The sequence below is a fragment of the Bos mutus genome, chromosome 15, assembly GCF_027580195.1.
Source record: "Bos mutus isolate GX-2022 chromosome 15, NWIPB_WYAK_1.1, whole genome shotgun sequence".
Taxonomy (NCBI): domain Eukaryota; kingdom Metazoa; phylum Chordata; class Mammalia; order Artiodactyla; family Bovidae; genus Bos; species Bos mutus.
The window spans coordinates 34,895,279-34,967,367 of NC_091631.1; the positions used below are offsets into that span (position 1 = coordinate 34,895,279).

Here is a 72,089-nt window from a genome sequence, read left to right on the forward strand (position 1 = left end):
GAATGTCTGTGATGCATTAACTCTATACCTGAAATTACAAAGTGTCTTATAATAATATTGTGGAGTCTTCTCTATTCCTCATGGCTGGAGCTAAGTTTCATGCACATTCTAATAAGAATTCTATGGTCACCTGAGACCATTGCCCCTTGACACTACTTGGGAGTTCCTTCCTTTCCATTAAATACCAGGAAGATTGTTCTCTGTGGACCCAGAACTCATTGTGAAATTCACAAAACATTGTTTTTATTCTGAGGTAGCATCTTGATTATTCAATAAAGTATGTTCTTATTTGTTTGAAAAAAAAATCAAGTAACTGAAATTCAACTTCTTCAAATATATTTTGGAATGTGGATGATTATATCATATATTTTTTTTAAGTCCTTCTTAATACCAAGTCCCACAGGCATTCTGTTCTATATACAACGCTAGGGAGAGGCCAATCATGTAGGGTATTGCCTCGGGAATCAGTCAGAAGAAAGATGGAAAAGAAAAAGAACACACAAAATGATTCTGGTGACAGCATTCTCATGAAGTAAATCTTCTCTAGAAGGCCTTGCTGAAGAGGAAAATCCATTGTAATTGAAATCTCCATTTACTGCAGTGCCATTCAAAATTTTTTCCAGTACTTCATGAAATTTTGAAGACATAAAGTCATTCTGAAAAAATTATACTCTTAGCATTTGTATATACACTACCTAGAGAATTTGTAGTATCTACTGTTGTATAAGAAAGAGTTGCAGGGAAGAGCCAATTCTGACTCCATGACGGATCTGTTTCACTGATTTTAGCCTTTGTTTTTTGCTTTTTTTGTTACTATAATCATACCTAATGTCTGCTTCAGGGAACCCTGTTCTTCCTCCTGACTGATTTTTTAATTATAATTTTAAAAAATTTTTAATTGGAGTAAAATTGCTTTAAAACGTTGTGATGGTTTCTGCCATACAACAATGCAAATCAGCCATAATTATCTCCCCCTTGAGCCTCTTTCCCCTCCTCCCACTCCACTCCTCTAAGTCATCCTAGAGTGCCTGGCTGGACTCCTTGTGTTATACAGTAACATATCACCAGTTATCTATTTTACATATGTATTATATGTATCTTTATGCTACTTTCTCCATTCGTCCCACTCTCTCCTTCCCCCACTGGGTCCATAAGACTGTTCTCTATAGTTGCCTCTTCATTCCTTCCCAGCAAATAGGCTCATCAGTTCTATTTTTCTAGATTCCATACACACGTGTTAATATGGAATACTTGTTTTTCTCTTTCTGACTTACTTCACTCTGTAAAACAGGTTCTAGGTTCATCTACCTCACTAGAACTGACTCAAATTTGTTCTTTTATTTTTAAATGGCTGAGCATTTGGCGTGTTGCAATTCATGTGGTTGCAAAGAGTTAGACATGACTAAGTGACTGAACTGAACTGAACATTAGAGAAAAACATAAGCAGTACACTCTTTGACATAAATCACAGCAAGATTCTCTTTGTGTGATTGTTAAACTAAAAGTGCCTTTGTTTGGCTCACAGGGAGATAATCTGACCCTGCCCACCTGTGAATGACTATAAGAATTAGTTCAGTTCAGTTGCTTAGTCATGTCCAACTCTTTGTGACCCCATGGACTGCAGCACACCAGGCCTCCCTTTCCATCACCAACTCCTGGAGCTTGCTCAAACTCATGTCCATTGAATCAGTGATGCCATCCAACCATCTCATCCTCTGTTGTCCCCTTCTCCTCACGCCTTCAATCTTTCCTAGCATCAGGATCTTTTCAAATGAGTCAGTTCTTCTCATCAGGTGGCCAAAGTATTGGAGTTTCAGCTTCAGCATCAGTCCTTCCAATGAATATTTGGGACTGATTTCCTTTAGGATAGACTGGTTGGATCTCCTTGCAGTCCAAGGGACTCTCAAGAGTCTTCTCCAGCACCACAGTTCAAAAGCATCAATTCTTCAGCACTCAGCTTTCTTTATAGTCTAACTCTCACATCCATACATGACTACTGGAAAATCAAAGCTTTGACTAATTATAAGAATAAAGAGATTAATACATCCCCTCCCCAAGGTTGGCCATTCCAGGAGATATTTGCAAGATAATGGCCTTTTTACTTTACTTTCTCAACTCATCCTACTCTCTCTGGCATCTAGGCTCCCTACAAGATGGTTATTTTGAGAAGAATCTGGCATCTAGACCACCCCCCAACAAGATGGTTGTTTTGAGACATTAGTCTACCATCTTCTTGGTCAGCCAGCTTTCCAAATAAAGCCATATTCCTTGCCTCAACACCTTGTCTCTTTATTGACATGTCATACAGATATATTGGCCTGTCATGCAGTGAGCATAGCAAGCTTGAACTCGATAATAAACATACCACAAAACTTAGTGGACTTAACTAAATTCATGTAGACATGGCTCAACAGGGATAATAGAAACATTGGTTATCTTGTTCATTATCAGATCTGGCTGCTTATACTGGCTGTTGTCTAAGATCTTAAATGGGGATTCAGCATTTCTGCATGTGCATGGTGATGGGTTCTGTAGGTGAGCATTTCATGAGAGCCAAGTGGACACCATACCACCTTTTATTCTCTATTGCACTTGCACTGCATTCTTTTCATTCAGACATCTTTGAAGTACTATCTAGTTTTAGGACATTTACATAGATTCAAACTCTTGATGGGGCAGTGACAAAGTTCTGGAAGAGCATCTGAAACCGGAATTACTGCTATCTTTATTTTGGGAGACACATTATGCCATCCATTAATATTTTATTATCTTTGGTTTGTCTCATCTTCTTGTACTTTATCCATCTATTAGTTCATCTGATTTTATGACACATGTCAAAGAAAATTACAGGTATCAGTACACTTCCTCATAAGTACTGTTTTACTCATATCAATAACTAGAGTTCAATACTTGTTACAAGTTATGCTTTATGCAATTTTACAGAAATTTACATAAAGTGAAATATGCTAATCTTAAGTATATAATCAATATATATTGGTGAATACATTAAGCTGTGTAACTCAAACACCTCTCATCATATAGAACACTACATCAGCCCAGGAAATTTCCCCATTCCCCATTCCCCATACTCTCAAGTTAGTCGGAGATCCCCCATATAGAGGTATTCATTATTCTGATGATTTTTTTTCACCCAGGCTTAGTTTTGCAGGTTCTAGAATTTCATACAAATGGAATCATACAGTATGCCCCATTGTTTTGTAAGGCTTCCAGGCTGTTTCTTTTCCCAGTATATACAAAGGCAACTGATTTTTTTTTTCATATTTGGTGGTATTTATTAGTTCTCTGTCCAAAATGGAACAATAAACTTGACAAAACTGTCACATAGTCATCAGAAACCAGCCACCGATCTCAGCCAAGCTCACCTGACGTCTCTATGTAATTAATTAGTACTCAACAGCTGGTGGCAAAAGGAAAGGACCACTTTCACGTGGAAGGACAAGCCAAGACAAGACCACTAGTGTCTGTGAGGCATGGAAGGCAGCTGATTTTTGTATGTTGATTTTATATCTTGAAACTTTACTAAATTAACATTAATTCTAACAGATTTTTTGTGGAGTCTCTAGTATTTTCCACATATAAGGTCACACCACCTGAAAATAGAGACAATTTTACATTTTCCTTTTCAATTTGGATGCCTTTTAAAATTTATGTTTTAAATTTTGTCTAATTTCTCTTGATAGAACTTAAAGGATTATAAGTTGAAAGGAATTGGTATGAATAGGCATCCTTGACTTTTTCCTGATATTAGAGGAAAAGCTTTCAGTTTTTCACTGGTGAGTATGATTTTAGCTGTGGGCTTGTCATATGTAACCTTTCATTATGTTGAGCTACATTGCTTCCATACATAATTTGTTGAGAGTTTTAGATCATGAAAAGATGTTGAATTTTGTGAATGCTTTTTCTGCATCTATGGAGATGATACAATTTTTATCCTGCATTCTATTAATGTAGTGTATCACATTATCAATCAATAAAATGAAAAGGCAACCTATGGAGTGGGAGAAATGCTTGCTAACCATATATCTGATAATGTACCAAATATTATAAGGAAATCATAAATCAGAGCACTTCCCTGGTGGCTCAGTTGCTAAGGAATCTGCCTGTAATGCAAGAGACCTGGGTTTGATCCCTGGATTGGAAAGAATCCCTGGAGAAGGGCATGGCAACCCACTCCAGTATTCTTGCCTGGAGAATCCCCATGGACAGAGGAACCTGGAGGGCTATAGTTCATGGGGTCACAAAAAGTCGAACATGACTGAGTGACTAAGTACATAAATCAGTAGAAAAATAAAATTAAATAACTTGATTAAAATGTCATTAAAGGAATGAATAGGCATTTCTCCACAGAAGATATACAAATAGCCAACAGCATTATGAAAAGGTGCTTAATATCATTAATCATCAGGAACGTGCAAAGTAAAACTACAATGAGATACCACCTCAAATCTTGAATGGTCAGGGCACTCAAGATAGCTGTTCTCTTGTTCTCTGTACATCCTCTGTTGGATCAGTGTCTGCCTCACCTACACCCTACTCATAAGACTGACCTTCTTGTGTACTTGCCCCAGGCTAAGGTTACTACTTAATATTCGATGTTTAGTATTCAGTTCAGTCGCTCAGTCGTGTCTGACTCTTTGCGACCCCATGAATTGCATGTGTCCGACTCTTTGCGACCCCATGAATTGCAGCACTCCAGGCCTCCCTGTCCATCACCAACTCCCGGAGTTCACCCAAACTCATGTCCATCGAGTCGGTGATGCAATCCAGCCACCTCATCCTCTGTCGTCCCCTTCTCCTCCTGCCCCCAATCCCTCCCAGCATCAGGGTCTTTTCCAATGAGTCAGCTCTTCACATGTTTAGTATTACTCGACCTTAAACAAAGTAAACTTATAATCAATATTTAGCTTTAAGATAATTCATTAAGAATCAGACATGACTGAGCGACTTCACTTTCACTAACTACCAGTTGAAAGTGTACAAAAATCTGATAAAAAGAAATGATTAGTTCAGAATTGACAGAAACCTTAAAGATTACTTGTTTTTATTTGAAGTAAATTGTTTCATACTCACTTGAGAATGTAATAATGACCTCTGGTGCTTTTGAATTCACATTTGAATCTCTAAAATCTTCAGAGATTTATCCCTAAAGACAAGTGATAATAAAAGACAGGATGGCTGCTATATAACAATAACTCTGAATTTATTGCTATAAATGAACAAATTTCAAGAGGTAAGACTTTGCTTTGTGAATTAATCTGTTGTACTGAGTTTCATTTACCGTTTGAGAATATTTTACCCTAAAGTTGCATCTGTACTCACAAGTTGCATCTGTGCTCGGGCAGAGGTAGTCCAGCAGTCAGCTAGCAAGTAACATTAGCTGAATTAACCAAAGTTTCTATAGTCTATTTAATGTGTATAAACAGGCATAATTCAAGGTACTAGGATTCATCATTTTCCACCAATAAGATCAGAAGCTCACATGGTCTTTTGACACTATCTACACTTGGCATTCAGTCATTAAACTAACAGATTCACTAGCTTTGAGATACTTTGCAGATTTACTGTTTTTAAATATCTTGTGGATATTAAGATTTCCTTTGTTTATTGCTCTGTAGACTTTAACTGACAGGCAACCAGAGACTTTGGACAAAGTCAACAAAATGAATCCAGAAAATCTGGAGATGATTTGCAACCTGGGCACTCACTGGATGAAGCTGGGTAAACTTCTTTTCAGGCTGTAATTGTATTCAGCTGTATATCGTGTCGAACCTAACATTATTTTGTTTCACAGTACTCCATGGGCAAAGGAGCCTGGTGGGCTACAGTCCATGGGGCTGCACAGAGTTGGACGTGACTCAGTGACTGAACACAACACAGACCCCATCCATAACTTCAATTTGAAATTTATCTTTATTTCTTCTATTGTATTTCTCTTTTCAAAAACATGGTCCTGTTTTATTGATAGAAAATGTAAATGTTGTGACTAGGCACCTTGTTTATACATTAGCTGTCAGAAAGTGGAAAGGTAATTTGTTATCCATCCTTATCCAAGAGATATGACTTCATCTTAAGTATTGTTTAATTTCATTTAGAGTGTAGTTTCTAAAGGAATGTACTGGTTTCAAACTACCTGAAATCCACATTTTGATTCTACCACTTGTTGTATAAACTTAGGTAAGTTTCTTAACATTATCAAAGTCAGTTTCTTCTTCTAAAAATAAAAGTACTTAATATTATTTCATGGAAACTAAAAATAGAACTTAATATATAAAACTCTTAATATTGTGCCCATCATTTGTTAAGCATTTCGTAAATATTAGCTATTGAGTTCCCTTAACATAATCCTATATGTATTTATACATTTTAATCTTTGTTATACTGATCATTCCTTTTTGCTCTTCTCATGTCTTAATTTTTTAAATCTTTAGCTTTAAAGTCTCTTAAGTACATTTTATCAATATTAAATATAGAGGGAAAGAATCTACATTATTTGAAGCCAGTTTTTTTTTAAGTGTTTTTACTAAAAACAATTTTTTAAATATAGAAGACACACATGTATAAAACGTAGAATCTAAAGTTAAAAAATCCAAGCTTAGCTTGAATAATTTATTTGTTTATAATAACTTCTATATGTATTCATGAAAATGGAACCACTGAATTTACAATTTCTTTAATGCAGTGTTTCATCATAGGTTCATTTTGGTAGCAGCTACCTTATCTCATGGATTCCCTGTGGCAGAGGAATGATACTACAATGACAGGATTCATTTTACTGGGCTTAACAAATGATCCAGTCCTTCGAATCATCCTCTTCATGATCATCCTCTGTATCTACCTGGTGACCATATGTGGGAATCTCAGCACAATCATTCTTATCAGAATCTCGTCTCAGCTCCATCATCCTATGTATTTTTTCCTGAGCCACTTGGCCATTGCTGATGTGGGCTATTCATCTTCTGTTACACCCAATATGCTTGTAAACTTCCTGGTGGAGAAAAATACCATCTCCTATCCTGGATGTGCCATCCAGCTTGGTTCAGCTGTTTTCTTCGGGTCAACTGAGTGCATCCTTCTGGCTGCCATGGCATATGATCGCTTCATAGCAATCTGCAGCCCACTGCTTTATTCCACCAAAATGTCCACACAAGTCTGTGTCCAGTTACTCATAGTGGCTTATATAGGTGGTTTTTTTGATGCTTCCTCCTTTACTATTTCCTTCTATTTTTTACTTTTCTGTGGACCAAATCGAGTCAATCATTTTTTCTGCGATTTTGCTCCTTTGGTCGAACTCTCCTGTTCTGACATTAGTATCCCTGCAGTTGTCACCTCATTTACAGCTGGCTCCATCATTGTGGTCACAGCAGTTGTTATAGCTGTATCCTACATCTACATCCTCATCACCATCCTGAAGATGCACTCCACCGAGGGGTGCCACAAAGCCTTCTCCACCTGCACATCCCACCTCATAGCAGTCACTCTGTTCTATGGGACCATCACGTTCATTTACGTGATGCCCAAGTCCAGCTACTCAACTGACCAGAACAAGGTGGTGTCTGTGTTCTACATGGTGGTGATCCCCATGTTGAACCCCCTCATCTACAGCCTCAGGAACAATGAGATTAAGGGGGCTCTGAAGAGAGCTTGGCAGAAAAATACTTTCTTAGTGAAGTCTGTTGTTTTGTAGGAATTGATATAATAAAATACCATAAATATAATAATAAAAAGAAATTGAGTAGTTGTGCTCTAAATATGATGGTCCATATGTAATTAGCCAATGTGGAGCTTCTTGGTGAAGGTAGAAGGTGGAATTTCTGAGACCAAATTATTAATCAGAGGCTAATAGTAAGTTCTCTTTAATAAAGCAAAATTGAAGTTATCATAACAAACATATTTGTTCCTATGTAAAAAACACTTGATATGCTAAAAATTCTTTCAAAATTGTATTCATACCTTTTCAAAAGAGCTTCTCTGCTGTAAGTTAGGGGTTTTGTACTTTCAAACCTTTCAGACTGTGTCCATCTTCAACAGCAGCTTACCATGAAATAAGCATGATAATTACAGAAATGACTAAATACATTCTATGGGGAGATGACCAAGTAGAACCAGACAGTAAAACTGCTGGAGACTTTCTTCTTGCAGGAAGTTTACCTTCTAGCAGTGGGACTTTTGAACCCATAAATTCTGGTCTGTGTTCTTGATCTCTGGTGCCAGCCTAGTCATAGAGGACCCATTAAAAAATAGGATGAGATGCCCCTGTCCAAACCAACTGTGAATTCTTCTTTCAGGTCAAAACAGGTGACTTTTCCGTATAAGATAAGCAGGGTTTCTGAATTCCTAGGGAGTAAGTAGGCAAACTCTTTAATTCCTAGGGAGTGTTCATAGTCAGATGGACATCCTACTAAGAAAGCTTGAGCGAACTAGACTGTGTTTCCCCTGTGAAATGTATCTGTATATACTGATGACTATCATATCTATTTCTCTTTCCCTGTCTTCTAAAGCTTCAGATAGAAATATTTTTGTTTGTTGACTCTCAAGCACAAATTATCTGAAACTAAACTAATTATATCCTTATACCTCCAACTTGCTCCCCTCCAATGTTCCATACCTCAATAAGGAGCACCATCATTCAATCAACATATTGATTGATTCAGAAACCTGAATTGATTTCTTTTCTTCACTTTCAGACACCTACATTTAACTACCAAGTATTTATATTCTGAGTCCTAGATTTTTCTATTTCTCTTTACTTTCACTGTCAGCAGCTCTATTTCCAGCAATCAATTTATACATTTTACAGTAATACTCCTGAGATAGCTAATTTTATGTGTTTATTTGAGTGACCAGTTGTTTGGTCAAACACCAGTCCAGATGTTGCCATGAAGGTATTTTTATATATGGATGAAGGAGATTGGTCCTGGGTGTTCTTTGGAAAGAATGATGCTAAAGCTGAAACTCCAATACTTTGGCCACCTCATGCGAAGAGTTGATTCATTGGAAAAGACCCTGATACTGGGAGGGATTGGGGGCAGGAGGAGAAGGGGATGCCAGAGGATGAGATGGCTGGATGGCAGCACCGATTCGATGGATGTGAGTTTGAGTGAACTCCGGGAGTTGGTGATGGACAGGGAGGCCTGGCGTGCTGTGATTCACGGGGTCGCAAAGAGTCGGACACGACTGAGCGACTGAACTGAACTGAACTGAATATTTATATCAAAAGACCCGAGTAAAGTAGATTATCCTCCATTATGTGAATGTCCTTTGTTTAATCAGTTGAAAGCCTTAAGAGGGAAAAAACTGAGCTCTCTTGGAAAAGAGGGACTCTGTTTTCAGTCTGCCTTTGATTTCAAGACTATGCCTTCAACTCTTACCAGAATTTTCAGTCTGTTGGACTGCCTGTTGATTTTGGAATTGACAGTTTCCACAATCATGTAAGCTAACTCCTTAAAATAGATCATTTTTATCTGTCTACCTATCTATCATCTATCTACTAAAGGCAAAAAAAAATCTTGAATGTGGCCCATTTTATTTTTCTTTCTTATTACTCTTCTCTCAGTCTTCAAACACTCAAATCCTAGAAAATAAATAAATTGGTCTTTTAAATCCTTAAGCAAGTCCATATTATTTTCTGCCTCAGGACCCTCTCAAATGCAGTAACTCTACCTGAATGCATTTTTTCCCCTTATCAGGGTAATACCCACTTAAACCATAGGTACTAACCTAAGTGTTTTTCTCATCCTTTTTGGAAATCTTCTTAAGACTTCAGACCAAATAAGTACACCTATTATCTCCCCACAGAAACCTGCATATTTTCTTCAGAATGCTCAGTGCACTTGCAGTTACAGATTAAGCATATATTTTCTCCAAAATATTAGAAGTTGTATATAGACATTCCAATGTCTTTCTCCTTTCCCCATGCATCTAATTTCCACACAATCCTTGGAACATTGCAAGCATAAATGCACATTCCAAATGAAAAAATAAAAATGAACAGATGGTTGAATAAAGCTTTTGCTGTAGCATGAACCACTGACTATGTTGCCTTTTAATCTGTTGAATGTCAGCCTGATTCAAGTGATTGAATGTTTATGTCTGATCCTATTAAAACTCTGACAGGGTTTTACACAACCCCTTGCTCACCACAATCATGTCACTGCCTTGACAATGTTTAACTCATTTTGGCAACTAGAATTCCAGGCTAGTTTAGTGAAATTTTTGTAGCCAACCTCTGCTGAATAATGTCTCCCTTATGTCTCCTCATGGTAGGAGAGTTAGAAAATGTAGAAGTCAAATGTTAGTAATAGTAGCAGTGGCAAGAGTATTAACAAAGGAACTAATGGTATGAGACTATTTACTACTTTCCAGTTACTATTCCCGGTGATTTACAAGTATTAACCCAATTAATCCTCAGAATAACAAACTTTTTTTCCCCAATGTATATTTTACAGAGGATGTTACTGATGCATATAAAGATTAAGCAAAAGCTCAAGGTCATGAATATCCTCTTATTAATCTGATTTCTCTTAAGGCACATACTCTTTCTGGAGGGGCAGAATGAGGGGCTCTTTGAGAATATTTTACCACTAGAGGACTCTCATTTGACTTTGACACATTTCATTCTAGCCAACTCTCTGTTCAAAGTAAATGTGCAAACTTCTGTAGCTGAATATGTTAGCCTAACTCGTATTAGACCAAATTTCTGGCACAAAATAAGAAGGTATATATGGCTGCACCATGCAGCATGTGGGACCTTAGTCCTCCGCCCAGGGATTGAACACATGCTCCTGGCATTGGAAGCATGACTGCTAGGAAAGTCCCAGAAAGTGGATAAACACTGATAAATGTTTGAAGGCATAGACTTCTGGTTCCGTTGAAAGTGAAGCTCTATTCCCTTTAGGTCCTCCCTCTTATTGCTAAAAATAATCCTGGATGCAACCCAACAAACCAGCATAGGGAGACTCTAAAAAGGACAAAGAAGAAGGAAGACTCTAGGACTTTGAGACTTGAGGAACAACACAGTTTGAGTCCCTGTATTTCCGTATTGCTTCTGTATACCCTGGAGAGGGTGCTGCCTCCCCAAACTGCCAAGAGACACAGATGAAAAATGCTCCAAGAAAATCCTATTCCTTTTAGTCAGAGGATAAGGAAAAGAGCAGCCTCAAGAAAACAGAGAATCTTCTGGTAATATGTGCCCCACTGTAGATAAACACTGATGGAAAAATCACACCTGCCTCCCTACCCTCAGTGTCGGTGGGGCCAAGAAGGGAACTGACCTTCATCCTACCCACTGTCTGATTCCCTTGCCAGGGCATGCTCAGTGGGGCACGGGGAGAAATGAGCCTCCCCTGTTATTTGGCAGCAATAAGAGGTAGGGAGGGAGTGTGAGGTGGGGCTAATGGTCCTCTGCTCGCCTATATCCAATCCTACTCCTAAGTGGGAGCCCTATTCTTAAGTAGGGAGGAGATGAGCTTCTACCCTGCTGCAACTACAGAGCAGTGTGAACCAGCTCTCCACTTCTCTAGGGACAATAGGGCTCAACAAGGTGCTGGCCTTACCTAGATAGTCAGCATCAGATCACTGCTGGGGAAAAGACAGCAGGGCAGTGGGAGGAGCTGAGCCTCCATCTTACTCATTGCAAGGAGGCAGGGGAAGTCAGCACTCCATCTTTGTCAGAGCTGTGTCAGTGGTGCTCAGCAGGAAGCTGAACACACACACAACCCGAGTAGTTGCAGTGACACCTCAACAGGGGGACTTCCTCCTAAAGAGGATTGAATATGACCCAGAGTCTCATAATACAATATCCGAAATGTTTATGATACAATAAAAAAAATCACTGTCATACCAGACGTTGGATTTCTGAATACAGGATATATTAAGTCACTGATTCGGTCAAAAACAGTGACTAGCTGCACACTACTGTGGGAGGAAATTCAAGCACCCCAAGAGGATATTTGATGCTCATCACAAACGGATCCCTAGACATTGCTCCTGGCTCTGTTTCCACCACATCCCTCTCTGCCCCCTACACCCACATCAGACAATAGTCCTGTCTTTCTGCAAACACATGGTGATCCTTCATGTAGCTGTGCCTTTGCAAGTGGTGTTTCCTCTGGCTCCTCGGCAGCCCCTCCTCTTACTGTGTTAGACTTTTACTCAGTTTTCAGGCCCTAGCCTGAATGACTTGATTCCTCATCCTCTCTTGTCACCCACATTTTCTAGATTCCAGAATTCTGACTAAACTATGTCTCCTGCATTCTACTCTGTCATGTATTTGGATTTTTGCCCCTGCCTCTTCCAGACCTGACCTCCACCTCCTACCACTTTTTCTATATCAAATTTACAATCAAGCTACATCTTCTCATTTTCAACATGCTTTAGCTAGCCTTTGCTTATACACTAGAGAATTCTGATAGCTTCTAAACCTCGTTGCATGCTTCAGTTATACCATCTCATATACCCTTATGGCTATCCTGAGAGATAAGTGCTATTATTATGACCATGTTTGTAGTGAAGAAAGAATGGCCTAGAGAGTTACTTACTTTAACAAGGTGATGCAGCCAGTCCATGTACATGTATAACAGACACAGCAAGAGTCTGCAGAGTGTCTGGAGACCCATTTGCGTGGCTAGCTGATATGAAGGCCTGCGTCACTGTAAATGCCCTAGCACAGCATTCAAGGTCTTATCTGCAGCCTCATTTCCTGCCACTGAAACTGAGCAGGACCCTGCAGGGTTTCCCTAGGGTCAGACTCCCACCTTTTCCTCCACCTGCCTCTTGTTTGTAGAAAAACCTAGGCTCCTAGGCCTTCCTTGAGTTTCAAAGAGCAAATTTAATCAGAGAAGTATGAAAATGCAGAAACAAAAGAGTCAAGCAAGATAAAATAATAATAGTTTATGACAAGCATAATAACACAGAGTCAAGGATTTTTAGTTCCTCCTCAGGAGCTACAGATATTTTTCTGAGCTTCATCCTTGAGTTGTTTTGCAAATACTAAAGCTCCCACCAGAGGGAAGAAGTTAACTGCATGCAGAGGAGCAGCACATAGACCCAGAAGGGTAGGAATCAGAAGGCTGATGAAACATCGCCTTATTACCTCACCACCTCCAATCAGAAGGTTGTGCACAAGCTGATCACGCACTCTGCGACCCTCTCTCTTGCCTTGTCTTTAAAGAGCCTTCCTGGAACCATCAGAGTTCAGATCCTCTGAGTATGAGCTGCCCATTCTTATTGCTTGACCCCACATTGGGCACTTGCAATCAACACCATACTTTTCTTCACCTGGTGTCAGCATGTTGGCTTTACTGCTGGCAGACTAGAAGACTCAAGTTTGGTTCAGTAATTGTCCATAAACGGAACATTCCCCTGTTTCCCAAACATCATACATCCTTCATGGTTTCTACTTTGCACAAATTATTTTCTCTAACCTGCAATGCCCTTCCTTTTTTGTCAGCTAAAGGTCTAGCATTTCTAATGAATCACTAAATGGCACTTTTCTACTAACCCTAACCCCTCCCCACTCAAAAAGGAAAAACTTTGGAATGCTTCCCACAGAAGTCTACCCAGTTTCCCTAGTTTGGTTAGTGACTTCTCCCAAAGTCACATTCCATTTTCTTGAGACAGGGTTCCCCTCCCTTTCTTCTTCTCCCCCTTCTGTTTCTTTTTTTAAAGTTTAACTCATATACTAGACAGGTGGAGACCAGTTTCAAAATTTTGCATCCCCATTAGACAGCCTAAGTCTAGTAAATGTAGGCTTTTGGTAAGGTTATTTCAGTGACTGTAGGAAAAAATGGAATTCGTTCTTCACCAGAAAGCCTCTTATGTTTGTTATTTGGGGGCATTTACTAATTACTCTATAATTTATTTTTGGTTTATTTAAAATTTATTGTATTTATACTAAAGTAATTGGCTGCTTTCTAAATAGGTTTTAAGAATCTTGTCACCTAGCATGTGAATGCTGTATGGAAGTTTTATATGTACTCTCTTAATGGAAATAACGATGGTGAAAAATCCAACAGACTTCTGAAAATGCCAGTAGATAGAATCTAAGAGGATGAGACCAGCATTTTCTCAAGTTAGAAAATTTACTGTAAAATCAAATCACACTTGACCTACAACAGCGGTTATCTACTAAGAGACACATTAGACTCTCTAGGGGAGCTGTGTCAAAAAAACAGTACATCTCTATCTATACCTACAACAAGTTCCTGGCAGATCTCCCCCAAAAGGAAATCTCCAGCATATGAGGGTACATATACTCTGCATATTCTTTCTCACTAATTTTGGTTGAGAACTTTTGACATAATTTTCTTGCATTTTGATGTGAAGCTCTGGTCTTTAAAAAAATACTATTCTAGTAGTACAGTAATGATGGAAGATGATGTTAAGATGACATTATCTGGATTCTTCTTAATCACCCCGGAGGCACTGGAGATAAGATGCCTATACCATCTTTTCAGCCCCCTGTTTGTTTTTTGCAAGCATTACTCTCTTTACTGTGATGGCTTTTGCCCTGAGTTTGCCATCCTAGTCTTTGTTTGAAGTTCTTCAACGCTTTCCCAATACTGTTTTCTGGGTTCCAACTCTACCAGGAATAGAAACTTGACAAAATTCCTAGATTATCCATGCCTGTATTTTCTTCAATATATCCCAACATGTTATTTACATCTACAGGTACATGATCATTAAAAGACAGAATATTAATTTGTATAGAGAAATAAAACTAAAATTCCCACAATCTACAGAAGGAAAATAATTTTCTAGTCTCATGAATCGTACCAATGTTTTCTTAGGCCATTCTCCCAAGTCAATAGATATAAAAGCAAAAATAAACAAATGGGACCTAATTAAACTCAAAAACTTTTGCAAAGTAAAGAGAACCATAAATAAAATGAAAAAACAACCCCTAGAATGGGAGAAAATATTTGCAAATGATGCGAGTGACAAGGGCTTAATTTCCAAAATATACAAACAGCTAATACATTTCAATAACAAGAAAATAAACAACCCAATTGAAAATGGGCAGAACACCTAAATAGACATTTATCCGAAGAAGATATACAGATAACCAAAAGATACATGAAAAGATGCTCACCATCACTAATTACTAAAGAAATGCAAATCAAAACTACAATGAGATACCACCTCACATCAGTAAGAATGGCCATCATTTAAAAAGTCTATAAATAACAAATGCTGGAGAGGGTGTGGAGAAAAGGGAACCCTCCTTTAATGTTGGTGGGAATGTAACTTGGTGCTGCTTCTATGGAAAATAGTATGGAGGTTCCTCAAAAACTAAAAATAGAGTTGCCATGTGATTCAGCAATCCCATTCCTGGGCATATACCCAGACAAAACTATAATTGGAAAACACACTTGCACTCTTATATTCATAGCAGCACTATTTATAATAGCCAAGACATGGAAACAAACTAAATATCCATTAACAGATGAATGGATAAATAAGTCGGGTACACATACACACACATATACACAAATCAATATAACTGAGCCATAGAAAAGAGAGAAATAATGCCATTTGCAGCAACATGGATGAACCTAGAGATTATCAGACTAAGCAAAGTAAGTCAGAGAGAGAAAGACAAATACCATATGATATCACTCACTTGTGGAGTCTAAAATATGCTACAAATGAATATCTCTATGAAACAGAAACAGACTCACAGACATAGAGAACAAACTTGTGGTTGCCAATTCTTCCCCAACAGGGGGTTTGGGATTAGCAGATGCAAACTATTATACCCAGAATAGGTAAACAACAAAGTTCTACTGTATAGCACGGGAAACTATATTCAGTATCCTGTGATAAGCCCAAGAATATATATATATGTAGAACTGAATCACTTTGCTGTATAGCAGAAATTAACACAATATTGCAAATCAACTATCAGTTCAGTTCAGTCGCTCAGTCATGTCTGACTCTTTGTGACCCCATGAACCGCAGCATGCCAGGCCTCCCTGTCCATCACCAACTCCCGAGGTTCATCCAAACCCATGTCCACTGAGTCGGTGATGCCATTCAACCATCTCATCCTCTGTTGTCCCCTTCTCCTCCTGCCTTCAATCTTTCCCAACATTAGGGTCTTTTCAAATGAGTCTGCTCTTCACATCAGGTGGCCAAAATACTGGAGTTTCAGCTTCAACATCAGTCCTTCCAATGAACATCCAGGACTGATTTCCTTTAGGATGGACTGGTTGGATCTCCTTGAAGTCCAAGGGACTCTCAAGAGTCTTCTCCAACACCACAGTACAAAAGCATCCATTCTTGAGAGCTCAGCTTTCTTCACAGTCCAACTCTCACATCCATACATGACCACAGGAAAAACCATAGCCTTGACTAGATGGACCTTTGTTGGCAAAGTAATGTCTCTGCTTTTGAATATGCTGTCTAGGTTGGTCATAACTTTCCTTCCAAGGAGTAAGCGTCTTTTAATTTCATGGCTGCAGTCACCATCTGCAGTGATTTTGGAGCCCAGAAAAATAAATTTAGGCACTGTTTCCACTGTTTCCCCATCTATTTCCCATGAAGTGATGGGACCAGATGCCGTGATCTTAGTTTTCTGAATGTTGAATTCAAAGCCAACTTATTCACTCTCCTCTTTCACTTTCATCAAGAGGCTCTTTAGTTCTTCTTCACTTTCTGCCATAAGGGTGGTGTCATCTGCATATCTGAGGTTATTGATATTTCTCCCAGCAATCTTGATTTCAGCTTGTGCTTCCTCCAGCCCAGCGTTTCCCATGATGTACTCTGCCTATAAGTTAAATAAGCAGGATGACAATATACAGTCTTGACGTACTCCTTTTCCTATTTGGAACCAGTCTGTTGTTCCATGTCCAGTTCTAACTGTTGCTTCCTGACCTGCATATAGGTTTCTCAAGAGGCAGGTCAGGTGGTCTGGTATTCCCATCTCTTTCAGAATTTTCCACAGTTTATTGTGATCCACACAGTCAAAGGCTTTGGCATAGTCAATAAAGCAGAAATAGATGTTTTTCTGGAACTCTCTTGCTTTTTCGATGATCCAGAGGATGTTGGCAATTTGATCTCTGGTTCCTCTGCCTTTTCTAAATCCAGCTTGAACTTCTGGAAGTTCATGGTTCACATATTGCTGAAGCCTGGCTTGGAGAATTTTGAGCATTACTTTACTAGTGTGTCAAATGAGTGCAATTGTGTGGTAGTTTGAGTATTCTTTGGCACTGCCTTTCTCTGGGATTGGAATGAAAACTTACCTTTTCCAGTCCTGTGACCACTGCTGAGTTTTCCAAATTTGCTGGCATATTGGGTGCAACACTTTCACAGCATCATCTTTTAGGATTTGAAATAGCTCAACTGGAATTCCATCACCTCCACTAGCTTTGTTTGCAGTGATACTTCCTAAGGCCCACTTGACGTCATATTCCAGGATGTCTGGCTCTAGGTGAGTGATCGCACCATCGTGGTTATCTGGGTCGTGAAGATCTTTTTTGTATAGTTCTTCTGTGTATTCTTGCCACCTCTTCCTAATATCTTCTGCTTCTGTTAGGTCCATACCATTTCTGTCCTTTATTGAGCCCATCTTTGCATGAAATCTTCCCTTGGTATCTCTAATTTTCTTGAAGAGATCTCTAGTCTTTCCCATTCTATCATTTTCCTCTATTTCTTTTCATTGATCGCTGAGGAAGGCTTTCCTATCTCTCCTTGCTATTCTTTACTATACTTCAATAAAATAAAAAAGATCACTTTCTAGTCTTAAATTCATGAGATATTAAACTGGAGGAAGAACAGTCTATATTAGAGTCTTACAACTCAGTTGTGGCTTTCTGCACTACTTCCTGTGATTTCATATACTTCATAATTCAGAAATAAATTTTAAGGCAATTTTTCCTTTTGAATGCCTATGATGAGTCCCTCCAACGTTAGACTCCTTGACATAAAAGGTAGTGTCTTCTCCATTCCTTAAGAGTGGAGCTCAATACCATAAAATTTTTAATGAGAGTCCTCTGGCCACAGGAGACCATTTTCTTGAGACTATTGCTTTAGATACCAGGAGTGTTTCTGTGACTCTAACACCCAATGTGATGTCCTCAAAAATGTTTTTAAATCCTGATCTATCATAGGGAATGTTTGGTGATGTTTGCAGTTATAATTCTGAATAGCAACTGAAGTAATGGGAAAATCAATTCATTCAAAATAAATCTTGGGATTTAGATGATTCCCTAGGGATATTTTCCTTCCTGCACAACATCATTTCTTTTTTCTGAAAGCTTTCCAAGCCCCACAGGATCCCTCTGTGCCATACATGGGATGGCATGCCATGAGAAGCTTACTGTCTAGGGAATCATTTAGAAGAAGATAAATAAGAAGAATATTAACACACAGTGCAAGTACTGTGATTTCTCTCTCAGAAGCAACTCTGCAGTAGAAGATCTTGCTGTGAAGGAAGATCCCTTTCATCTAAATCCCGCCCCCCATTAAACCCTCTTACACTGTTGGTGGGAATGCAAACTAGTACAGTGACTATGGAGAACAGTGTGGAGATTCCTTAAAAAACTGGAAATAGAACTGCCTTATGATCCAGTAATCCCACTGCTGGGCATACACACTGAGTAAACCAGAATTGAAAGACACACGTGTACCCCAATATTCATCGCAGCACTGTTTACAATAGCCAGGACATGGAAGCAACCGAGATGTCCATTGGCAGATGAATGGATAAAAAGCTATGGTACATATACACAATGGAATACTACTCAGCTATTAAAAAGAATGCATTTGAATCAGTTCTAATGAAGTGGATGAAACTGGAGCCTAATTATACAGAGTGAAGTAAGTCAGAAAGAAAAACACCAATACAGTATATTAATGCATATATGTGGAATTTAGAAAGATGGTAATGATGACCCTATATCCAAGACAGCAAAAGAGACACAGATGTAAAAAACAGGCTCTGTGGGAGAAGGTGACGGTGGGATGATTTGAGAGAATAGCATTGAAACATGTATATTATCATATGTGAAATAGATCGCCAGTCCAGGTTCGATGCATGAGACAAGGTGCTCAGGGCTGGTGTACTGGGATGAACCTGAGGGATGGGATGGGGAGGGAGGTGGGAGGGGGGTTCTGGATGGGGAACACATGTACACCCATGGCTGATTCATGTGAATGCATGGCAAAACCCACCACAATATTGTAAAATAATTAGCTTCCAATTAAAGTTTTAAAAAATTAGAAAAAAAATCCCCCCTTTAATGTACTGTCATTTGTAAAATCTAGAAATGCCTCCCAATTTCCCCTCTCATCAGCCTGGCCTGCAAAGTCATCCACCACCTGTACTACCTTGTAACTGACATGCTACCACGTCTTTTCTCTAACATCTGCTTTCAGAACCTCAACACTTGATGTAAACTAGTCAAAACATTATCTTCTGATTAACATCTGTACCTTCTTCATTCTATACATTATTCTATCTGTCTGAAAATTCCTTCTCTTGACTTTACTCACCCAAACTCTTCCCCATTTTTTAAATGTTCAGCATAAATCCTACCTCATCCAAGAAGCCCTTAATTAAGTAAACCTTATGGACATAGAACATCAAGGCTAGCAGATATGGTGTACTAGTTTAGGTAATTGAATAGAAAATAAATTTGGATTTCTTGGGTAGATAATTTGTGCCTTTCCTCAGTCTCCCTTATCAGACCAGTGAACATTTCATCAACTTGAGACCCAGCTGCTAATATATTCTTTCAAGAATTACTCTTTGATAAAAGGAATGTAACTGACTGCAAATGTCTGGGAGTACACTCCCAGGGTGTCCCATAGCCAACAACTTAATGATATAGTATTAAAAAGTAATGGACAAAAACACTCTATTGTCACACGGTAGGAGAAGTCTGCCATGCCATTCATGCTCCACTTCTCCCTGTGGTTTCAGACTAAAGCTACACCTTCAGCAGAGCCCACTTGTTCATCTGGCTTCTCTTCATGGCTGTCTTGCTTCTCTCTCTCCTTACAGTTTTCCCCTGACATCACTCCTCACTAAATCACTTACATATGAATTGCAGTTTAAGGTCCTGCGCTTGAAGAATTTGTGATAAGACAAGTTTCGACGTATACACAGGAATGAGGACTATATATACTTAAATAAGCACACTCGAAATACAAAAAAATTTATAGGTAACAACATCAGTTTCTGATTGTTGACTCAGAGTCCTCCTCGCTGAGGAACTACTATAGTTATAACCCTTCAACATCATTGACAGTCATCTAGTCATACAGACTGAATTTCTGTCTCTAGATCTTATTCCGCTTGCACCTTCTACTGCTGGGACTTCTGCTTCCCCCTAAATAGCTCTGATTACTAGAGATTGATATTTATCTTTCTTATGCATCTATTCAGAGGACAGTTAGTGAATTCTAAGTTCATACTATTGATTTTCTATGGATGCCTGCAATACAGTCTGTCAAAGACAGACGGGACTGCACGATGCTGCTGCTCTGTGTCTCTCTACCCTGAATCATCAGTCTATCTTTCCTATTATCTCATCTATTATACTTTCAAATGCAATATAAGTCAGCTACAGAAATGGTAATAGGAATCACAGTGTCATTTCTGGCTTGAAAACGAAGTTACAGACACCACCCCCACCCCTCACTTCTCAAATTTGAAAAAGCATTTGCATGTTACATTTTCTTTATAATACTATTAACGATCTTTCTAGGGATACTAATATAGAGCATTAATTGCTTCATTCATTCTTTTATTCAAAATTTATATCGACTGCCTCATATTTCAGGCATTGTCCTAGACTAAAGGAAATACAAGTAACAATCAAGGATGTCTGCCCTCATGGAATTTATTGTCCTTCATTTCCAAGGCAGAAAGAGAAAAAACTATGGCCTGCTGCTGCTGCTGCTAAGTCACTTCAGTCGTGTCCGACTCTGTGCGACCCCATAGACGGCAGCCCACCAGGCTCCCCTGTCCCTGGGATTCTCCAGGCAAGAACATTGGAGTGGGTTGCCATTTCTTTCTCCAATGCATGAAAGTGAAAAGTGAAAGTGAAGTCACTCAGTCGTGTCGACTCTCAGCGATCCCATGAACTGCAGCCCACCAGGCTCCTCCGTCCATGGGATTTTCCAGGCAAGAGTACTGGAGTGGGGTGCCATTGCCTTCTCTGAAACTATGGCCTAGGATTAAGCAAATATGCCAAAAAATTAAGATAGTAAAGAATAATTCTATAAACCTTTCAAGCAGAGTAGTCACCAATTAACTTCAAATCATTTAAACAAACTATACTGGCTTCTAGAAAGGAACAGAGAGAGAAAGATTAATAGTGAACATGTAGAAAGAGAAAGCAGAGATATAGCATATGCAAATATGGTCAGAGTGAGAATGACTTCTTTGGCCATAAAACCCATATTCTTGGATGCAAATATTCTATATGGATCATGAAATTGTCCCGGAATAGAAAAAAATTATTTGATAATAATATTCTATGTTATTCATTTCAATAACTAGTTTTGAAAGCCAGAACACTTTCATGACCTTCTAAAGATTTATGTCTGTGTGCAGTCCTTGCTTCCCTTTGCCCCTGGCTCCAGGTAAGGGTTGATCAGCTTTTTAAAATTTATTTACTTTTAATTGGAGGATAATTGCTATAAAAGTTTGTGTTGGTTTCTTCTGTACATCAATGTAAACCAGCCATAGTTATGCATATGTTCCCTCCCTCTTGAACCTCCTTCCCACCTCCCAGCATATCCCAACCCTCTAGGTTGTCAAAGAACACTGGGTTTGAGCTCCCTGTGTCACATAGCAAATTCCCATGGGCTATTTTTACATATGGTAGTATATATGTTTCCATGCTCCTCTCTCAATTCATCCCACCCTCTTCTTCCCCTGATGTGTCCACATCTATTCTCTATGTCTGTGTCTCTATTCCTGCCCTGAAAATAGGTTCATCAGTACCATTTTTCTAGATTTCATATATATGCATTAATAAACAATATTTGCTGTTCTCTTTCTGACTTCACTCTCTGTTCCTCCACCTCACCAGGACTCAAATTTGTTTTCTTATGGCCGAGTAATATTTCATTGTATATAGGTACCACAATTTCTTTATCTATTCATCTATTCCATTGTATATATGTACCACAACTTCTTTATCTGTTTGTCTGTTGATGGACATCTAGGTTGCTTCCATGTCTTGGTTATTGTAAATAGTGCTGCAATGAACACTGAGGTACATGTGTCTTTTTCCATTGTGGTTTCCCTCAGGGTATATGCTCAGTAGTGGGATTGTTGGGTGATATGGTAGTTTTATTCCTAGTTTTTTATGAGGAAACAGTGGAAACAGTGTCAGACTTTATTTTTTGGGCTCCAAAATCACTGCAGATGGTGACTGCAGCCATGAAATTAAAAGACGCTTACTCCTTGGAAGAAAAGTTATAACCAATCTAGACAGCATATTGAAAAGCAGAGACATTACTTTGCCAACAAAGGTCCATCTAGTCAAGGCTATGGTTTTTCCACTGGTCATGTATGGATGCGAGAGTTGGACTGTGAAGAAGGCTGAGCACCGAAGAATTGATGCTTTTGGTGTTGGAGAAGACTCTTGAGAGTCCCTTGGACTGCAAGGAGATCCAACCAGTCCATTCTAAAGGAGATCAGCCCTGGGATTTATTTGGAAGGAATGATGCTAAAGCTGAAACTCCAGTACTTTGGCCACCTCATGCGAAGAGTTGACTCATTGGAAAAGACTCTGATGCTGGGAGGGATTGGGGGCTGGAGGAGAAGGGGATGACAGAGGATGAGATGGCTGGATGGCATCACCGACTCCATGGATGTGAATTTGAGTGAACTCTGGGAGTTGGTGATGGACAGGGAGGCCTGGTGTGCTGCAATTCATGGGGTCGCAGAGTCGGACACGGTTGAGCAACTGAACTGAACTGATTCCTAGTTTTTTAAGGAATCTCCACACAGTCTTCTATAGTGGCTGTATCAATTTACCAACAGTGCAACAGCATTCCCTTTTCTCCACACCCTCTGCAGCATTTACTGTTTGTAGATTTCTTGATGATGACCACTCTGACTGGTGTGAGAAGACATTTCATTGTAGTTTTGATTTTCATTTCTCTAATAATAAGTGATGTTGAGCTTCTCTTCATGTGATGATTAGCCATCTGTATGTCTTCCTTGGAGAAATGTCTGTTTAGGTCTTCTGCCCACTTTTTGATTCTGTTGTGTATTTTCCGGGTATTGAGTTGCATGAACTGCTTATATATTTTGGAAATTAATCTTTTGTCAGTCGTTTCATTTGCTATTATTTTCTCTCATTCTGAGGGCTGTATTTCACCTTGTTTATAGTCTCCTTTGTTGTGCAAAAGCTTTTAAGTTTAATTAGATCCCACCTGTTCATTTTTGTTTTTTCTCTTCATTACTCTAGGAGGTGGATCATAGAGGATCTTGCTGTGATTTATGTCATATCGAGTTTTGCTGTGTTTTTCTCTAAGAGTTTCCAGTTTCTGGTCTTACATTTAGGTCTCTAACCCATTTTGAGTTTATCTTTGTATATGTTGTTAGGAAGAATTCTAATTTCATTCCTTTACTGTGTCTGTCCAGGTTTCCCAGCACCACTTATTGAAGAGACTATCTTTTTTCCATTGTATATTCTTGCCTTGTTTGTCAAAGATAAGGTGTACATAGGTGCTTATCTGAAATTTGTCCACTTTTACTTTGTAATTCTCTACATGATTTTCAAGGCTTTTATTTTCTTAGTCTTCATATGATTGTTGTTCAGTCACTCAGTCGTGTCTGACTCTTTGCAACCCCATGGACCACAGCATGCCAGGCTTCCCTGTCCTTCACCATCTCCCAGAGCTTGATCAAACTCATGTCCATTGAGTCAGTGATGCCATTCAACCATTTCATTATCTGTCATCCCTTTCTACTCTTGCCTTCTATCTTTCCCAGCATCAGGGTCTTTTCCATAGAGTCAGGTCTTTGCATCAGGTGGCCAGAGCTTCAGCCTCAGCATCAGTCCCTCTGATGAATATTTCAGGATTGATTTCCTTTAGGATTGACTGGCTTGATCTCCTTGCAGTCCAAGGGACTCTCAAGAGTCTTCTCCAATGCCACAGTTCAAAAGCTTCAATTCTTCGGCACTCAGCTTTCTTCACAATCCAACTCTCACATCCATACATGACCACTGTAAAAACCATAGCTTTGACTATATGGACCTTTGTCAGGAAAGTAATGTTTCTGCTTTTCAATGTGTTGTCTATACTATGCTTAGTCACTCAGCCATGTCTGACTCTTTATGACCCCATGGACTGTAGCCCGCCAGGCTCCTCTTTCCATGGGGATTCTCCAGGTAAGAATACTGGAGTGGATTGCCGTGCCCTCCTCCAGGGGACCTTCCCAACCCAGGGATTGAACCCAGGTCTCCCACAATGCAGGCAGATTCTTTATTGACTGAGTCACCTGAGAAACCCAAGAATACTGGAGTGGGTAGCCTGTCCCTTCTCCAGGGGATCTTCCCGACCCAGGAATCAAACTGGGTCTCCTGCATTACAGATGGATTTTTTACCAGCTCAGCTACACTACAAGGGAAGCCCCTTGTAGCTGTCTAGGTTTGCCACAGCTTTTCTCCTAAGGAGCAAGCTTCCTTTAATTTTATGGCTGCAGTCACCATCTGCAGTGATTTTGAAGCCCAAGAAAATGTCACTGTTTCCTTTGCTTCTCCATCTATTTGCCATGAAGTGATGGGACCAGATGCCATGATCTTAGTTTTTTGAATGTTGAGTTTTAAGCCAGTTTTTTCACTCTCTTCTTTCACTTTCATCAAGAGGCTCTTTAATTCCTCTTCGTATTCTGCCATAACAGTGATGTCATCTGCATATCTGAGGTTATTGATATCTCTCCAGCAATCCTGATTCCAGCTTGTGATTCATCCAGCCCAGTATTTCACATGATGTACTCTGCATATAAGATAAATGAACAGGGTGACAATATATAGCCTTGACACACTCCTTTCCCAATTTGGAAACTGTCCATTATTCCATGTCTGGTTCTAACTTCTGCTTCTTGACCTGCATACAGGTTTTGCAGGAGGCAGGTAAGGTGGTCTGGTATTCCAACATCTTTAAGAATTTTCCACAGTTTGTTGTGATCCACATAGTCAAAGGCTTTGGCATAGTCAGTGAAGCAGAAGGAGATTTTTTTTTGACTTCTCTTGCTTTTTCTATGATGCAACAGATGTTGGTAATTTGATCTCTGTACCTCTGCCTTTTCTAAATCCAGCTTGAACATCTGGAAGTTCTCAGTTTATGTACTGTTGAAGCCTCAGTTGGAGAATTTTGAGCATTACTTTGCTAGCATGTGAGATGAGTGCAATTGTGCTGTAGTTTGAACATTCTTTGGCATTGCCCTTCTTTGCAATTGGAGTGAAATCTGACATTTTCCAGTCTTGTGGCCATTGCTGAGTTTTCCAAATTTGCTGGCATATTGAGTACAGCACTTTAACAGCACCATCTTTAGGATTTGAAATAGCTCAGCTGGAATTCCATCATCACCACTAGCTTTGTTCATAGTGATGCTTCCCAAGGCCCACTTGACTATTTTAAATTCAACTTTATATCAAATTCCACCACATATTCCCCCAAAGTAGTTAATAGCATATTTTATAGATGCACAAAATACTTATCAAAAACATATATTGAGGGCTTCCCTGGTGACTCAGTCCTGAAGAATCTGCCTGTCAATGCAGGAGACACAGTTTTGATCCCTGATCCTGAAAGGGATCCATGCAGCAGAACTACTAAGCCCATGTGCCACAACCATTGAGCCTGTGCTCTAGAGCTGGGAGCCGCAACTTCTGAGCCCACATTCTGCAACCACTGAAGCCTGCCCACCCTAGAGCCCATGCTCCGCGACAAGAGAAGCCACTGCAAAGATGCTTGTACACAACTAGAGAGTAGCTCCCACTAGCCACAACTAGAGAAAAGCTTGCAACAGTGAGACCCACCCAGCACAGCCAATAAATAAATAAATAAACTTTTGGAAGGAAAAATCACATATTGAATGGATAAATCTAAGTTTTTTTTTTTTAAACCTCAAGTTTAGTATCAAGTGTTTCTTAATCAGAAATGTCAAAGAAAACTTGAAACCAATATTATCTCTAGGAAAAGTTGTTATACTTTCTGATAGAAGGCTATAGAAAAGTATATAATCACCTAAATAGAAGTAAAAGAATAAATTAACCCCTTGAGAATTGATAACACTTAAAAGATTAGTTGTCTTTGCATGTGAATTGAGATGTTCAATATCCGCTATAGAACATGATGTTCCACATGCTTTTAAATTCACATTTGAATCTCAAGAATCTCCAGAGATTTATCCCCAAAGGCAAGCAAAAACTGAAGATAGCTTTATAACAACAGCTATGATTTGTTGCAAATGAATGAGCTCTTATTCTAAGAGGTAAGATTTTGGCTTTTGTTAATGAATCAGATATATTTATTTTCATTTATCATTTGAGAACATTCTGCTTGCATGCTAAGTCACTATAGTCATGTCTGACTCTTTGTGACCCTGTGGATTGTAGCCAACCAGGCTTCTGTGTCCATGTGATTCTCCAGACAACAATACTGGAGTGGGTTACCATTTTCTTCTCCATGAGAATATTCTACTCCTTGGTTATTAATATTAATATACTCACAAGTTTTGTTGGGGAACAGGGCAGATATAATCAAGCGATTATTAGTAGCAAGCAACTTAGGCTGAGTTGCTGTTTCCACCATCAATTTTATGTGAATTAACAGGCATAGTCCACAACAAGGATCCCTTGTTTATCAATCCATAAGATGGAAAGTGATATGGTCTTTCAACATTCACCAAATTCAGCACTCCAACATACTTCTAATATATTTATTACCAGAGATGCTTGAGCATTTATTGATGTTTAAAGACTTGAATTTAAGTTTTAAATTTGGAAAGATATTGTGAACATCTCTGATGCTTTAGCCTCAAGATTATCACATCATGGGTAAGATGAAGGACCTTTCATTCAAGATATAGGTCAGAAAATTTGGACATGAGGATCATTATCTGGGTGATAATTCTCAAGTTTTCAAACACACTTTATTTATCTTCATATTATGTTGAAAATATTTCATTCTACAAAAGTCCAAATGCTGTTATAGTAGGAAGTGATTTGATCTGTTTGAATAAATGTATCTGAATAAATTATGTGCTAAATATCAATCATGATTTTTGCATAGTGATTACATTGATATTTCAAACTAGTTGTTAAAACAATATTATTTTTAATTTAAAAATATCCAACAAATTTACAGTAGTAACTTTATTCATATTTGAAATTTGTTTCTGTTACAGTGTCAAGAACACTTCTATTTCTCCTTTCAAAAAAATTTAACTGATAGATATCATGAAATATATAACTAACTAGGTATCTCTTCTCCAAATAACTGCCAGAAGGCTTAAAGGATAATCTGTTGTCCACTCATTGTCAGGTGTATTAGACTTTATGATCAGTAATTATTTACTGCATAGTTACTAAATGAGTCACTGCAGATGGTGATTGCAGCCAGGAAATTAAGACTCTTGTTCCTTGAAAGAAAAGCTATGACAAACCTAGACAGCATATTAAAAAGCAAAGACATCACTTTGCCAACAAAGGTCTGTATAATCAGAGGTATGGTTTTTCCAATATTCATGTACAGATGTGAGAGCTGGACCATAAAGAAGACTAAGTGCCACAAAAGTGATGCCTTTGAATTGTGGTGTTGGAGAAGACTCTTGAGAGTCCCTTGGACAGCAAGGAGATCAAACCAGTCAATCCTAAAAAAAATCAACTCTGAATATTCATTAGAAGGACTGATACTGAAGCTGAAACTCCAGTATCTTGGCCACCTGATGTGAAGAACTGACTCACTGTAAATGTTCCTGATGCTGAGAAAGATTGAGGGCAGGAGGAGATGGGGGCAACAGGGGATGAGATGGTTGGATAGCATTACTGACTCATTGAACAGGAGTTTGAGCAAACTCCAGGAGATAGTGAAGGACAGGGAAGCCTGGCATGCTGCAATCCATGGGATCACAAAGAGTTGGACATGACTTAGTGACTAAGCAACAACAACTAAAGGAATGGGTAGTCAGGCATTCCTGGGCTTCATATTCTGACTTTACTTTTAAACAACATAGTGCAACTTATAGAGCCTTCTCAGACTCCATTTACTCATAAATAATGAAAGTCATTAATTAATACTTCGTGAAAACATAGACTATATATTGGGTTGCCCAGGTGGCTCAGAATCCATCTGCAGGAAATACAAAAGATGCAAGTTCGATTCCTAGGTTGGGAAGATCCTCTGGAGAAGGAAATGGCTACCCGCTCCAGTATTCTTGCCCTGGAAATTCCATGTACAGAGGGGCATGGCAGGCTATGGTCCATGGGGCCTCAAAGAGTCGAACATTAAGTAGTAACTAAACAACAAACAATAACAGACTATATCACACACTAAATATGTATATACACTAATTACACTATAAATATAGACTAAAATATAAGCATAGGCTATATATGATAAATGATAAACATATAAATATAAAAATTTAACCCTATCTTGCACTTTAGTAAGCATGTAATAATTGTTAGCTATTAAATTACTCATCTTTAGTATAAAACCCTACACAATTTTTTTCCTATTTTATGTCTTACTCACCTATCCTTTTTGCTATTTTCATCTATCATATATTATTTGTTCTTTGACTCGAAGTTTACTTTAAGCACATTTTTGGAAAAAATATAATACAAAAGGTAAAAGCCATTATTTCAAGAAGTTTTTGGGAACTTAAGCTGAAAACAATTTAAAAAATAAAGTAGGCTCATGATTACATGTAAATATGCTTTGATTCTTTAATATCTTTATCTGTAATCAATTTCTGTATATGTACTATATTAATAGAAAATGAAATAATCAAATTTATAGCTTCTTTGATGTATTGTTCCATCACAGGTTCATTTGGGTAGCAGCTACATCACCTGATGTATTCCCTGATACATGGGAACCACACTGCAGAGACAGAGTTCATTTTATTGGGTTTAACAAATGATCCAGTCCTTCGAGTCATCCTCTTCATGATCATCCTCTTTATCTACCTGATGACCATATGTGGGAATCTCAGCATAAATCTTCTTATCAGAATCTCGTCTCAGCTCCATTATCCTATGTATTTTTTCCTGAGCCACTTAGCCATTGTTGACGTGGGCTATTCATCTTCTGTTACACCCAATATGCTTGTAAACTTCCTAGTGGAAAGAAATACCATCTCCTATCCTGGATGTGCCATCCAGCTCGGTTCAGGTGTTTTCTTTGGGTCAACTGAGAGCTTCCTTCTGGCTGCCATGGCATATGATCGCTTCATAGCAGTCTGCAGCCCACTGCTTTATTCCACCAAAATGTCCACCCAAGTCCGTATTCAGTTACTCATAATGTCTTACACTGGTGGTTTTCTCAATGCTTGCTCTTTTACTATTTGCTTCTATTCTTTACACTTCTGTGGACCAAATCGAGTCAATCATTTTTTCTGCGATTTTACTCCTTTGGTTGAACTCTCCTGTTCTGACATCAGTATCCCTGCAGCTGTCACCTCATTTACATCTGGCTCCATCATTGTGGTCACAGTGACTGTCATAGCTGTATCCTACATCTACATCCTCATCACCATCCTGAAGATGCACTCCACCGAGGGGCGCCACAAAGCCTTCTCCACCTGCACGTCCCACCTCACAGCAGTCACTCTGTTCTATGGGACCATCACGTTCATTTACGTGATGCCCAAGTCCAGCTACTCAACTGACCAGAACAAGGTGGTGTCTGTGTTCTATATGGTGGTGATCCCCATGTTGAATCCCCTCATCTACAGCCTCAGGAACAATGAGATTAAGGGGGCTCTGAAGAGAGCTTGGCAGAAAAATACGTTTGTAATGAAGCCTGTTATTTCATAGGATTTGATATGATAATATGCCATGAAGATAATAAAAAGAGGAAATTGAGTCTCTGTGGTTTAAATATATCTATTCCATGTCTCTAGCCAGGGAGCAGTTTTTTAGTAAAGGTAGGGAATAAAGTTTCAGATATCTAATTTTAAGTTGGAGACCTATAGTTAGTTACCTTTAGTGAAATAAAATCAAATTTTAATTACAAAAAACACATCAGTCACATGAAAAAAATTTCATCTTCTGAAAATAGTTTTAAAATGTCATTCATATAATTTTTCCAAAATTGTACCTCCAGACCTTTAAGCCTGTGTCCATTTTCAACTGCAGTTTATTCAGTAATGAGTGAGATCATTATACTTTTGCCTGTGTACATTCTGAGAGGAAATGACAAAGCGGAGTCAGAAAGCTTTTGGAGATGTTCTTGTGGGAAGCTCATATGATAAGGATGGACTCTATGGATCCAGAAATTCTGGCCTATGTTCCTAGTCTCTGGCTCCAGTCACCATATAGAGGGTCCCCAAGGAAGAACATGAGAAGTCTCTGACTGACTTGTGAATTCAGTCAGGTTCAAAGATGACTTCTCTCTGGGAATAAGCAGGGGTTCTAAACTCTTCAAAGACTGAGTGGAACAAACTGTTGGAGCGACTTTTTCATTGCTAGGTTTACCTTCTACTCAGTAAGCGGGAAGGAACTGGATTGTCTCCCCCCTGATTTTGTAACTGTCCCTTGGAGAGGTTTAATTGACCTCCATGTGCTCTTGAAAGAGCCTGTTGATGAAAGTAAAAGAAAGTGAAAAGTGAAAAGTTGGCTTAAAACTCAACATTCAAAAAACTAAAATCATGGCATCTGGTCCCATCACTTCATGGCAAATAGATGAGGAAACAATGCAAACAGTGAGAGACTTTATTTTGTTGGGCTCCAAAATCACTGCACATGGTGACTGCACCACGAAATTAAAAGACACTTGCTCCTTGGAAGAAAAGCTATGACAAACCTAGACAGGGTATTAAAAAGCAGAGACATTACTGACAAAGCTATGTTTGTTTGTTTTTATTTCCTAGTCAAAGCTATGGTTTTTCCAGTAGTCATGTATGGATGTGAGAGTTGGACAGAAAAGAAAGCTGAGCACCAAAGAACTGTTGCTTTTGAATTGCGGTGTTGGAGAAGACTTGAGAGTCCCTTGGACTGCAAGGAGATCAAACTAGTCAACCCTAAAGGAAATCAGTCCTAAATCTTCACTGAAAAGACTCATGCTGAAGCTCCAATACTTTGGCCACCTGATGTGAAGAACTAACTCATTGGAAAAGACCGTGATGCTGGGAAAGATTGAAGGAAGGAGGAGAAGGGGATGACAGAGGATGAGATGGTTGGATGGCATCACCGAACAATGGACATGAGTTTGAGCAAGCTATAGGAGTTGGTGATGGATAGGGAAGCATGGTGTGCTGCAGTCCATGGGATCACAAAGAGTCAGACACTGCTGAGCAACTGAACTGAACCGAACTGATATGCTGACAACAACTGCATTTATTGACCTTTCCTGTCTCTTCTTTCATGTTTTAGACACAGGTTCTATATATTTGCTAACAGACTCATGGGGCATTTGTCATCTCCTTCAGTTATTTATTCTTTCATACATTCAAAAATTATTCTGAACTATTCTTATATTCCAGAGATAGTCATGGGCCATTGGAAATATAAGTGACAAGCATCTAATATATTTGCCCTAATAGAATTTATCTCATAGCATGAGAGACAGTAAAACTAACAAGTTAGTGATTCAGACTATTTGAAGTCTGTGCTGTGGAAAAAGAAAAAGCAGACATAGTAATGGAGCTTAACATGCCAGGGCATGAAGTGTCACTGCAGACCTCATTGAAAAGATAACATCTGAGCAAGGATGAGGACATTCACTGCCTGTTTTATTTAGTGTTACCTGTGTACATTTGTGCAAGTCTAATCATCCACTCACATGCATATAATTTACTTTGGGGGCTTCTGTTCCAATTATGGCAGGGTCAGTAATTTGAATCAATCCCATGATGAGCATAACCAAAACAAAGGATAGGATGCTTCAGATATCTTAAATATCACAGTAGAAGTTACAGGATAAGAAGGAATTGCTTCCCCAGGAACTGTGAGAACCCAGAGAAGTAAACCTAACACTCACATACACTTCAGCAGTTGAAGAATTTGACAGGTCAGAAGGGAGTGTTACCAATCCAGGTTTGCATTTAGTGATGGGGGGAGCATACATCAATGCCTAGGACAAAACCAGATGAGAATTATGATTACAACCTCCCATATATCCTCAGGATGAACAGAAATGCTCAGAGACCAGGTTTTACACAGATCTCTCAGATCTCTAGAGATCTAGAAAGCCTCAAGCCTTGAACTTGGATATAAGTGATCAAGGATAGGTGATACCTCAGGGTGAATTGAATAAGCAGACAAACAATTTGAGCCTCAGTTATTTCTGCTACTGCTGCTAAGTCACTTCAGCCGTGTCCGACTCTGTGCAACCCATAGACGGCAGCCCACCAGGCTCCCCCATCTCTGGGATTCTCCAGGCAAAGAACACTGGAGTGGGTTGCCATTTCCTTCTCCAATGCATGAAAGTGAAAAGTGAAAGTGAAGTCGCTCAGTTGTGTCCGACCCTCAGAGACCCCATGGACTGCAGCCCACCAGGCTCCTCCATCCATGGGATTTTCCAGGCAAGAGTACTGGAGTGGGGTGCCGTTGCCTTCTCCACAGTTCTACCAAACATTAAAATACAGTAACCAGTGCACATTGAAACGTAATGAGCAGCACAAAGGAAACAAGATACCAAACATATAGTAGGAGCCAGTGGAAACAACCAACAAGAGAAGCAGAACCATTAAGTGTTAAGACAAGGGAATTGATAGACACAGATTATAATAGTATTTTATTTAAAAAGATAAAAGACTATTTGAAAACATATAATCACAGAACCAAAAGTAGTGACTTATTATTATACAAAACAACCACATGGAACACGATAAGTGGAAAAGTCACCATGCCAGCATATGTACCAGGTGTTTCTCTCTGGTGAGCATAATCCTCACAGGTATTCACAGAGGATCCCAAGAGAGCCTGGCAGAGGAGCCATCTTCCTTGAAAAGGCCTCATGATCATAATTAAGACTGTTCTATCTCATAATGCTTCCAGATATAGTTTCAGGGTCCCTACATGCACTGTGTCAAGTTCTCAGAATCACTCCACTCAAAGAAGCATAAAAACATAATGAATATGTTTCATTTATTGTCCTCCCACTCCAGATGCATTTTACAATTAAATAATTTTTTTAAAAACCATTGTTGCATGGATGGCATGCACAGATGGCATTGAATTTTTCTCAAGATTTATGGGGAAAACAGTATGGAGCTTCCTGAAAAACCTAAAAATAGAAATACAATATGATCTAGTAATTCCACTGCTGAGTATATATCCAAGGAAAACAAAATTACTACTTTGAAAAGATACAGACACCCCAGTGTTCATAGAAGCATTATTTACCATAGCCAAGATATGGAAGCAACCTAAGTTCTCATGAAAAAAATGAAAAAAGAAGATGTGGGATATGTATAACAGCAGAATATTACTCACCCATAAAAAGGAATGAAATTTTGCCACATGCAGCAATGTACATGGATATAGAGAACATTATATTTAGTGAAATAAGTTAAACAGAGAAAAACTTATACTCTATGTTATCACTTATATGTGAAACAAATCAAGTGAAAGTATACAGCAAAACAGGAACACACAGCTATAGATAATAGACTAGTGGTTACCAGTGGGGAGAAGGGTGGGAGGAGTGGAGAGATAGGAGTATGGAAAGAGACACAAACTATTATGTATAAAATGAATAAGCAACAAGAATGTAATGTACAGGCTTCCCTGCTGGCTCAGATGGTAAAGAATCTGCCTGCAATACAGAAGACCCAGGTTTCATCCCTGGCTCAGGAAGATCCCCTGGAGAAGGGAATGGCTACCCACTCCAGTATTTTTGCCTGGAGAATTTCATGAACAGAGGAGCCTGGTGAGCTACCGTCCATGGCAGGGAGGAGTGTAGAGATGGGGGTATGGAATTAAGAGACACAAACTACTAGGTATAAAATGAATAAGCAACAAGAATATATTGTACTGAACAGAGAAATATAGCCATTGTTTTGCAATAACTTTAAGTGGAGTATGAGCTATAAAAATACTGAATGCCTCAAATGAATATAATACTCTAAATCAACTGAACTCCAATAAATAAATAAATTTTAAAAACTGAAAATCCCAAGTCCTCCGCATGATCAATGGGAAAGAGAAATGAGATCAAACCCACAATGAGATATTACCTTATATTTGTTAGGGTGGCTGTCAAGAAGATAAGAGATAATAAGTGTTGCAGGAATACAGAGATAAGGAAATATTTATACACTGTTGTGGCAATGTAAACTGGTTTAGCCACTATGGACAAAAGTATGACGATTCTTCAAAAAATCCATGATATAACTACTATGTAATCCATTAATTCCACCTCTGGCTATATATATCTAAAGGAGAGAAAAACAGGACTTCAAAGAAACACCTACATTCCCATTCTTATTGCAACATTATTCCACAATAGACAAGATATGAAAACAAAGTGCCAGTCAACAGATGAATGGATAAAAAGTTGTGATAAATCTATATACCACAATGGAATATCATTCAGCCTTGAGAAAGAAGAAAATCCTGTCATTTGTAACAACATGAATACAACTTGAGGGCATTATGCGAAATGAAATAAGTCAGACAGGAAAGGAATCAAACTATTCAGACTATGACTTCCCAGGTGGCACAGTTGTAAAGACTTGCCAATATAGTCGATGCAGAAAATGCAGGTCTGATCCCTGGGTGGGGAAGATCCCCTGGAGTAGGAAATGATATCCTCTCTAGTATTCTTTTTTTTTTCTTTTTAAAAAATTTTTGATTTATTTTAACTGGAGGCTAATAACTTTACAATATTGTAGTGATTTTTGCCATACATTGACATGAATCAGCCATGGGCGTACATGTGTCCCCCATCCTGAACCCCCCTCCCACCTCCCTCCCCATCCAGTTCCTCAGGGGACAACCCACTCTAGTATTCCTGCCTGGAAAATTCCATGGACAGAGGATCCTGGTGGGCTACAGTCCACGGGGTCACAAAGAGTTGGACACAACTGAGCAACTGAATAGGCATGCACTCATACGGACTACACTATCACTTATAAGTGGAATCTAAAAAAGCCAAACTGATAAAAACAAAGACTAGGCTGGTGATAACCAAAGGCTAGGAAATAGGGTAACTGGAGATACGTTGTTCAAAGATACAAAGTAGAACAGGTACATAGTACTAAATCCTGCAGAGCTAATGCACAGTACCGTATTGATTGTTAACAATTCTGCATTACAAACTTCAAAGTTGCTAAGACTCTAGATCTTAGGTTTTCTCACCACATAAAATAAATGATAATTATGTGAGGTGATAGAAGTTTTAGCTATGCTTGGGTAGAAATCATATTGCAATATGTAAATGCAGTAACGGAGAAGGTGATGGCACCCCACTCCAGTACTCTTGCCTGGAAAATCCCATGGATGAAGGAGCCTGGTGGGCTGCAGTCCATGGGGTCGCTAGAAGTCAGACACGACTGAGCGACTTCACTTTCACTTTTCACTTTCATGCATTGCCTGGAAAATCCAGTGTTCTAGCCTGGAGAATCCCAGGACGGGGAGCCTGGTGGGCTGCAGTCCATGGGGTCGCTAGAGTCAGACACGACTGAGCGACTTCACTTTCACTTTTCACTTTCATGCATTGGAGAAGGAAATGGCAACCCACTCCAGTGTTCTAGCCTGGAGAATCCCAGGGACGGGAGAGCCTGGTGGGCTGCCGTCTATGGGGTCACACAGAGTCGGACATGACTGAAGTGACTTAGCAGCAGCAGCAGCAAATGCAGTAAATCAATGCATTGTACACCTAGAATATATGGTCTTATTTGCCAATTATATTCCAACAAAAAATACAGTAAATAATAAAAATGCAAAAAGACCTAAAAGATTTAAGGGAAGAAATAAGTCTTCATCTGCAAATGACCCTAGAAAAATTTTTAAATATTTCAAAAAGGAGCAGTATTTAAAAGGTCCATATACAAAAATCAACTGTCTGGTAGGACTAAAAGAGTTAAAAATTAAGGTAAATTAAAATTCAAAGTTAGTGTTGTTTACAATAACATCAAAAGTTAAGATGTCATTTCTCCCTTAAAATGATCTATAGATTCATTGCACAGGCATAAAAATGTTAATGTTTTGTAGAAATTGATAAACATTATAAAATTTAATTGGAAAAGAAATGGACTCAGAGTTTTCAAAGTACATTGGAAAAGGAAAATGAATTTAGATGCAAAGTAACAGCTTAGGCTTGATTACCTTGCTCAACTCTTCTAGATCAATAACAGTGCTCAAGTCTTTGGACTGATTGTGGCTTATAGTGTAGGTCAAGTGCATGGAGGACTTGTCTCCAGAACAAACTATGGATCTCTTTAAGACTCAACATTCTCATCTGTAAATTGAAGTATTTATAATACCAGCATCATGAGATTGCTATGAAAATCAAATGGGAAATATTGTAGGTTTGCAGCCAGACTTTCTACAATCAAAGACTAGTCCCACAACTTCCTAGCTGCATGACTTGGGGGCATTCTACTCTGTACATGATTCATTTGTAAAATAAAAGTAGTAAGTACTACTTCATATGATTTTTGTGAGGAACAAACCAGCTAATATACATAATATGCTTAGAACAGGGTTGGCACATAGAAAGTGCAAGTTATTATTGTTTGCTACAAAAATTAAAGGAGCAAAGGCATCTACAAGTATTAATACCAGTGACAAATATTGCTGCTATTGTTGTTGACTTCAAGGCATCTCCCATTTGGTGTACAAATACATAAAATGAAAGAAGTATGACTTTAATTGAAACAATTAGTTAAGCTATATTTGGTAGGTCCTAATATCAATAACCTCAGATATGCAGATGACACCACTCTTATGGCAGAAAGTGAAGAGGAACTAAAAAGCCTCTTGATGAAAGTGAAAGTGGAGAGTGAAAAAGTTGGCTTAAAGCTCAACATTTAGAAAACTAACATCATGGCATCTGGTCCCATCACTTCATGGGAAATAGATGGGGGAAACAGTGGAAACAGTGTCAGACTTTATTTTTCTGGGCTCCAAAATCACTGCAGATGGTGACTGCATCCATGAAATTAAAAGACGCTTACTCCTTGGAGGGAAAGTTATGACCAAACTAGATAGCATATTGAAAAGCAGAGACATTACTTTGCCAACAAAGGTCTGTCTGGTCAAGGCTATGGTTTTTCCAGTGGTCATGTATGGATGTGAGAGTTGGACTGTGAAGAAAGCTGAGCGCCAAAGAACTGATGCTTTTGAACTGTGGTGTTGGAGAAGACTCTTGAGAGTCCCTTGGACTGCAAGGAGATCCAACCAGTCCGTTCTGAAGGAGATCAGCCCTGGGTGTTCTTTGGAAGGAATGATGCTAAAGCTGAAACTCCAATACTTTGGCCACCTCCTGTAAAGAGTTGACTCATTGGAAAAGACTCTAATGCTGGGAGGGATTGGGGGCAGGAGGAGAAGGGGACGACAGAGGATGAGATGGCTGGATGGCATCACTGACTCAATGGACATGAGTTTGAGTGAACTCCGGGAGTTGGTGATGGACAGGAGTGCTGCAACTCATGGGGTTGCAAAGAGTCGGACACAACTGAGGGGCTGAACTGAACTGAACAGAACTGAAGTGTGATATTGGTAAACAAAAAATTTTATAGGTCACCTGAAATGTTAAGAATGGATCCTAAGAATATATTCTGACCATTGCCCTTCTCAGGGCCTCCTTTACATCTCTGTTCCTTAGACTGTAGATGAGGGGGTTCAACATGGGGATCACCACTGTGTAGAATACAGACACTACTCTGTTCTGCTCAGTTGAGTAGCTGGATTTGGGCATCACATAAATGAAGGTAATTGTTCCATAGTAGAGAGTGACCGCGGTGAGGTGAGAGGTGCAGGTGGAGAAGGCCTTGTGTCTCCCTTCAGTGGAGCGCATCTTCAGGATGGTGTTGAGGATGCAGATGTAAGAGAGAGATATGACAAACACTGTGATCACAAGGATAGATCCAGAAGAGATGGAAGGGATAATTTCAATAGTGGAGACATCTGAGCAGGAAAGTTTCAACAAAGGGGAGAAATCACAGAAAAAGTGATCTATCTGATTTGGTCCACAGAAAGACAGAGTCAATAAACAACTACCAAATGTCCAAGCATTGACACACCCACCGAGATAGGAACCCCCCACCAAGAGGACACACACTCTGGGGCACATATGGGTGGAATAGAAAAGGGGCAAGCAGATGGCCACACAGCGGTCATAGGCCATGACAGCCAGCAGGAAGCAATCAGTTGACCCAAACATCACCATAGAACAGAGCTGGGCTTCACAGCCAGCAACTGGGAGGGCTAGTCTATGTCTAAGAAGTCCTATAATCATCATAGGTGTGACAGATGTAGAACAACCGATGTCAACAAAAGCCAAATGGCCAAGGAAAAGGTACATAGGGGAGTGAAGTTGGGAACAACTTGCTATTAAAATAATTATGGTGATATTGCCCACTAAAATAATAACATATATGCCTAGAAATAGCACAAAGAAGATGCCACAAAGTGTAGGATCCTCTGTTAACCCCAAAAGGATGAACTCCGTCACGCTGGTGTGGTTTCCAGCCTCCATGTCCTCTGGGAATTGTTTCTGTTGAGGGAAATGTTCATTTCTTTTATGCACTCATTCTACACATTTTCAGTTCTCTTTGCTTATTCCACAGACTCATTCAGAGTGATTTCCTCTTCTGCGCTGCCTGTAAATATAGTGCTTTACAGGATTTGTGTGTGTGTTTCCTCTTTGCATAAAAGGAGAAGGGTTCAACCTCACTTTCCAGGATCTCAATTATGTTCTTTTTTTTTTTTATTAATTATTTTAAAACACCTCTCCAATCTTGACACCTACAAGGATCTCTCTCCCGAATTCCAGATCTATGTTTCAGTTGTTCTTTAGAAGTCTCCAGTTGGAAATCCAATTAATACCTGAAACTCAGCCTCCTCCAAACCAAACTCATCCTTCCTTGGACCGCTCTTCCTATGCGTTATGTCTGTAGAATGACACCATAATCTACCCAATCTTACCTTCTGTCTCTCTTTGCACCACATCTAATAAAATCCTATTGATTCTATCTACAATTTAGTTCCCAATTTTATTTACTCATCTCCACAATTTCACTGCTAGGCTCCCTACTTTAGTTGAGACCCTGAAATGTAAACAATTGCCATTATTTATACTAGGTTGTGACTTTTGTTGTTGTTTGCATGTTCAAATTTCACTATCCCCAGTTTATACACATTCTCCTCAACAACAGTGTGTATTTTATCTCAGTATTGCAAGTAACTAGAGCTTGGGAACAAAATGTCCTGAAGAAAGACTTGTTAAATAAATGAATGCATGATTAGTATAGTGAATGTGCTATAGGAAGCCAGAGAAGAATATAGTTTCCCTGTCCAGAGAAACCAGGTCTTGTGGATAAGGTCTTATAGAGATAACAGTGAAGATATTGTTAGTGTATTGAAAGTCTGTAATAATGGTATAAGTAATGGCTTGTGTGTTTCTAAATAATAATTATGTAATCATGTATGTGAAAAACACTTGAAAATTCAAAAGAAATGTAGCTTTCAAATATAGTCACACAAGTCAACTATTATAAATTTGGTAATTTATTTCCAGGCATTTTTCCCTTTGGATGCATTTTAATTGAGCTTTTATAACATTGCAGATAAAAGTTCAATACTGCTATTTTTACTTGGCATTTCAGTATAAAATCTGATCACATTATTATTCTTCAAACATCATTTTTGAGATGATAGTGCATTGAGTAACTAGACCTTAATTTAATTAATCATCCACTAAATTTGGACATTTAACTGTTTACAAATTTTTTACTATCAGAACTAGTAATCTTACAAATTGGATATAGAATTGGGAGGACAGCATTACAAAATATAATAAAATTTTAAAAATAATCCCATTCCTAGACATTTTTCTTAATCCATAATTCAAAGGAAATACACACTGTCCATTAAGATAAGTGCATCCCCATGATTTGTGATAAACCAATGTCCTAAACTGTGTTCATTGTTTTGTTGAGTATTTGGCTGCATTTTCACTAAAGAGTTTAGTACCCTGTTCATGTTTTGCCATTATGTTGTGACAAAGGCTAAGTTCCTATGTCTTAAAGCAGTCCTGAGAAAGAGGAGTTAATGATAATTTAAAAGGGAAGATGGAGAAATACTGCAATCCAAGGCAATAGTTTCAGGGCATACTAAAGGTTCAGTGAAAGTTGGAAAAGAAAGTTGTATTTATCAGAATAAGAAAATAGTATATATTTAAAGTATTATAAAATTTAAAAAGTTACTTGAAATTCATTTTAGTGATCTGAACATTTCACTTATGCACATCTTTTCTTCAGCAAAATATCAATCTCTTCTGGTAATTTCTACAGTTTTACAAATTTTTTTGTTTGCATTTTCTTTTAATTTTTTAATACAATTAGCTAACTGTAGAAAGACTCACCTACAAATCCTTAATTCTAATTGTGCCTCACAATCCATTTTGATTTAATTTTGTAGCATTTGCAAGTAGTATTTACATATTTGTAATCATATTATATATTACATTTTATAATTTACATTTTGGGGTTTCCCTGGTGGTTCAGTGGTAAAGAATCCACCTGCCAATGTAGGAGGCAGGAGTTCAATCCCTGAGTTGGGAAGATCCCCTGGAGAAGGAAATGGCAATCCACTTCAGTAGTCTTGCCTGGGAAATCCCATGGACAGAGGAGCCTGGTGGGCTTCAGTCCATGGAGTTGCGAAAGAGTCAGACATGACTTAGTGACTAAACAACAGTAATTTACATTTTTACTTAGCATTATCAATAATATATTTCTTGATTTCCCAAGTACTATTCATAACTGAAATACTGGATATACTATATTTCAAACTGTTTAATATGGTATTCATGGAGCTTTATAACCTATTTCTAATCACTTTTCTAAATGTGTCTCGCTATGTATGCTCCTTGGTTTTAATAGCCATGCTAACATGACATTGAAAATTTCCACTATTTTTGGTTCTGATTTTCAAAGAAAGACATTTTTCTGCTAATGACATTATTTCAGTTCTTAAGGTTTGGAATATTTGACACAAATAATAATATATACACCAAAGTATCTTTGAATGTCTTATCTTAAAATTTTAAAATATCTTACTTTAGAATGAGAAAGCATTTAATCTTTACAATAGTGGGGCTTAGTTCTTTGACAGAATGAATTGTGAAATATAATGAATCAATGGTTGAGAACCTACAGCTCATTAAAAACTGTGTTCTGAATAGTCTTCATTAAGTGCATCTAAATTACTCTAGTGACAGGAAAGCTAATCACCACAAGTGTTAGCTCTATCGTGAAAAATATATTTATAATCTTATCACTTAATCCCCCATGACTTTAATGGTACAAACAATCTCCTTTCTATATCAAAACACTGAAATGTTTGAACACAGCCAGCATTCTCCTTTTCGAAAATGAAGCATCCATAGATCCTTCACTATTCCACCTGAGGCATACTTTTCAGATCCCTCACAATTCTCCTTGTCACTCTCTGAACGTACCCTGGTCTAAGGAATGAGGCAAAGTCCTAAATAGGATTGTGCTCTGCCTTCTGACTCAAGCAGAGTTCATGGGGCCAACCCTGCCTTCACTGTGCACAGCACGAGCTTCAAAATGTGTGCTGACAGTAGTCATGGAGACTGGGAACAAAAATACCCAGATGCCCAGCCTCCCAGTGCTCAGCTGTTTTAACTTACACTGACACTTAAATCTTTTGGACCCCAGTTTTGTTTTGTTTGTTTGTTTAATGGAAATAATTGTCCCTGTAATGCAGCTTTGTTGTGAAATTAAAAGAAATGATATCTGCAAAGTACTCAAAAGGGTTTGGTTATGCATCAGAGCTAAGGAACTATTTTTGATTAAGAATTTTTTTGATAAGAATCATAATATAATTTTTCTTTCAACACATGTCAGAAGATTTTTGCAGATCCAAAAGAAGTCAGAAGTACAGTATATGATGCCTTCTCTGTTTGGGGCTCTACCAGTCACAGTCATACGCATAATATGAAGCTGATTCTCCCCCTTCCCTTCCATTCCATTGGCTACCTAGGGATCTTTCTAGAGCTCTTAATTTTGGCATTACATTCATGCTTGCTCACCTGAGTCAGAGATTCTGACTCTCCCCAATCCTTTCCCTCATTGCATGCATTGTTTTGATGATGAATAGAGGGCATAAGTCTATAAGCCTCATACAATGTGAACATCAGGTGATTTCTTCCTGATTTCCTTTTCATAGTCACAGTTACACAAGCTCAGCAGTGGCTTTGGCTGTGCATTCTGGGGACTCCTGGGCAGCCTGGTTTGGGTGCACAGACTGACCATTCTTCCGTTTAAATCTTTCTAAGGTCATAGTTTCTGCAGGAGTCAAGAGATAACGCTGGTGAAGGTTTATCTTTAATTTTCCATTTAACAAACAAAAATTTATTTAAACAAAAGCCATGACTATCGTACTTACCTTTCAGAATCAGAATTGCTGTTGCTGAATTCTGAAGAGAACTTTATAAAGTAAATGTTTTCTATTTACTTTTATGGTAGTTGTGCACTGAATATCTGACAATGAAAATCATTGACAGCTCCCCTTGTTTAAGGAGCATAGTTATGTTTCCTTGTTATGAAGATGCTATGAAGATGAGGCTGGGTGACTGTGTGTGTGTGTGTGTGTGTGTGTGTGTGTGTGTGTGTGTGTTGGGAGGAAAAGAAGGGCTCTCATAGAATATGGAAAAATCCCCTAGGACTGTTATTGTTTTCCCCTTTGAGGAAAAGGTTCTTTGATTTGTTCTCCAGAAATGACTGTAGAGCCACGTGTGTCATTAACGTGACATAAACAGAAGGTCCAGGTGTAACAAAAGGATCTGAGGACCCGGATGGAAGCCTTGTGCAGAGACTTGGACAAAAAAACCCCTGCTGAATAGAAAGCTGGTGGGAGATGCAACAAGAGTCAGTACCGCCAAGGCTCTAATTTTATCTCTGTAGACTGTTGAGTTGAGGGTATGAGGTGGTGAGGAAACAGCCATGGAGTACTATGAGTAAGTAAGCAGAAACAAAGCACAGTCTATTGTTACTCAAAGTGTAGTCCTCGGGCTAGTTGGCAAACTGTTGATTATCAGTCCAGGACCCAATAAGGATAGGAGTTGAAGGGTACTTTTTATACCAATTTGAGAAAGTAAATTTAAGTGTATTGACTCTGGTGGTGGTGTTGCTCAATACCTAAGTCATGCCTGACCCTTTGTGACCCTGTATACTGCAGCACGCCAGGCTTCCCTGTCTTTCACTGTCTGCCAGAGTTTGGTCAAATTCATGTCCACTGAGTCCATGATGCTATGTCACCCTCTCCTCCCTTTGCCTTCAATCTTTTCCAGCATCAGTGTCTTTTCCAATGAATCAACTCTTCACATCAGTTGGCCAAAGTATTGAAGCTTCAGCTTCAGCATCAGTCCTTCCAGTGAACATTCAGGGTTGATTTCCTTTAGGCCTGACTGGTTTGATCTCCTTGCAGTCTAAGGGACTCTCAAGAGTTTTCTCCAGCACCACAATTCGAAAGCATCAATTCTTTGGCCCTCAGCCTTCTTTATGACCAAGCTCTCACATCCATACATGACTACTGTAAAAACCATAGCTTTGACCAGACAGACCTTTGTTGGCAAAGTAATGTCTCTGCTTTTTAATATACTGTCTAGGTTGGTCATAGCTTTTCTTCCAAGGAGCTAGCATCTTTTAATTTTATGGCTGCAGTCACCATCTGCAGTGATTTTGGAGCCCAAGAAAATAAAGTCTCTCACTGTTTCCATTTTTTCCCATCTATTTGCCATGAAACGATGGGACCAGAAGCAATGATCTTAGTTTTCTGAATGTTGAGTTTTAAGGCAGGTTTTCACTCTCCTCTTTCACTTTCATCAAGAGTCTTTTTAGTTCTTCTTTGCTTTCTGCCATAAGGGTGGTGTCATCTGCATATCTGAGGTTACTGATATTTCTTGCAGCAGTTTTGATTCCAGGTTTTGCTTCATCCAGACTGTCATTTCGCATGACATACTCTGCATGTAAGTTAAATAAGCAGGGTGACAATACACAGCTTTGACATACTCCTTTTCTGATTTGGAACCAGTCTGTTGTTCCATGTCTAGTTCTAACCATTGCTTTTTTTAAAAAAAATTTTATTTTATTTACCTTTACAATATTGTATTGGTTTTGCCATATATCAAAATGAATCTGCCACAGGTATACATGTGTTCCCCATCCTGAACCCTCCTCCCTCCCCATACCATCCCTCTGGGTCGTCCCAGTGCACCAGCCCCAAGCATCCAGTATCGTGCATCGAACCTGGAGTGGTGACTTGTTTCATATATATTATACATATTTCAATGCCATTCTCCCAAATCATCCCACCCTCTCCCTCTCCCACAGAGTCCAAAAGACTGTTCTATACATCAGTGTCTCTTTTGCTGTCTCATATGCAGGGTTAGTGTTACCATCTTTCTAAATTCCATTTATATGCATTAGATACTGTATTGGTGTTTTTCTTTCTGGCTTACTTCACTCTGTATAATAGCTCCAGTTTCATCCACCTCATTAGAACTGATTCAAATGTATTCTTTTTAATGGCTGAGTAATATTCCATTGTGTATATGTACCACAGCTTTCTTATCCATTCATCTGCTGATGGACATCTAGGTTAACCATTACTTCTTGACCTGCATACAGATTTCCCAGGAGGCATATAGGGTGGTCTGGTATTCCCATCTCTTGAAGAATTTTCCACAGTTTGTTGTCATCCACACAGTCAAAAGCTTTGGCATAGTCAATAAAGCAGAAATAGAGGTTTTTCTGGAATTCTCTTGCTTTTTTGATGATCCAATGGATGTTGGAAATTTGATCTCTGGTTCCTCTGCCTTTTCTAAATTCAGCTTGAACATCTGGAAGTTCATGGTTCACATACTGTTGAAGCCTGGCTTGGAGAATTTTGAGCATTACTTTGCTACTGTGTGAGATGAGTGCAATTGTGCAGTAGTTTGAACATTCTTTGGCATCGCCTTTCTTTGGGATTGGAATGAAATCTGATCTTTTCCACTTCTGTGGCCACTGCTGAGTTTTCCAAATTTGCTGGCATATTGAGTGCAGCACTTTCACAGCATTATCTTTTAGGATTTGAAACAGCAACTGGAATTCCATCTACTCCATTAGCTTTGTTCATAGTGATGCTTTCTAAGGTCCACTTGACTTTGTATTCCAGGATGTCTGGCTCTAGGTAACTGATCACAACATCATGATTATCTGGGTCGTGAAGATCTTTTTTGTATTGTTCTTCTATGTATTCTTGCCACCTCTTAATATCATCTGCTTCTGTTCAGTCCATACCATTTCTGTCCTTTATTGAGCCCATCTTTGCATGAAATGTTCCCCTGGTATCTCTAATTTTCATGAAGAGATCTCTAGTCTTTCCCATTCTATTGTTTTCCTCTATTTCTTTGCATTGATCGCTGAGGAAGGCTTTCTTATCTCTCCTTGCTATTCTTTGGAACTCTGCATTCAGATGGATATATCTTTCCTTTTCTCTTTTGCCTTTTGCATCTCTTCTTTTCTCAGCTATTTGTAAGGCCCCCTTAGACAACCATTTTGCCTTTTTGCATTACTTTTTCTTGGGGATGGTCTTGATCTCTGTCTCCTGTACAATGTCATGAACCTCCATCCATAGTTCTTCAGGCACTCTGTCTATCAGATCTAATCCCTTGCATCTATTTGTCACTTCCACTGTATAATTGTAAGGGATTTGTATTAGGTCATACCTGAATGATCTAGTGGATTTCCCTACTTTCTTCAATTTAAGTCTGAATTTTGCAATAAGGAGTTCATGATCTGAGCCACAGTCAGTTCCTGGTTTTGTTTTTGCTGACTGTATGGAGCTTCTCCATCTTTGGCTGCAAAGAATATAATCAATCTGATTTTGTTGTTGACTATCTGGTGATGTCCATATGTGGAGTCTTCTCTTGTGTTGTTGGGAGAGGATGTTTGCTATGACCAGTGTGTTCTCTTGGCAAAACCCTGTTAGCCTTTTCCTTGTTCATTTTGTACTCCAAGGCCAAATTTGCCTGTTACTCCAGGTATCTCTTGACTTCCTACTTTTGCATTCCAGACCCCTATGATGAAAAGGACATCTTTTTACATGTTAGTTTATAAGGTCCTGTAGGTCTTTATAGAACCATTCAACTTCAGCATCTTCAGCATTACTGGTTGGGGCAAAGACTTGAATTACTTTGATGTTGAATGGTTTGCCTTGGAAATGAACAGAGATCATTCTGTTGTTTTTGAGATTGCACCCAAGTAGTGCATTTAGGCATATTCAAAAGCAGAGACATTACTTTGCCAACAAAGGTTCGTCTAGTCAAGGCTATGGTTTTTCCTGTGGTCATGTATGGATGTGAGAGTTGGACTGTGAAGAAGGCTGAGCGCTGAAGAATTGATGCTTTTGAAGTGTGGTGTTGGAGAAGACTCTTGAGAGTCCCTTGGACTGCAAGGAGATCCAACCAGTCCATTCTGAAGGAGATCAGCCCTGGGATTTCTTTGGAGGGAATGATGCTAAAGCTGAAACTCCAGTACTTTGGCCACCTCATGCGAAGAGTTGACTCATTGGAAAAGACTCTGATGCTGGGAGGGATTGGGGGCAGGAGGAGAAGGGGATGACAGAGGATGAGATGGCTGGATGGCATCACTGACTCAATGGATGTGAGTCTGGGTGAACTCTGGGAGTTGGTGATGGACAGGGAGGCCTGGCGTGCTGCGATTCATGGGGTCGCAAAGAGTCAGACACGACTGAGCGACTGAACTGAACTGAGTGCATTTAGGACTCTTTTGTTGACTATGAAGGATACTCCATTTCTTCTTAGGGATTCTTCCCCATAGTAGTAGATATAATGTTCATCTGAGTTAAATTTGCCCATTCCAGTCCATATTAGTTCACTGATTCCTAAAACGTCGATGTTCACTCTTGCCATCACCTCTGTGACCACTTCTGATTTACCTTGTTTCATGGATCTAACATTCCAGGTGCCTATGCAATATAGCTCTTTACAGCATTGGACTTTACTTCCATTACCAGTTACATCCACAACTGGGAGTTGTTTTTGCTTTGGCTCCGTCTCTTCATTCTTTCTGGAGTTATTTCTCCACTCTTCTCCAGTAGCGCATTTAGCACCTACTGACCTGGGTTAAAGCTCAACATTCAGAAAACGAAGATCACGGCTTCCGGTCCCACCACTTCATGGGAAATAGATGGGGAAACAGTGAAAACAGTGGCAGACTTTATTTTTCTGGGCTCCAAAATCACTACAGATGGTGACTGCAGCCATGAAATTAAAAGACGCTTACTTCTTGGAAGGAAAGTTATGACCAACCTAGATAGCATATTCAAAAGCAGAGACATTACTTTGCCAACAAAGGTTCGTCTAGTCAAGGCTATGGTTTTTCCAGTGGTCATGTATGGATGTGAGAGTTGGACTGTGAAGAAGGCTGAGTGCCGAAGAATTGATGCTTTTGAACTGTGGTGTTGGAGAAGACTCTTGAGAGTCCCTTGGACTGCAAGGAGATCCAACCAGTCCATTCTGAAGGAGATCAGCCCTGGGATTTCTTTGGAGGGAATGATGCTAAAGCTGAAACTCCAGTACTTTGGCCATCTCATGCGAAGAGTTGACTCATTGGAAAAGACTCTGATGCTGGGAGGGATTGGGGGCAGGAGGAGAAGGGGATGACAGAGGATGAGATGGCTGGATGGCATCACTGACTCGATGGACGTGAGTCTGGGTGAACTCTGGGAGTTGGTGATGGACAGGGAGGCCTGGCGTGCTGTGATTCAAGGGGTCGCAAAGAGTCGGACACAACTGAGCGACTGATCTGATCTGATCTGGGGAGTTCATCTTTCGGTGTCCTATCTTTTTACCTTTTCATTCTGTTCATAGGGTTCTCAAGGCAAGAATACTGAAGTGGTTTTCCATTCCTTTCTCCAGTGGACCATGTTTTGTCAGAACTCTCCACCATGGCCTGTCCATCTTGGGTTGCCCTACATGGTATGGCTCATAGTTTTGTTGAGTTAGACAAGGCTATGGTGCATGTGACCAGTTTGATTAGTTTTATGTGACTGTGGTTTTCATTCTGTTTGCCCTCTGAGGGATAAAGATAAGAGGCTTATGGAAGCTTCCTGATGGGAGAGACTGACTGTGGGGCAAACTGGGTCCTGTTCTGATGGGCAGAAAATTAATCCAATTTTCTCTTAATGGACGGGGCTGTGTTCCCTCCCTGTTGTTTGACCTGAGACCAAACTATGGTGGAGGTAATGAAGATAATGGCGATCTCCTTCAAAAGGTCCCATGCTTGCACTGTCATACTCAATGCCCTTGACCCTGCAGCAGGCCACCGCAGACTCACACCTCCTGGACACTCACAGGCAAGTCTGGGTCAATCTCTTGCGGGGTCACTGCTCCTTTCTTCTGGGTCCTGGTGTGCACAAGGTTTTGTTTGTGACCTCCAAGAGTCTGTTTCCCCAGTCCTGTGTAAGTTCTGGGGGCTTTATGGTGAGGTTAATGATGACTTCCTCCAAGAGGGCTTATGCCACACCCAGGTCTGTTGCACCCAGAGCCCCCTACCCCTGCGGCTGACCCATACCTCCACAGGAGACGCTAAAACACTCAAAGGCAGGTCTGACTCAATCTCTGTGGGGTCTCCTGGTGCATACAATGTTTTATTTGAGCCCTCCAAGCATCTCTGGTGGGAATGGGGTTTGATTCTAAATGCAGTTTTGCCCCTCCTACTATCTTGCTGGGGCTTCTCCTTTGGCCTTGGACATGGGGTATTTTGTTTTGGTGGGATCCGACATTCTCCTGTCCATGGTTGTTCAGCACTGAGTTGTAATTTTGGAATTCTCATAGGAGAAGATAAGTGCATGTCCTTCTACTCCACCATCTTGATTTGATCATGAAAAATTGTTCATAATTTGATCACAAAAAATTGTTCATAATATCTATTTTAACTATTTGAATATCTGCAGAATGTGAGGTTATGCCTCTTTGCTTGTCTTTTTTGGATAGTGCATATTTTTGCCTTTTTCTTGATTAATATTCCTATGGGTTTTTCAACTTTATTAATATTTTTGAAGAGTGAAATACAGATTTATTTTCTCTATGGGACATATATTCTGTTTCTTTGATTTATAGTCTATCATTTTTTTATACTTTTTTTTATTTATTTGTTATTCCTTTTGAAGCTTCCTGTGATGGAAGCTTTCCTTTTATTTTCAGCCTTTCCTTGAGGCTGTTTTCCAACCCTTTATCTTAAATAAGGACCTCAATTCCACACACACACCCCCTTTTTTTTGCTAGTAATTTTGAATGATGTCATGGAAACTGTGAAGGCTAGGTTAGAGAGAGTCTGGATTGCGTTATGATCCTCTCAAACATAACCATTGCATGAATGTACCACCATTTTTTTTTTACCTGTCCTTTTAATGATGGACATTTGAGAAATTTCTAGATTTTGACAATTAAGAATAAAGCTTCTAAAAGATCTCCATACAGGTCTTTGTGTGTTTTCATTTCTCTTGAAGAAATACCCAAGATTGAAATTTCTGGGCAGTATGGTTGGTGTATGTTTATAAGAATTGAAATTTTTTTTAAATGGTAATAACATTTTGCCTTTCTTCAGCATTGCATTTCAGTTCTCTTTGCTCTGCATCTTTTCCAGCACTTGCTATTGTCAGTACTTTTTTTTTTAAGTCATTCTACATATTAAGGAATAATTACACTAGGAAAGGAACAATAAGAAAAGAAAATAGAACAAAAACAAAAAATCTAAAAAAAAAAAATTTTTAAAGAAAAATCCACAGCACTGCAGAAGGCCAACATAGAGGTAGAAGTACGTAAGGGAAATAAAAAGTGTGATTAAAAAAGAGAGAGAGAGAAAGAAAGTTTCAAGGTGGTAGTTCTTCTTAAGTGTAAAGTCTGTCCCCCATGGGTGGGGTTGGCCAGTGTCCTGTGAAGGTTTCCTGGTTGGGAGGACTTGTGCCTGGTCAATGGAGCTGGAGCTTGTCTCACCAGTGGGCAGTGTCATGTCCAGTAGTAGCTTTAGGGTGTCTATGGGTTTCATATAGCTTTGGGCAGCCTGTCTGCTAGGGTGCATTGAGTTTCTGTTTTGTTGAAGAACCGGCGTGGGGTGTCTGGGCACTTGTGCTTGTTGACTCTGCTGGTAGGAATGCAAACTGATGCAGACTCTATGGAAGACTGTATGGAGATTCCTTTAAAACCTAGAATAAAACTACCATATGACCCAGAAATATCACTTCTAGGCATATACCCTGAGGAACCCAAAATTGAAAAAGACACATGTACCCCAGTGTTCATAGCGGCACTATTTACAATAGGTAGGACATAGAAGCAACCCAGATGTTCACTGACAGATGAATGGATAAAGATGTTGTGGTACATATATACAATTGGCTATCTATTTTACATATGGTAGTGTATATGCTTCCATGCTACTTTCTCAATTCATCTCACCCTCTCCTGCCTGTGTCCATAAGTCTGTTTTCTATATCTGTGTCTCCATTGCAACCCACAAATAGGTTCATCAGCACCATCTTTCTAGATTCCATATATATGTGTTAATATAGGATATTTGCTTTTCTCTTTCTGACTTACTTCACTCTGTATAATAGGCTGCGAACTCATTTGAGTCAGTTCTAATGAGGTGGATTAACCTACAGCCAGTATTCTGGCCTAGAGTGTATTCTGGCCTACAGTGTATTAACCTACACTCCAGTATTCAGGCCTAGAGAATTCTATGGACTGTACAATCCATGGGGTCGCAGAGTCAGACACAACTGAGTGACTTTCATGTCAATAAAATTTTGTCTTTTTTTTCTTTGAAATTTTATGATGTTGGTTTACATTTCATTCTAAGATCTCATTAAAATTTTATTTTATGTGTGAAATAAGTATTGAGGTCTTCTGGGTATTTGCTTATTTAATGAATGTTCACTTATTCTCACACACTTTGTTGAAAAGTTTATACTTTTCTCCATTAACCTCCATTATCTTTTCTTTTAAGAAGCCAATTAACCAGGTAAAATGTATGAATCTATTTCAGGAACTCTATTCTATTTCATTTATCTATATGCTTATCCTTATGGTAATACTGCATGTCTTGATTACTGCAGTTTTATTATAAGGCTTTAAATTAGGTAATGTGAAACATGCAAATCTATTTTCCTTTTCCAAATTTTCTTGAACTTCTCCAGGTCCATTTTTTCCTTATGAATTTTATAATGCTTGTGAGTGTCTAAAAAGCAAAACTAAACTTTTTATTGCTGTTGCATTCAATCTATGATAACTTTAGGGGAGAATTGACATCTTAACATTTGGCATTATTATAAATGGTGCTAATTTTTAAATTTTATTTTTTTATTTTCAGCTGCTTGTTGTCTGTGATAGAGTTGATTTTCATATATTGACCTTATATGCTGTGACTCTGTTAAGGTAAATTAATTTAGTTACTTTTTAAAAATTGCTTTTTTTTTTGATATTTCTATAATCACTTGCAAATGAAGTCTGGCGGGTTTTCTGCTCCTGAAAAATTTCAGGTCTTTGGTTTGTTTTTACTTTTTATTGTTCTAGCTGGTATTTAAAATACAGTGTTTAAAATGGAGGCATGAGGAATGAGAGTGCGTGCCCTAATCTTGTTCCTGATCTTTGGAGCAAAGCATTCAACTTACATTGCACTTAATAACAAAAGATTGTATGCTGAAAACTATAAAATGCTAATGAAAGAAATTAAAAAATTCTCAATGAATAGAGAGAAATACAATACTTATGAATTTGATGATTCAAATTTGATGACTCAACATGACAAAGATGTCATTTCTTCCCAAATTGATCCATAGGTTTAATGCAATCTCTATAAAAACTCCAGCATGATTCTTTATAGTTAGACAATCTGATCTTAAAATTTAAATGAAGAGCAAAGGAACAGCCCAATATAATTATTTTTAGAAAGAATGACACAGCCTGCATTTAGACTCACTACTTATCAACAATAATCAAGACAGTATAGTACTAGTGTGGGGATAGGAGGTGGTGAATTCATGGATTAATAAAATACAGTGAAATTCAGAATTAGGTCCACACAAGTACAACCAACTGATTTTAAACAAATGTACAAAAGCAATCAATGGAGAAAGGACAATCTTTTCAATAAATGGTGTTGGAATAATTGGACTTTCATGGACAAAAACAGACAAACTAAGCAAACTTCAACCTAAACCTCACATCTTATACAAAAATACACTCAAAATGGAGTAGAGATCAAAATGTAAAGTGTTAGAGTTTTGGAAAAAAGCACAGAAGAACTATTCAGGAGTAGTGTTAGGCAAAATGTTCTAAGGTAACATGAAATGCATGATGCATATATTAAAAGATTGAGAAATTGGATCCATATCAAAATTCAAAAATCAACAGCATAAGCAAATACCACTATACACCCATTAAATGATACATTTAAAGAGGACTAATAATACTAAATGTTGGCAATATACTGAAGCAATTGGGGCTCTTCACATCACAAATGGGAGTGTAAATTAATACAATCACTTTGGAAAATGGTTTGAAAAATTTTAAAGATAAACACCCTATCTCCAGCAATCTCAATCCTAAATATTTACCTAAGACAAACCAGAAAATATATTCACACAGAAATAAATCCAATGTTCATAGCAGTCTCATTTACAATAGCTGAGACCTAGAAACAATTCCCACTAACTGGTGATGGGATTAAAATAAGTCATACATCTATACAGTGAAATACTACTTGCCAATAAAAAGAAATAAAATGGTGATACTCATTATAATGAATCTTAAAATAATTATGCTGAGAGAAGTCATTCACAACAGTGTATATACTATATGATTTGCATTTTCTAAATTTACAGGAAAGGGAAGCTAATCTGTATCGTCAAAAGCATATCAGTAGTTGTCTGTGGCCAGCGGCACAGAGAAAAATGGATTCCAAAGGAGCAGAAAAAATCACTGGGAGGTAATTGAAATTGAAATGCTTGATTGTGATTGTGGCTTGATGGTTTCAAGTTAATCACTGTGAACTTTCTATTTCCCCTAAATCCTGACCAAAATGACAATGTCAGCTGTGTTACATGCAACACTGTAAAAAAAATGATTCTTTAATTGTAAAATGAACATAGAACAAATATGAAATATATATTTTTAGGCTTTTCAGGGTGCAGTGATTCTGGTAACTTGAAACAATGCTTTCAGGGACTCTGAAACTCTATCTGGCAGCATTATAATATAAATATATGATTTATATCATTATAAATATATGATCCCAGTTCTGATCATGAGGCTTGCCAGGTAGGATGGGTCTTCTGCCAGTGATGTCTCTTGGGAGTCACAATGAAGAACTGTGAAGATTATGCTCACCAAAGAGAAATGAATGCCTGGTATACACACTGGCATGGCAAAATTTTCACTTTTGAAGTTCCATGTGGCTCTTTTGCATATTACAAAGTCATCATTTTTGGTTTTATGTGATTATATGTTTTCAAATTGTATTTTATCTTTTTAAATAAAATAATACTATAGTCTGTGTCTATTGATTCCCATATCTTAAATCTTAATGATTCTGTTTCTGTTGTCTCCACTGACGCCCATCGTAGGTTTGTTATTTAGTTACTTCCTTGGTGCTGTTCTTTATTTTTCAGTATGTACTTGTTATCATATTTATTGTTCAGTAGGAATAACAGGCTTGAGTTGTTTGTTTATTCAGTTCACCAAGAGGCACCACCTGTCCTTGACCATCTTATATTCAAGTTCAAGGCTTGAGACTCTCTAGATCTCCAGGGATCTGAGAGATCTGTGCAAGAGTTGGTCACTGTATGTTTCTCTTATCCTAAGGATATATGTAAAATTTATCCATCAGAATTCTCATCTGGTTGTGTCCTAGGCCTCGAAGTATATTCCTCCCCTCCCAAGACATCACTAAATGCAAACCTGGGTTGATAAGACTTCCTTCTGGCCTGTCAGATTCTCTCATTGCTGAAGCATATGTGAGTGTTAGGTTTATTTCTCTGGGTTCTCACAGTTCCTGAGGAAGCAATTCCTTACCATCCTGTAACCTCTACTTAAGAGATCTTAAACATCTTATCATTTGTTTTAGTTGTGTTCACTATATGATTGATTCAAATTACTAAACCTTCCATAATTGGAGCAGAAATCTCAAAGGTAAAGGTAAATTATATGCATGTGAGTGGAAGATTAGATTTGTACAAATGTACACAGGTAACAACATATGCAACAGGTGATATCCTCACCTCCTCCATCCTTGCTCAGATGTTATCTTCCCAAAGAGGCCTGCACTGACACTTCCTGCCCTGGCATGTTAAGCTTCATTGCTCTGTCTTTTTTTCTTTCTTCATGATCTATCCCCTTCAAATTGTCTGAATCACTAACTTGTGGATTTTATTATCATTTCTCTGCTATCAGATAAATTCTATGAGGGCAGATACATTGGATGCTTGTCATTTACATGTCTAATGGCTTATGATGTTCTTGTAATACAAGAACTCAATATAATTTTTGACTGAAACAACTGCAGTTGGTGTCACAGTTTCACTGGGAAGGAGACAGCAGTGCAGTGGGGAAAGCTGAACTTGCATCTCACTCATCTACAAGTAGGTGGTGGGAGTCAGTACTCTATTTTTGCCAGAGCTGTGTCAGGAGTGCTCAGCAGGAAACTGGAGAAACACATACACACCCACCTGGTGTTATAGCAACAACACAACAGGAGACTTCCTCCAAAAAAAATCTGGAATATGATCCAGAATACAATCATCTTCCAAATATCTATAATATAATCAAAAATCACTTATCATACCAAGAACCAGAAAAGTAAAAACTTCAGTGAGATTAAACATAGTATGTCCACATCAAGACAAAAAGAATCTAGAAATCATCTGTTAAGGATTTAAAACAGCCTTCAAACAAATGTTTCAACAAGCAACCATTAATTTCCTTGGCACAAATTTTAAAAATAGAAAATTTCAGCAAAGAAACAAAAGTTGAAAAATAATAATGTGAAAATGACATAACTGAAAATACAAACACTGAAGTTAAAAAATAAAACTTGCTGGATGATCTCAATAGTCTACTGGAGATGACAGATGATAGAATCAATAAACTTTAACAAAGATAAATATAAATAACTGATCTAAACAAAAGTAAAATAGACTGGAAAAAAAGTTCAGATCTACAGGGATTTGTGGGAAAATAACAAGCTAAAGGAGATCAGTCCTGGGTGTTCTTTGAAAGGAATGATGCTAAAGCTGAAACTCCAGTACTTTGGCCACCTCATGCGAAGAGTTGACTCATTGGAAAGGACTCTGATGCTGGGAGGGATTAGGGGCAGGAGGAGAAGGGGACGACAGAGGATGAGATGGCTGGATGGCATCATGGACTCGATGGATGTGAGTTTGAGTGAACTCTGGGAGTTGGTGATGGACAGGGAGGCCTGGTGTGCTGCAATTCATGGGGTCGCAAAGAGTTGGACATGACTGAGCAACTGAACTGAACTGAACATTCATATTTGGGGAGTTCTAGATGAAAGGAGAAAGGGGTACTGAGTAAATACTTAAAGAAATGAAGTCTAAAAACTTTTCAAATTTGATGAAAGATATAGAGCTACAGGTGTAGGAAGTTGAGCAAACTCAAACAGGATAAACCCAGAGAAGTCCATACCACAACACATATAAGTAAAGTTCTGAAAATTAAAAGAAAGAAAAATCTTAAAAGCACTGATGGAGGAAGTATCATTACTTTTAATAATTACTATTATTATTTTAAAAAGCCATAGTATTTTTCAAGTACTAAAACCAAAGAATAGTCAAATGTAAATTCTACATCTGGCAGAAACAGCCTTCAGAAACGAAGGTGAAATAAAGACACTTCAGATGAAGGAAAACTAAAAGAAATTTTCCCCAACAAATCCACCTTTAAATGATGGCAAAAGAAAGTTCCCTGAACAGAAAGCAAATAATAAAAAGAAGACATGGAACTCTAGCAATTAAAAATAAATAGAATGAAAATAAAAAGGGAACATATCAAAACATGTGAGATTAAGTTAAAGGAGTGCTGAGGGGGAAATTTGCAGCACTGAATGCTTACATGACTAAAGAAGAAAGTTCTTAGAATATATGTAGGATTTTTGAAAGAAAAGAAAAAAGTAGAAGATGGCTCTACTTGATATTAAGACTTGTTATACAGTTGAAGTCATCAGAATGCTGTGGTACTGGTGGAAGAAAAGATACATTGATCAAATGAAGCTAAACAAAAAATCTAGAAAAAGACCTACATAAGTATGCCAAACTTTTTTTTTTTTTTAAGGTACAGAAGCAGTCCAATGAAAGAAGGAAATCTTTTCAATAAAGGTTCTGGAGTAACTGGACAACCATAGATGGGGGAGCCACCTCAAGCCTAAATGCCACACCTTACACAGCATTACTCAAAGTAGATCTTGGACTTCAATGTATAATGTAGAACTATAAACTGTAAACCTTTTTAAAAAAGGAGAAAATGCTCAAAACAGGGGACTTTCAAAAATTTCTGGGAGTTGACACTAAAATTACAATCCATAAACAGAAAGATTCATCCAACTATTATTTTGAAAATACTGTGTTACAAACATGTTTTGAATCATTTACTACATATATATATATATGCACACACATACAGAGACACATACGTACGAAGATGCACACATACATGTATTTTAAAACTTTTTTAAAATGTGTGGAATTAAAAAAAAAAAAAGGTGATACAAATGAATTTATTTACAAGGCAGAAGCAGACTCACAGACTTGGAGAATAAACTTGTGGTTGCCAGAGGGGGCAGGTGGGGGGTAGGGATGGATTGGGAATTTGGGATTGACATGTACATAGTGCTATATTTGAAATAGATAACCAACAGGGACCTACTGTAAAATGAAATAAAATTATAAAATAAAAAATTAAAAAACTATTTTAAAACGGTATCCTCTTTCTATTAGAATAATAGTGGTGCCAGGGCATATAAGCTAATTCTATAATATTTTAAATGCTTTGTACACAAAGAGATTATTTTGTTGGAAGCACTCTGATTTTGAAACCAGGCAGGACCCTGTGGGGCTCCCAGGCACAGAAACCTTTCTGTGTCCCCTGTTTCTTGTTTGTTGGGAATAGGCTTCAGCCTCCACAACCTTCCCTGAGTTCCAAATGGCAGGTTCAAACAGTTGCTAATCAGGAAAAGGAGGAGACACAAAAGCAAGAGAGGAGAAGTCAAGAAACAAAAGTGCAGCCTTGGGTGAGCTCTTCTGCAGAACTAAAATCTCCAACAAATGGAAAATATTAACTACTTGATGACATATTATTTATTCCAGAAAGAAGGTCACAGTTTGATAACCTTGAGAACCACAGAAGCTCAATGGGAGACCAAATGAGGCCAGATTAAAGGAATGCAAGCCCTGCACACATTTTAATTCCTATCAACAACTTCACCCTTGAAACAGTGCCATAAAACTCCTTATAAAATCCCCCTTGGTTGGGACACAGAGTTTTGAGGCCATGAGTCCACTATGTCCCCTTTTGCCTGGCAAAGTAATAAAGCAATTCTTTTCTTTTTCATCCAAAACTCTTCTCCAAGATTTGATTTGGTACCAGTGCAGAGTGACTGAGTTTTGGCATCAATTTCCCCATTTTTATTTTCCATCAGTCTGTAATTTTTAAATGTTCAGGGTTCTTTTATTTACCATCTGAAGGATGAACCTATTTGCACTATTTACTATCTTTCTTAAGGCAATCTGCATTTCTTTGTTTCTTAGACTGTAAACAATGGGATTAAGCAGAGGTGTCAGCACTGTATATGTCACAGCCATCAGCATATCTTCACGGAATGAGTCACTGCTCTTGGGCCTCAAATAGACAAAGCCAGCAAATCCAAAGTGTGTGCACACCACAGTGAGGTGGGAGGAGCAAGTTGAGAAGGCCTTATACCTCCCCTTGGCTGAAGGCATCTTCATAACTATGGACCCAATGAAGACATAGGAAATCATAATTAAAATAAAGCTGCCCACCAATACAAAGGCAGAGAGCACAAAAATAGCCATTTCATAAGACAGAGTATAGTCACAAGCCAGGCAGACCACAGGCGAGATGTCGCAAAAGAAGTGCTGGATGGTGTTGGAGTCACAAAAAGATAAGTTGAATACAATGGTGACGATGCACATAGAAACCAGGAACCCAACCAACCAAGCAGCCATCATTAACTGAAAGCAGATCTTCTGGGTCATGAGGGTGGAGTAGTGCAGTGGGTTGTGAATAGCGGTGTAACGGTCATAGGACATGGCGGCCATGATGAAGCAGTTATTGCCTGACAAGCCAAAGAAGAAAAACATCTGTGTGGCACACTCAAAAACAGAAATGGACTTACTGTCTGATAGCAAGTCCACCAACATGCGGGGGATGATTACCATAGCGGTACAGGTTTCTGAAAAGGAGAGGCCACAGAGGAAAAAGTACATGGGGATGTGAAGGCTGTGATTGAGCTTGACGGCCACTATTATGGACACATTTGCAGCTAGAATGGTCACATGGGAGAAGAAAACCATCACAAAGAGGAGATCTTGCAGGTCCGGGAAACTGGAAAATCCCCACAGAAGGAATGTGCTCACTGTGGTATGATTGTCCATCCTCCTGGTGCACATAGCAACTCTCTTTCAAAGGCAGAGGGTTGTTGAAATGAAGACTCTGAGATTAGTATAAACTGTCCTTATGGACTGATGTCACCTAGACTGTAATCAAGGGAACCTGAACTTCAAGGCACCTCTTCATGAGAGAGTCTGAGACAGTGATTCCAAAGGCAGTTGACTGAAGTCAAGTTTAGAAAGCAGAGTAGTGAGAATGATTCTAGTATGGGACTCTGTATTAAAGACATAGAGCGAGCCCAAATATCTTCTTGGATTATACTCACAAAGCCATTCTAATCTCTCTTTTCCAAACTATATCTGCATGTAAGAGGAAAATATGAATAAAATTTCTTTGTTCTTGTCCACAGGATTTATTGATTGTATTCAATGCTTCTTGAGATGTAATGTTAACCTGGTACTCACAGGCATTTCATAAACTATTGGCTGAATGAATAAAATAATCTAATCATTGAAATCACTTAAAATAAATATTAAACTTTTAAAGGATTAGGGATATGAGTGAAATTATCCAAAAGACCTCTGACTTTCCTTTCAAAGAATCTTTTCATCAGTGCACTAAAAGTCACAATGTGACAATGATCTGACCACATAAATTAATTTAACATGTTGTAATTTCTGCAGAGTTTCTAACCACACTAACTTTTGGAGCTTGAGATATATAATATCATTAGTTCTTAAGACATAATAATTTTCAAATTTCTTAATTTCTCATTGAAGTTCTTTCCCAGATGCCCAACATAATATTAATGGACTAGCTTGGAGTCAAAATGATTTTGAAGGCACTGTCTCATTTAGAGTGGCATATTCTGGTAATAATGTTCTAATCAAATTTTGACTCTTTTAGCAAAATCTCCAGGACATTTCCTAGCAGATGTACTTGTTATGTGGTCTGCTTGGAAGTGCAGACCTGAATGGAATAAACTCAAATTCTTCAGATCAATTTGGCAAATCATATTGCTATTTCAATTTTTCATTAAACATTTGATCTCATAAGAGGTAAGGGGAGAAATGTGAAATGAAAAATCTCCATAGAATTTTGATTTTAACTTCAGTCATTGTTAAAGGGAATGGGGAAGAAAAATAGTAAGGAATCAGTGGTGGAAAAAGAAGAGTACAAGAGAAATAGAGAAACACTAGCTAGAAATTATTCTGCAGGACTAACACATATTTTGCCATTTGAAGAGTTACCATTTTCTTTTTGCACTGTAGTTATGGGGATAGAATACAAGAGTCAGGCTAGGTGACCAGCACCCATCTATTACCCATAACGTGTCAGACATGAGACAGAGAGAAAGCTACTTCACATAGTCCTCACAAATCTCTGTGTTTGGAATTTTTCATTCTGATTTTATAAAAGATCAAGTGAGTTATAGAGTGGTTAAGCGATTGTGGAAGTCATCCATTTGTTAACACATATTGACTAAATGAATACAATGGGCTAGACAATGTTGTACATGAGAAACACAAAATGTAACCAGACACATAAGATCTCTGTGATGTGAGAGCGAATGGCTACTTTGGTTTGTGGAGTCTGGGACACCCTCTCTGGGGAGGTAACATGCTTAAATGGAGAACAGAATGGCAATAAGCAACCAGCAGGTAAAGATTAGGGGAGAGAGCATTAACCATGTGGTTCACAACCAATTCAATCACTCTAAGGTGGGAAACTCATCCACCCAAGCAATCTTCCTAGACCCAAATGGCTTGTCTTTGTGACCACTCCACTCTCCTCTGAAGGTTTTTGTCTATTTACCTCTAAAGGAAACTTTTTCAATTTTTATTGCTTTAGCTATCACTTACCTTGTATGACTCTCCAATTCTGACTTCTATCATATAGAAAACTCCAATTTCCTTTGGCACATTTCCAGGCCAAAATGTCCTCAAAGTATTGAATGAAGATTTTCAGACCAGAATTGACCACATTTCCCATACATGTCAGAGTTCCCTCCCGTACTTCCTATTTGAGTTAGTTACCGACATCAGAGAGCTACCATAAGATTCTCTTTTTACTCCTTCTCCATTTTCATAATTCCAGATGACTTGTTTGCCAACATCTTTATCATCTTTTTTTAAAATTACCCCCGTTATTTTCCTGGACCTATCCCACAGAGTGTATATGGTGCTCCCTTGGTTGGTTATTTGTCACAAGTTCCCTGTGTTTTCATTTTATTTACCACATTGTGACTTGTTAGATTTCCAAATACAGAATATATCGCTGCTGCTGCTGCTAAGTTGCTTCAGTCGTGTCCGACTCTATGTGACCCCATAGACGGCAGCCTACCAGGCTCCTCCATCCTTGGGATTCTCCAGGCAAGAGTACTGGAGTGGGTTGCCATGAATATATCACTAATAGTGTCAAAAGCAGTGAATAGATGCATATTCCTTATAGAAGGAAATCCAAATACCCCAACATGCTATTTGATGCTCATCACAAATGGATCCCTAGGCACCGCTCCTGGCCCAGTTTCTGCTACATCCCTCTGCCCACCCTACACTCAAATCAGACCATGGTGCCCTCTATTTTCCAAACACATCATGATCCATATTGCTGCTGCACTTTTGCACATGGTGTCCCCTCTGCCTCAGTTTCTCCTCCCCTATTTACTTCTATTAGACTTTTACTAAGTTTTCGGGCCCTAACTTGAATTCCTTTGATTCCTCACCTTCTCTTTTTATCCACATTTTCTAGATTCCAGGATCCTAACTATAAAATGTCTTCTTTCTATTCCATCACTCATGTGTTTCTTTTTCTTTTTTGCCAGTCTCTACTTTTTCCATCTTCTAGATCTATCGTTCAGCACCTACCACATTTTCTCTATCAAGTATATGATTATGCTATATATCTCATTTTCAACATGTTTCATATATCCTTTTCTTACAAACGCGATAATTCTAATAACTCCTAAACTTCATTGCATGCTTCAGTTATTGCTGTTGTTCAGTCACTAAGTCATGTCTGCCTCTCTGTGACCCAATGGACTGCAGCACACCAGGCTCCTCTGGCCTCCACTATCTCCCAGAGTTTCTTTAAATTCCTGTCCATTGAGTTGGTAATGCTATCTCATACATCCTCTTCGCTATCCTAAGAGATAAATGCTATTAATATGACCGTATTGCCTGGAAAATCCCATGGACAGAGGAGCCTGGTAGGCTGCAGTCCATGGGGTCGTGAAGAGTTGGACACAACTCAGCAGCTTCACTTTCACTTTTCACTTTCATGCATTGAGGAGGAAATGGCAACCCACTCCAGTGTTCTTGCCTGGAGAATCCCAGGGATGACGGAGCCTGGTGGGCTGCTGTCTATGGGGTCTCACAGAGTCGGACACGACTGAAGCGACTTAGCAGCAGCAGCAGCTGGTGAAAAAAGGATAGCTTAGAGAGTTAGTTTGCCAAAGGCAATACAGCTGGTAAGTGTACATGGATAATATTTACACAGCAAGGCAGTGACTATCTGGAGACCCATTTACGTGGCTACTTGATTATTAGGCCTACCCTCATTGCAAGTGTCCTAGCATGGCATTCAAGGTCTTAACCTGTCCAGCCACATCTCCTGTTGCCCTAGATGGGGAACATTCCCGTTTCCCAAATACATGTCCTTCAAGGCTTCTAATTTGCACACATTATTTTCTCTAATCTGCAATATCCTTCCTGAACTTTCCTGCCTGATAGAGGGCTAACACTCTTGAAAATACAGTTCCAATGGCACTTTCCCACAGAAAGCCTACCTAAAACTCCTGGCTGTGTTAGTCATTTCTACTAGATTCACATGTCATTTTATTAAGATGAAATTTTGTTTTAATTTCCTCCTTCCTCCTACACTAAGACAGGCAGAGACCAGTTTAAAATCTAGTGAATGTAGGTTTTTGAGTAATTTCAATGACTATTGAAAAAATTGAAATTTCATCCTCTCCAGAAAGCCACTCATTATTATTATATTGCTCGTTTGCTAATTCCTCTATAATCCATTTTTAAATGTATAAATAAAATGTATTTTGTGTGCACACATACTAAAGTTATAGGCTGCTCCCAGGAAAGTTTTAAGAATCTTGTCACCTAGCAATGGGAATGCATGTATAGAAGTTTTCTACACGCTCTCTTAATTGAAATAAAGATGGTGAAAAAAAAAAAAAACAACAAACTTCTGAAAATGTCAACAACGTTTGCTTAGAGTCTAAGAGAATGAGACTAGCATTTTCTCATGTTAGGTACTACCCCAATTTCTGTTGAATCGAATCACACTTGAACTGCAACAGTGGTCATCTACTAAGGGGCATATTGAACTCTCCAGGGTAGCTTTGTCAAAATCGTGCATGTCTACCCATGTCCACCACAAGTTCTTAGCAGGCCTCTCCAAGAAGAGAAATCTCTGGCATATGAGGGTACATGTCCTCTGTATAGTCTTTCTCACTAGTTACTGTTGAGAACTTTTGACTTGGATGATTCTTGTCAAATTCTTGGCTTTTTCCCATACAATTCTCGTACAGTAATGACAGAAGACTATGCCGGTATGATACCATGTTCATTGTTCCCAATTGCCCTGGCAGGAACTGGAGAGAAGAAAATCTGTAACATGTTTTCATCCCTTCTGTTTGTTTTTCCCAAGCACTACTCTCTTCATTAATCTGCATTTTGCTTTGAATTCAGCATCCTATTCAGAACTGTGAAGTTCTTCAAAGCTTCCCCAGTACTGTTTCCTGGATTCCAACTCTACCAGGCATAGGGAACTTTCAACATTCTCACTTCCTAGATTGTCTATACCCATATTTTAATACTTTCCAACAGGCTATTAATATCTACTGGCACTTGATTATTAGAAGATACAGAATAATCACTGTAAAGAGAATAAAATCCTATAATGTCCATGTTCTACACAAGGAAAACACCTTCTAGTCTCTTAAATTCATGAAGTAGTAAGCTAGAGGAAGAACTTACAGTCTCATATCTCAGATGTGGCTTTCTGCAATACTTTCTGTGATTTCAAATATTTCATATTTCAGGGATAATTTTTAAAGCAATTTTTCCTTTTGAATGCCTGTGATGAGTCCCTCTGGAATTAGTCTCCTTAACACAAAAGGTAGTATCTTCTCCATTCATTAAGGATGGAGCTCAGTACCATAAAAGATTTTAATGAGAGTCCTCTGGTCACAGGACTCTCTTAGACTACTGTTTTAGATACCAGGAGTCTTGTGCTCTGTGATCCCAATGTGATGTCCTCCAAAAATGTTTTATAATCCTGTTCTACATAAGTGTAATGATGTTTATACCTACAATTCTGAAGAACAAAGTGATGGAAACAAGTTGCTAAAAATAAACCTAGGGATTTAGATGATCCCCTCAGGCATATTTTACTTACTGCACGATACCATTTCTTTTATAATTCTGAAAATTTGCCAAGTCCCTAAAAACTCCACTACCCTATACACAGGTCAACTGGAATGGCATGCCATGAGAAGTTATTACCTGGAGAATCATTCAAAAGATTAGTAAAAAGAAGATTTTTTTCTGGATCACATTAAACTGTAGAAAATGCTTAAAGAGACAGGAACACCAAACCACCTTACCTACCTCCTGAGAAACTTGTATGCAGGTCAAGAAGCAATAGTTAGAACCGGACCTGGAAAAACAGACTCATTCAAAATTGGGAAAGGAGTATGTAAAGTCTATATACTGTCACCCTGCTAATTTAACTTATATGCAGAGTACACCGAGTGAAATGCCAGGCTGGATGAAGCACAACCTGGAATCAAGATTGCTGGAGAAATATCAGTAACCTCAGATACGCAGATGACAGCACCCTTAAGGCAGAAAATGAAGAACTAAATAGCCTCTTGATTAAAGTGAAAGAGGAGAGAAAAAAGCTGGTTTGAAACTCAACATTCAAAAAACAAAAGTCATGACATCTGGTTCCATCACTTCATGGCAAATAGATGAGTAAAATAGTGGAAACAGTGACAGACTATTTTCTTGGGCTCCAAAACCACTGCAGATGGTGATTGCAGCCATGAAATTAAAAGATGCTGGCTCCTTGAAAGAAAAGCTGTGACAAACCTAGACAGTGTATTAAAAAGCAGAGACATTACTTTGCTGACAAAGGTCTGTATAGTCAAAATTGTTTTTACAGTTGTCATACGATGAGAGTTGGACCATATAGAAGGCTGAGTGCCGAAGAAGTGATGCTTTTGAATTGTGCTGGAGAAGACTCTAGAGAGTTCCCTGTACAGCAAGGAGATCAAACCAATCAATCCTAAAGGAAATCAACCCTGAATATTCATTAGAAGGACTGATGCTGAAGCTGAAACTCCAATACTTTGGCCACCTGATGTGAAGAGCAGACTTGTTGGAAAAGACCCTGGTGCTGAAAAATACTGAGGGCAGGAAAAGAAGGGGGCAACAGAGGATGAGATGGTTGGATGGCATCACTGACTCGATGGATATGAGTTTAAGCAAACTCTGAGATATAGTGAGGAACAGGGAAGCCTGGTGTGCTATAGTCCATAAGGTCACAAAAAGTCATACATGATTTAGAGACTGAACAACAACAAAATATAAGATTAACACACAGCATAAACACTATGATTTCTCCCTTAGTGGCAACTATTCTATAGAAGACCTGGCTGTGAAGGAAAATTCCATTTCATATAAATCCTGTTACTGTACTGCTGCTGCTGCTGCTGCTAAGTCACTTCAGTTGTGTCCGACTCTGTGTGACCCCATAGACGGAAGCCCACGAGGCTCCCCTGTCCCTGGGATTCTCCAGGCAAGAACACTGAAGTGGGTTGCCATTTCCTTCTCCAGTGCATGAAAGTGAAAGTGAAGTTGCTCAGTCATATCTGACTCTTCACGACCCCATGGACTGCTGCCTACCAGGCTCCTCCCTCCATGGGATTTTCTAGGCAAAAGTACTGGAGTGGGGTGCCATTGCCTTCTCTGCATCATCTGTACTACCATCTACCTAATGTGCTACTAAGTCTTATCTCCAATAACAATTCAACACTTGATACAAACCAGTGCACATGTATCTTTTGCTTAATATTTGCGCTTTCTTCATTTTGTACTCTGTTCTGTCAAAAAAAAAAAAGCTTCTTCTGATTTGACTCATCCAAACTCTTGCCCACTTTTTTTTTTTTTTCACTCTTTTTAAGGTTCAGAAATGCTACCTCATTTTTAAGAAGCCCCTTGCTTGAATGATGCATAAAAACAGAGAGAAATTGCAGTCATTAAGTATGAGTTCTATGAGGAGAGACACTTTGGATGACCTCCACTGGACACAGAACCTCAATGCTAGCAGATGTAGTGTTGCAATCCAGATAGCTCTACATAGCAATAAATTGGGATTTTATGAAGCTAGGCAAAGAGTTTTGTGCCTTTCCCCAATCTCCTTTACCAGGCCAGTGAACATTTCAACTTCTTTGAGACTCAGCTGCTAATATATCCTTTTGAGATTTACTGGTGGCTAAAAAGAATATAATTGATTTGAAATATCTGAAAGAGCATGCCCTCATTCCCACAGTGCCCCATGGCCAACAACTTAATGATATAGTATTTAAAAGCAACAATGACAAAAACACCCTGTTGTCACATGGTAGGACAACTCTGCTGTATCATTCATGGTTCAGTGCTCCTACGGTTTCAAACTGAAGCTACACGTCAGTAGAACCTGCATCTTTATCCAGCTTCTCCCCACGCCTGTCCTGCCTCTCCCTCTCCTTACGTTTTCTTCTGAGCTCATTCCTCAGTAAATCACTCACATATGAATTACAGTTTAAGGTCCTGTTTTAGAGACACTGTCTTCATTTAAAAAAAAAAATACTTTCACTAATCTGTTTAGTTGCACACATAGAATCAGCTTGTCTATTTATACAAACTGTCTTTCTAGAATTTTGACCCATATTCACTGAATGCATGCATCAAGTTTTGGAAAACTGTCACCTTACTTTTTTTTACTTACTTTACTTTACTTACTTCCTTATTATATTGTGTCTTCCAATCATGAACATGGTATATCTCACTCCATTATTTATGTCTTCTTTCTCTCAGCTGTTCTGTAACTTTTAGTGAAGACATGTTGTATAGCTTTCCATAAATTTATTCCTAAATACTATGGTTTTTAACATGTTTTATGAAATACATTTTTAATCTTTCCATTGTTTGTTGGAGTATATAAAAATAAAATTTCTTTTATATATTAAGAATGTTATCCTGTGATCTTACTAAATGAGTTATAGTACATGTTTTATAGATTTCTTAGAATATTCTGCATGAACACATCTACAAATGGAGGCAGTTTCACTTATTCCTGTTTCAACTACATACTTTTTAAATTTTTTGTTGTCTTTTATAAATAGCTGGGACCTCCAGTAAAATGCTGAATAAAAGTAGTGATAGTGAACCTCCTTATTTTTTTTCCCAAGTGTAGGTGAAAGTCATTTAATCTTTTACCATTAAGAATGATGTTAGCTGAAAGATTTTCATAGATGTTCATTATCAGTATTATTGTTGGTGCTGATATTCCTCTCTTCTCCTTTCCTGCTTTCTTTTGGGTTGTTTGAATTATAAAAATCTCACTTAAATCTTTCCACTAGTATTTTGGCATACTTCTTGCATTATGCTGCTTAGGAGTTATTCTCAGAATAAGAATATATGTTGCCAAATTCAGTTGTCAAATATATGTAAACTCAATTCAGTTTACTTAGGACCTGAGTCTCCTGCATTGCAGGCAGATTCTTTACCTTCTGAGCCACCAGGGATGCCCCAATAATGTAGTAATTCACACAAAATATGGAGACCCTGCAATCCTATATGCTGATTTTCCTCCTTCCACCTTTATGCTATACTTGTCAGACATATGTCTTATGTCTCTATTCATAAAGACCCCACTTAACAATATTACTTTTTTTGTTTTGGTAAGTTTTATGTACTTTAAAGAAATTAAAAAGGAAGAGAGTTCCAGAAAAACATCTATTTCTGCTTTATTGACTATGCCAAAGCCTTTGACTGTGTGGATCACAATAAACTGTGGAAAATTCTGAAAGAGATGGGAATACCAGACCACCTGACCTGCCTCTTGAGAAACCTATATGCAGGTCAGGAAGCAACAGTTAGAACTGGACATAGAACACCAGACTGGTTCCAAATAGGAAAAGGAGTACATCAAGGCTGTATATTGTCACCCTGCTTATTTAACTTACATGCAGAGTAAACCATGAGAAACACTGGGCTGGAAGAAGCACAAGCTGGAATCAAGATTGCCGGGAGAAATATCAATAACCTCAGATATGCAGATGACACTACCCTTATGGCAGAAAGTGAAGAGGAACTAAAAAGCATCTTGATGAAAGTGAAAGAGGAGAGTGAAAAAGTTGGCTTAAAACTCAACATTCAGAAAACTAAGATCATGGCATCTGGTCCCACCACTTCATGGGAAGTAGATGGGGAAACAGTGTCAGACTTTATTTTTCTGGGCTCCAAAATCACTGCAGATGGTGACTGCAGCCATGAAATTAAAAGACGCTTACTCCTTGGAAGGAAAGTTATGATTAACCTAGATAGCATATTGAAAAGCAGGGACACTACTCTGCCAACAAAGGTCTGTCTAGTCAAGGCTATGGTTTTTCCTGTGGTCATGTATGGATGTGAGAGTTGAACTGTGAAGAAAGCTGAGCACCAAAGAATTGATGCTTTTGAACTGTGGTATTGGAGAGGACTCTTGAGAGTCCCTTGGACTGCAAGGAGATCCAACCAGTCCCCTTTAAAGGAGATCAGTTCTGGGTGTTCTTTGGAAGGACTGATGCTAAAGCTGAAATTCCAATACTTTGGCCACCTCATGTGAAGAGTTGACTCATTGGAAAAGACTCTGATGCTGGGAGGGATTGGGGGCAGGAGGAGAAGGGGACGACAGAGGATGAGATGGCTGGATGGCATCACCGACTTGATGGACATGAGTTTGAGTGAACTCCGGGAGTTGGTGATGGACAGGGAGGCCTGGCGTGCTGCAATTCATGGGGTTGTAAAGAGTCGGACATGACTGAGCAACTGAACTGAACTGAAGAGGAATACAATATTTTTTATATTAAACCAGTGTTTCTCATTTTAGATTCTCTTCATTCATTTTTGAAAATCGGACACTTCCATTCTCTCCTTGAGGTCTTGCTCCTCCTGCTTGTATTACAAAGGTCCTGCTATGGCGACAGTGGCTTGGTTTCTTAGGGATGTATGCAAAGCCCAGAGATTCTCTTTTAGAAATGATCATATAAGGAACTGGAGAAGAATGTCTATGTACTGAATCCTAGCCTCCACTGGTTGGAGTTGCCCCTGGGGCCATAGCTTCTTCCATATCTGGGAGGCACTTGTTTTTGGACTGAGCAGACTTCTCATGCCTTCCTAGAAGGTCTTGGGTTTCAGAGAAGGAATGCAGCAAGCATTAAAGTGAAGCTGTCGTTCACTTTACAGTCAGTAGCACTGAAAGTGGGAAACTATCAATATGAGTCAGAACCACCCAGTACAAGTTGCTTGAGTTCATCAGTTTCAGTTCTCTTATCTGATAAATGAGGATAATAAAAGTACCTACATCATAAAATTGTCAAGAGAATTAAATATGTGAAAACGGTTAAGCACAGTTCTTAGCAAAAGTGAGCCCTGAATGATTGATTGTTCTTACCATTTCATTGATGGCAAATCCCAGTTCCTCAAAAACAAAGCCTAAGAAGCTGATATAGGAGATAACAGATTTAGGATTAGCAAGAGAATTCATTTGGGATTGAATATTAGGGTTGAAAATACCTGTATTGTACTACTATCCATCTACTTAAAAGGTACTACTCAGAAATGGATTGCTTTAAGGTTACTGACAGTGAGAGACTATTTCTTATCTAGAAGTCATCCCTTTACTTTGTAATTCTCTAGAAGACTTTTAAGCTTTTGCTTTTTTACTTTAAGATAATTAATACACATGTTCAATTTTTTTGTTATTTAAAATTCAACTTTCCATCATATTCTACAACATATTATCCCAAAGTAGTTAATAACATGTATTATAAATATCAATATAGATTACTTATCAAAAAACATATATTGAATGGATAAATCTAAAATTACCTTTTTATACCTGAAATTTAGTACTATTTCTTAATTGGAAATATCAAAGAAAATCTGGAACCAGTGTTTATCTCTAAGACAATTTATTGTATTGTACTTTCCAGTAAATTATTAAATGAAGGTTGTAGAAGTATGTATAAATATCTTAATAGAAGCAAAAGAATAAATTGACCACTTGAGAATTGAAAGACTCTTGAAATATTAGTTGCTCTGGTGTGTGAATTGAACTGTTGAGTATTCACTATGGAACATAATGACATTTCAACATTGCTTTTGAATTCACATTTGAATCTCTAGATTCTTCAGAGATTTACCCCAAAGGCAAACAAAAATTAAAGATAGCTTTATAATCACAATCACCATGATTTGTTACAGAAAGATGAATTCTTATTCCAGGAGGTAAGATTTTAGCTTTTGTTAATGAATCTGTTGTACTGATTTTCATTTACTATTTGAGAACGTTCTACTCCCTAAAGTTGTCTCTGAATTCACAAGTTAGAGTTGGGGAACAGGGCAGTTTTAATCAAGCAACTAGTAGGTAATGTTAGCTGCAGAGCTATTTCCGCCATCAATTTCATGCGTAGTCAGTTTCAAGCATAGTCCATAACAAGGATCCTTTGTTCCTGATCTATAACAAGGAAACTCATATGGCCATTCAACACTCTCCAAACTCGGCACTCCAACATAATGCTAGTAACTTTACTCTAGAGATGTTTGGGCATTTACTGGTGTTTAAAGATTTCAATTGAAGATTAAAAAATTGAAATATATTATATCTATTTTTGTAAAAAGAATTATTTTGTTTATGGATCTGTTGCTTTAGCTTCAAGAGAATAACACATCACGTAAAGCTCAGGACTTAAGTCAGCAGTTTCAGAAATGAGGACGACTAACTAGGTGATCATTCTTAAGATTTTGAACCGCGTTTTATTCAGTTATAGATTATGTTGAAAATATTTCATTCTGCTGCTGCTGCTAAGTCTCTTCAGTCGTGTCCGACTCTGTGCGACCCCAGAGACGGCAGCCCACCAGGCTCCCCCGTCCCTGGGATTCTCGAGGCAAGAACACTGGAGTGGGTTGCCATTTCCTTCTCCAATGCGTGAAAGTGAAAAGTGAAAGTGAAGTTGCTCACTTTCGTGTCTGACTATTAGCAACCCCATGGACTGCAGCCTACTAGGCTCCTCCATCCATGGGATTTTCCAGGCAAGAGTACTGGAGTGGGGTGCCATTGCCTTCTCCAATTTCATTCTATAAATAGTCCAATTAGAAAACACTATTAAAGTAGGAAGTAATTTGGTTTGTTTGAATAAATGTATTTTAATTATGTACTTATATCAATCATGCTTTTTGCATAGTAATTACATCAATATTTCAAACTACCTAATAATCTTTTTAATTTAAAAAATCCACAACCCTAATTTGAAATTGGTTTCTGTTATACTATCAAGAACATTTTTATTTCTCCTTTAAAAAAGTTTTAAGGGATAAATATTATGAAATACATAACTAGAAATACATAACTATGTATAAAAGAGATATACATAACTGCCAGAAGGCTTAAAGGATAGTCTGTTATACACTCATTGCCAGGTGTATTTGACTTTGTAGTCAGTATTATATATTGCCTGGTTACTAGAGGAAATGGGTAGTCAGATTTTTTTGGACTTCATATTTTGATTCTATCAATTGCTATATAATCTTGTACAACTTATATAACCTCCTCAAATTCAGTTTACTCACCTATAAAATAATAAAAATAAATATTTGATGAAAAATAGACTATAAACATCCACTATATATATACTAAATACCAGACTAAATTATAAGCATAGACTATATATACACACACATACTAAATTATAAGCATAT

At 38.4% G+C, this 72,089-nt stretch overlaps 5 protein-coding genes across 5 annotated transcripts in view; 3 read left to right on the forward strand and 2 right to left on the reverse strand.

Moving 5' to 3' along the window:
* Positions 1–6,775: 6,775 nt before the first annotated feature.
* On the forward strand, positions 6,776–7,705 carry LOC102267729 (olfactory receptor 5P76). The gene has a single exon (XM_005887803.2). It carries the CDS (start codon positions 6,776–6,778, stop codon positions 7,703–7,705), a length of 930 nt encoding a protein of 309 aa, XP_005887865.2.
* Positions 7,706–29,072: 21,367 nt separating this feature from the next.
* On the forward strand, positions 29,073–30,035 carry LOC102268011 (olfactory receptor 5P76). The gene has a single exon (XM_005887804.2). It carries the CDS (start codon positions 29,073–29,075, stop codon positions 30,033–30,035), a length of 963 nt encoding a protein of 320 aa, XP_005887866.2.
* A 7,897-nt stretch (positions 30,036–37,932) lies between these two features.
* LOC102287574 (olfactory receptor 5P1) lies at positions 37,933–38,865 on the reverse strand. The gene has a single exon (XM_005887790.2). It carries the CDS (start codon positions 38,863–38,865, stop codon positions 37,933–37,935), a length of 933 nt encoding a protein of 310 aa, XP_005887852.2.
* A 19,277-nt stretch (positions 38,866–58,142) lies between these two features.
* Positions 58,143–59,108, reverse strand: LOC102268295 (olfactory receptor 10T2). The gene has a single exon (XM_005887805.3). The coding sequence runs from the start codon at positions 59,106–59,108 to the stop codon at positions 58,143–58,145; it is 966 nt and encodes a 321-aa protein (XP_005887867.3).
* Positions 59,109–69,991: 10,883 nt separating this feature from the next.
* LOC102268581 (olfactory receptor 5P76) overlaps positions 69,992–72,089 on the forward strand; it is a 3,595-nt gene continuing 1,497 nt past the window's right edge. Inside the window, exon 1 of the mRNA XM_005887806.2 lies at positions 69,992–70,000. The gene's annotated coding sequence lies outside the window, so the exon portion shown is untranslated. The remainder of the gene's footprint in view (positions 70,001–72,089) is intronic.

Bases quoted from the DNA above. Each gene is read 5' to 3' on its own strand.
- LOC102267729 (XM_005887803.2), top strand. From the start codon at position 6,776: ATGACAGGATTCATTTTACTGGGCTTAACAAATGATCCAGTCCTTCGA.
- LOC102268011 (XM_005887804.2), top strand. From the start codon at position 29,073: ATGTATTCCCTGATACATGGGAACCACACTGCAGAGACAGAGTTCATT.
- LOC102287574 (XM_005887790.2), bottom strand. From the start codon at position 38,865: ATGGAGGCTGGAAACCACACCAGCGTGACGGAGTTCATCCTTTTGGGG.
- LOC102268295 (XM_005887805.3), bottom strand. From the start codon at position 59,108: ATGGACAATCATACCACAGTGAGCACATTCCTTCTGTGGGGATTTTCC.